Genomic DNA, 72089 nt, shown 5'->3' on the forward strand with positions numbered 1-72089 from the left:
ATTAGGACAATATCATCCAATTAAATTCTGTGTAATTAATCAAAATAAGGATAAAAGGACTTCCAATTTTGTAATTCAAACTCAACGGAGAACGGCAAACACTTATTGGAAAAATAATAATTGATATACATGTATTGTCTTTTTCAGTAGTCAAAAATGAAATTCATAGAACAAGTGCACTCCCACACAAACCAATACCACCTCAAAGATAATGCCATGTTTTATGAACAAACACATTATTAATTATAAAATTTGTCAACAGAATCAGCAAAGTACAATGAACATACCCGTATGTTTCCTTTTTTATCTAATGGTCCTGATGCACACAAAGTGTACAACATGTAACTTTCATAATCCAACACCCGCGTACTATCTGTTTTCTGTTCGTCTTTTTTTTTCTTTTTCGCCATGGCGTTGACAGTGTTTTTTTTGTCGATCAATGAGTTTGAATGTCCCTCTGGTATGTTTTGCCCTTCTTTTTGGATACATTGTAAACTGAAAATAAAATCATAGGTACAGGGATCATGTCATATACCCTTATTAATTATAATGTATAGCACGTGGGCGTGGATAGATATACAACTTCATCTTATTCAATATAATTTTAATTTCAGCTAATCATTTGGATTTTCAATTTTCCCAAACAACTTTATATTCGATACATTTTGGTTTATTTTATTTATATGTTACCATTTTTTTATGTTTTTGAATGGGAAATCTTCTTACTTGTTAATTACAATCACTCGATCATTCAATAATTTATCCAAATACTGGGTCTGATATCTTTGGAACACTGCGTACTCTGAAATCATTTCAATGTGTATATCATTAACCTATCTGATAAAAATGTCCAGCTTCTTTAAAGATTTAAATATTGTACAGTTTACAGTGGAGTTAAATATATTGTTTTCGTGTTTAGTTATTATATCTTCTAATGAGTTTCAATTTCTGATTCTGTCATTTACATTTAAGCTACTACTCTGAAATCAGTTCACATACATCCAACCTGAGTTCCAAATTACATAATATCATTTTGCTATATAATCTATTTTGAATCACCAATAATGAACGACTATTTTCTCATTTGAAACTCAAATTTATTATTTCCCGTTACTCTTTGAAAAAAAGTAAAACCGCATTTAACCACTGATCAACTACAATCGCAGTTTTAAACATTAATAAATATATCATTTCCTTATATCAACTCAAGCATGATTCTTTATTTCCATTGCATTAGTTCAAACTGTGTAACTGTATGATTGTACTCAAATGCCTCACTTTTTGCATCCATTTTTCTTTTGATCTTTCCAAATCTTATTTTTAATGTTTTATTATTCTTCTTAAAATTATTTTTTTTTTTTTTTATTTTTATCAATTACGATCCATTGTTCCTTGAACAAATTGACCAAATCACTCTAATAACATAGTCCAAGTCGATATCCTGTTACATGAATGCCATACTTCGCACTTTGGATAGTCAACAGAATGCATGTTATCATAAAATTGATTTTTTTTGGTCAAACAAGATGTTTAAATTCGTATAAAAGATAATGTTATAATGCCTCACTTTGAATAAAAGAACAATCACCTACTAATATATAACGATAGCCAGGAGAAACGAATCGGACAATTACAATTAATGGGTTGAAAAAAAACACTATTAACCGTGTCAAAAAGAAAATAACCGTTAAATCCAACCCCATGGTCAAGTGTATATTCACTATGCGACATTTCCTCACCTGTGTGATGTAAAACGCGTTTGATCGCTTACAATAAGCATTTTGTTGTTTATTTGTAACTTTGTAACTAACAGTGGCACATGTAGTGTGTATATCTTTAATGGTTTTTGTTTGCTCAATGAACGCGTTCAAGAAAAACAATATCATTTTCTGCTACTGTGTGTTTATCCATTCAATTGATATGATCATGCAATTCGGAAAGAGTTAACATTTCAATCACTTATCAACATGTCAAACAGACTTGCCGTATACATGTAATTTGTTATCGGTATACATTCTTCCGGTGTGCATGAAAGAACAAATAATACATAATACATGATACATAATAAACAATACATACTATGTAATACGAAACACGAGCGGAGAATGATATAATACTTAAATAAAGTGAGAACAAATTTACTATTTAGTGCAATTCAATTCTAAGTTTGTCTGCTGATTTTAAACATATACCTAAGTTACATGTATTCAAGTATTTTATATTTCTGACAGATAACAACTGGATAAGTTTGTATGTAGAAGGATTTCTCCAATAAAACTTTTTAATATAATTATATACTTCTTAATTTGACTATATTTCTAAATTCAAGTATAAAATGGTATTCATCTTCAATAGAGCTAGTATTACAATTTGTACATAGTCTTTTATGTTTATCAACATTATAATATATGCCTGTTTCTATGCTTAATATATGAGCTGATATACGATATTTACAAATGTACGGTTTGTATATATAATTTAAAGGTCTATCTAGATAAAATTGCAATGTGTTTGTACTATACATGTATCTATACAAGTGGTATTTATTTAATTTTTTCTTAAACTCAGTTACTCCACTAATGAATGCACGAAGCATTCTTTCTTTAAGTTGTGATAGAAAAATATCTTTACAAACTACACTTTGGTTTAACCAAAAACAATTAAATCTATGTCTAAACAAAATATCTCTAATTTTACAACACCAGTTTTGTTTATCCTTCTTTTTAATACAACTTCTGTCATACATTTCATCACAGCAAATCTTTATTATACAATTTTCTGTTCTTAAATATTAAACAAATATTGCTTTTAGCGTCACCGATGACTACAAATACAAAGAAAGGGGCTTCATATAGCAAATGTATGAAGTGCTGTTGTCATGGAATAACCTTTTTCTTCTTTATGTCATTCTATTAGGAAATCGATTTCAATATTGTTTATATTGAAGCAAAATTTGTGTAACGTCTTAAACAGTTTGTTTTTCCAGAATTTAAAATAATATCAATCTTCACTATCGGTATTTCGACAACATAGATATATAACAAGAATAATAAGCTATGTCTGTGTAAAGCATCTTTGTGGATAATGAAACATGTATGTATCAGATATACTGTAGCGTCTGCATGTTGTCGTTAAATTCCATTTAGATAACTTTTCGTTAAAGTATTGTTGACATTTTTTATTGAATCAAAGATATGATGAGCCTAGGTTAATGATGTATTGACATGTACATATTACTATCTTTTCCTCTGTACTGCCAAATGTTTGACATATTAGTACTGGTGATTGTATATGTTATCATGAATGTGACCTACCGAATTAAGACTATTTACCGGATTTGTTATCACATAAGCAACACGACGGGTGCCGCATGTGGAGCAGGATCTGCTTACCCTTCCGGAGCACCTGAGATCACCCCTAGTTTTTTGAGGGGGTTCGTGTTGTTTATTCTTTAGTTTTCTATGTTGTGTCGTGTGTGCTGTTGTTTGTCTTTTTCATTTTTAGCCATGGCGTTGTCAGTTTGTTTTAGATTTATGAGTTTGACTGTCCCTTTGGTATATTTCGTCCCTCTTTTATCATGTAGGTTTATACGATTTGATCTTTTGCGCAGCAAATATATAATTTTTAAATAACGTTCGACTTGATATGCGACAATTTACGTATTATACTTTACAAACAAAAATGTGTTGTATTTTAACGAATTTACGTATTGCTGATATCGATATTAGAGCATTCCAACTCACATGATTTGTGCAATGTAACACGCCTTAGATAAAGTTATTCGTTATCAAAATCAGAAATGTTTAAAGCCAAATGTGTCAAATTTCATGAACATATTTTCGTCTACACCATTCATTCATCACGTATTACATAAGATCCGGTGTTTGTACGTCGTCAGATGTCAAATAAAGTTGTTTTACAAATTATAACGAAGTTAAACCTTTGCTCGGACTGTTGTCTCCTTGATCTATTCACAGTTTATAGTCTCATTATGGAATATTCATTCCTTTATATGCATACTTAAATGATGTATTTATACATCTGAAATGAAACTTAAATAGATAGAAGAAGATTATGTCATGAGTGCAAATGAAACATCTTTCCAACCAAGTCTCAATCTGTAAAATAAGAAAAAGAAAAATCACAAAAATTTGAACTCCGAGGAAATTCAAAAAGGAAACCCCCTAATTAAATGGCAAAATCATAAAGCTCACACTCATAAAACGAATGGATAACAAATGTCATACTCCTGACTGGGTGCAGGCACTTTCGTATGTAGAAAATGGCGAATTAAACCGGGTTTTACGATGTGTGACCAAAACAAGCAGACATAATAGGTACAAATGTCAAAAATTGATGCATAACAGTCAACATTGTGTTTTAACCATAATAGGTCAAAGTACTGTCCTCAAGAAGCAGCATTTGCTCGTACAGATCAAACCATTCAGACAGGAAAAGGTAATGGTCTCATCAACTTTTAAAAACATGAAACGAGAAACACTTAGAAAGCACATCAGCATATACAACAACGTCATGCCATTTTTTAAACTATGAGATTTGCTTCACCGGTAATAGCATTGAGGCCTGTGCGACGTTTAATTTCAACATAATTATTTAACTGAGTTCTTTGAAAAAAAGATTAAAACTGAGCTACAAGCTAAATTAACTGTCATTGAAGATTTCAATATTTGTATTTGCCAAATTATAGCATTCAAGCGGGATTTGAAGCTGTGTGGTTGTACAACAATATTGTTGTTATAGTACCCGAAAGTATTTTATATTTTTTAAATGTTTTGCTTTTTTCAAATTTATAAGCAAAATGAGGATGTTAAATTTGATGTATGCCTTTTTGTGCTTCTTCGTTACATTTGTTGTTTTTAAAGTGATTAAGATGATAACAAAATGTTGACTGCTGTACCCTTATTTTTGACATTTTTACCTATTGCGTCTGTTTGTTTTGTTCACACATCGGTGACAATATAACGGAATTTGACGCGACTGTCATACGAGTGAGAGGTTTAGCTAGCTATAAAACCAGGTTCAATCAACAATTTTCTACATAAGAAAATGCCTGTACCAAGTCAGGAATATGACAGTCATTATCCATTCGTTTGATGTGTTTGAACTTTTGATTTTGCCATTTGATTGGGGACTTTCCTTTTTGAATTTTCCTTGGAGTTCAGTATTTTTGTGATTTTACTTTTTTTTTGGGGTTTAAATTTTTATATATTTGATTATGATCCATATTACTTTATAGTATATATTTCTTTTTTTGTTATTTAGTTTTAGCATCAGTAATATAGTCCTTCATAGATTGTTAACCTTTTAAATATTGATAGACATATTGTATGTAATAGCTTGATAGTGTTACATTTTGGATGAAAGCTGCCACTACAGTAGACCTTAGAGACAGTCGTCATGTGAAATATATTGATGAATTCCTTGGTTTTTCTCCTGTGTATTCACAATATTTTAAAAAATCAAGAAATCTATTTAAATTGAAACAATATATATTTTATAACTTCAACATATGCAACACTGAGTAGTTTTATTAAGTTTGGAACAATGATTTCATTGATCCCTGATGGGAATTGTCATACTTTTTGAACTTATTAAACTTTTAGTTATATAAACAACAAAGCTTACAAATTAACATTTTATATAAATTTATTGTTAAAGAAATACATAGACAAAACAAAACGAAAAGCCACGTTTTAATTCAAATCTGCAGAATTTGGTATAAAGGTAAGTTGACAAATAGTTGAAACAAAATCTTAAAAATGCCATGGACTAAACAAAATATATTACCGTTCAAATCTGTGCAGTACACTTATGTCATTGTTTAACATAAAATCTCTTGAATTAGAACAAACAATTTCATCTAGTTGAGAAGACAATTCTGTGCACTAAAAGGTTAATCATATTCAAGAGCATGTTATACCACCTTTTTTTATAGGTGTCTTATTTCTATTTTGTTAATTGTATCGTTTTAAATAAGGCCGTTAGTTTTCTCATTTTATGTATTTGTTAACACTTGTTTTATATCAGGCCCTTGTATATCTGATATACAGTTCGGGATGTCTATTGTCTATTTTGTTTTTAGAAATTATATGTATGTTAAGGAAAGACTAAAACATTATGTGTTAATAATTAAGAAACTACTTACCAATCTAAGCTAAACTATAGTTCCATTTAGGTTTGATCAGTTCTCGAACGTAAGCACTGGCTTATGTTTTAATTTTTAATATTGTGGCCGCGAGTATTTATTGTTGAATGGCGTGGCGGTGCAGTCTAATTGGTATTGTTTATGTTGTAACTTCGCAAATTTGAAGCGTTTTCTAAGAAACATTTTCGTTACCTTGAATCCCTTCTAAAGCCAAGCAGTAACGATGTTTTTATATCTTTAGAAAACTCGTCTTCTTAGACTTTTTACTCTATTGATATACATTGATTGTGTATTAATGGATATATTTTACTTTTAAACTGGGACTGGATTCAATAATTGGTAGAGTTTTTTTTAAACTATGTTTTTATTTCAGTTTATTTCAACTTATACGTTTGACTGTTCTTTTAGTATCCCTTGACTCTCTTTTTTATAATGAATTGAATCTGTGGTTTACGATTTTTAGATATATATTTTCATAGACCACTGACCGAGCTTTAACATGGTTTACATATCGAAATGTACTATTATATTAGTCATTTTTTATGTATTTCGCTTTCCTGAGTGTTCTGGCGTTTATCTGCACTGAAACATAATATTGTTATTTTAACGGCATGTTTAACATTGTCATATAAGCGGAATGTTTATCTAGCCATAAAACCAGGTTCAACCAACCATTTGTTCTGTACAAAGTCAGGGATATGGCAGTTTAATCTGATAGTAGTTTCTATGTATGTTGCATTGTCTTTTATTTCTGTTGCACTTCAGCGTTTCTGTGGTTTCGTTGTTTTCCTCTTATAGTTGATGTGTTTCCCTTGGTTTTAGTTTGTATCCCGGTTTTGTTTTCTTTCAATGGATTTTTGACTGTTGAACAGCGGTTTTCTATTGTTGCCTTTATTTAGTATACTTCTATTTTATAATCCGTTTTTCATTCTTTCAATTATAACTTTGCAACTGTGATGAAATCCGTTCACAGAATATAATCTGATTACAATTCACGTTATATCATTTTGATATAAAATCTATTTTAACTTGTCCATTGTAAAAGAGCATTTTATCATTTGAAACTGTTGAATAGAAAATTATTATTTCGATTTATTCTTTGAAAATAAAAACCACGATATATGCTAGATTAAGTGCAAGAACAGTTTTAAATATTGATAGTTATAAAATATTCTTATTTGAACTGAAGCATGATTCTTCATTTCCAGTGCATTTGTCATACTGTGCAACTGTATGATTGTACTTAAATACCTCAATGTTATTCATTTATTTGTATTTATTCTTTTTTATTGTTCTTTTTGGTGGTCTTTTTTTTTTCTTCTTTTTTCTTTTGTTAAATTGTTTTTGTTTCAATCCTGTAGAATTTGTTTCATGATCAAAAATAAAAACATAATTATAAATAACGTTTGATGTATATTCATCCTGCAGTTGGCTATCTTACTATACAGATATCGCTATGCAGAATCTGTATACTATACAGATATCAATTTAAAGCTCCGCCAACTGCCGGACTACGTTTGTGTATTGCTGTTGACGAGTGTTGTATGAACCTGCGTGACCTCAGAATGTGTATTGCAGTCGCATTCCAATGACGTATTGTTTGACCTTAAGGGAATTCACGATTACTTTTATAAGTTCTGTTTTGTTTTCAAACAATTCTTTAGAGCAATACAAATTAAACCAATTTTTTAATAACAGACAGACATGAACAACAGTATTTTCTACGATGACAATCATCTATTTCAAAACTTGAATGTGGACATGTGTAACAAAATCAACCATGCTTGTAAAGTGAATGTCAAGTCCAGTTCAAAGATCTGAAGCGTAGGGCAACTCGTACACTTCTGTTTCAGATTGAACTATGTGTTGTTATTTGTTTTGACTGTTGAAATTATTTGTCATGTTAAAATGGATAATTATTCACCTTGAGCGATGTATTATAGTTGATCATTCGAGTTTTCTTTTTCTTTTTTGCGAACCCGTCCTTAGCTAAATCTGTAATATCAATATTAATACGCGGGCCTCAATAGATTTCACATGAAAATAAATGCAAAAACATGTGAGTTTTTGTATCTTTCAAAGCGCAAACAATATACAGAATTAGTTGAAGGATTAAGACAATAACTATTTAGTGTCTTTAAATATCAGCTGTATGTGTACTCTGCTCGAAACAGGAGTAATAGCTCGCTAAAGCTTGCATTACACCTGTTTCTTGGCCTCGTACAAATACAGCTGATATTTAAAGACACTAAATAGTTATTGTTTATCTGATTGCTCATTATGTACAAATGTTGATAACATAACGTCTTTTTTTGTATGTTTAATTCAATGGGACCGAAACATGGGTTGCCTTCAACTGTGATAATTTTACTTAAACAATTCTAGTCCGACCTTCAACCTGCTTCAACCGTTCATTAATTTTTCTTTTTTATGTGGTTGCAATATAAATATAAACATATCTAGACGTAAAGATACATAAGGAACGTCTGGAATCGTTATTGTCGCTCAGTAATATATCAAATGTCATCTAGCCAGCAGGCAGAGGCTTACAGATATTCAGAAGTATTCATCGATGTTGATGTTCTTAACGTCGATTTAATACTTTTTTATTAATCGTGTCTGTGTCAATAGTAGCATTTTATTTTTAAACTGAAGCTGTCTGCAATTGATCAATATGTTTTGATGATCTTTATATGCCAGTAGACTTTGAAAATGCTATGCACTACAAGAAGCAAATTGCAAACTAAGCCGGGTAATAAGGCAATTCAACATGTTTACAGAATTGATGGATTTCTGAATTTTTATGCTGAACTTCGTCTCCAGGAAAATATTTGAAAAGGCAGAGGTTACAACGGAATCATTTCAGTTGCATCTACAAAAAACTGATAAAAGTCAGCTAATAAGTCCTTTAAAAGCATTAATAAATTAAAAAAAAAACACATAACGAATCTAATTAAACACTATGGACGATTCAGTTGTTAATGCGGTTCTTCCATTAATTCTTAACCTCAAATGACAGTTTAACAGCATCAGTTGGATAGATTTGTTACATTGCTCGTTATTCTGAAAAACTTTGCCAAACAATTAACTGACCAATAGTAATATTATACGTGCTCACAGTTAACAGAAAGCTTGTCAATTACAACTTTCGTAAAAGTACTTTTACTAGATGAAGCCGAATACACTATAATGCATGATATGGCTTGAACAAAACATTTTTTTTTTTCTACATTCAAGGCATGTCTGCTTTAAATATTTCCGTATTGTTTAAACAATAGTCAGTTACTTATTGTTTTAGAATTGATTCCGTATTAAGCCAATATGTGTTATGCTGTAATTCGAAACCCGTGAAGAAACCAAAGTGAAGTTGTAAGGCGAATGTTATCTGATCACATTGTTATATAGTGTTCTTATGATCACAGACTTATAGAAAACCAACTAATTCATATTTGTATTCAATGTATCTTCGCCGTTTTCAAATCAGTGACATAAGCTTAAGTATGACGTTTGATATTTGAAATAAATGAAAAGTCAAAGAATGGTTGAGGATAAAAAAAATACCACATTTTTAAAGTTTACTACTTTGCACAAATATACTTTGTACACGTAGGCTAGCATGCTATATCAGAAAACATTCAAAGTTATACGTCTAAAATCTATTGTTGATACTGGTGGTGGAACACTGTCTGATTGTGAAAATGTTATTCATGAGAACAGCAATTGTTTGTAAAAGGAAAAATACAAAACGATATAAATTATACAAATACGCTACAAGAGGATAACTCTAACAATATGATTTCATAATTAAATGAAATACAGAAATATGAGAAGAGGCTAAATAACTTAATGAACAGTTTTTTTAATGCATTTCTTTTCTTTTTTCTAGTAAAATTATACATTGACCACGTCCAATCTGTGTTTTTGTTAGATATTTTTCTTTTTCTATCATTCTAATAAGTTAATCCTCTTTCATCTGATTTGTAAAGTGTGTTCTTATATTGTACTGTTACACCACTATATCAGGTTAGAAGGAGGGATACTATCCCGCTAACATGTTTAAACCCGCCACATTATGTATTTATATGCCTGTCCCAAATCAGGAGCCAGTAATTTAGTGGTTGTCGTTTGTTGATGTGTAACATATTTGTTTTTCGATCATTTTTGGTAGATAAATTAGGCCGTTAGTGTTCTTGTTCGAATTGTTTTACATTTCTCATTTCGGGGCATTCATATCTTTATATCCGACTATGCGGTATGGACTTTGTTTAGGGCCATACGGTAACCTATAGTTGTTAATTTCTGTATCTGTTGGTCGCATGTGGAGAGTATTGTTATATTGAAGTCAGATCGGGCTCACATGAGTTAAGTCTTGTTTTTATGTAAATGTAAAAATTATTGGTTCTTGTTGTGTTTTTATCTCTTTGTATATCATATCTATCTTGTTCGTTTTCTGAGAGACATGTTCACCTATATTCTACAAGAAACATAGTTCGTTCCGCGTTGATAATTATAAAATAATTTCCTCCAAATGAATATATGTATTGTGTCAAAGGCTGACATACACTTCGATATATTAACAAAAAAAGTATCCCGTAGTTGAAATTGAGTCATAAATATTATTTGATATAATGATGATATAGGGTTGTCCATTAGCAGTTATAATTATGTTTGCATTGTTTTGCATTTAATGTATGATACCATGCAAGTTTATATCAAGGCCAACCCTGACAAACATAATAAATAACAGTAACAATTATTTGAAGTCATTAAATCACCATGCATAGTTTTAGCTTTTGACATTGACGGTGCCATTTTTACTGCAACAGGTCACAGTTCGACTATAAGGGTCTCTTCTTTGACAGCTTAGTATTCAAAACAATAGGTTATATAGCATTGATATGTTGAAAAATGCATTAATCACCACCACTTCATGGTTTAAATGGATTTAGATTTCAGATATGTATGTCTACGAATAGTACCAGTTTAAACATACGACTGCATGCTAGACAATGTGCTCAATCAAAGATAACTAATTGTAGTTTTCCATATACAGTTTCTTATCTTAATGTCATGTGTTTGTGCATGTTTGTAAACCACAATGGATATCATTTCACATATCAGTTTATTTCAATTTAAATAATTCGAACAATGTTAGTGCTACAATGAAATTACATTTGCACTGCTTTATATCTTTATCGGAAACTAGTATTTTCCTAATAGATCGTAAATGACTAACCGGTGACATTATTTATTATGTATTAACAAGTGACTATTTAAAACTAAAAACACGTATATATTAGCATTAACGTCTGTGTAAGGCTTCTGGGTTCCGATTACCTAGGAAATATGAATTCCTCTTAATGATGAGGTTTTTGTTAACTTCTGATCCTAGCGGGTATACTTTGGTTCGGAATGGCTAGGTTTGAAGCAAGTGTACAGTTAAACAATCACTTTGTACAAGCTCATGAAAATAAATGCACAATATATTAAATACTCAAATGAAATCTGAGCATTAGACATGTTTGTGACATATTAATCTAAGATAATCAACTTATTTCTAATCTTGCTCATCTTATGGTGGGTTCCGAGCCAATATGTTTTGAAATATCCAGAACTACTACCATGCCACATTTGGTGCTTTTATCATCAAACCCACAACTTTTTCACCAATCAGCCGGACTATCTGGGATAAAGCGATAGCTGAGATATAAATATCCGACTTAAAAGAGTAATGCATGTTAAAGATCACCTTTATATAACTATAGCATGTACATGTGTATGTTTGTTTCATAAAGGTAACACACGTGTGTTGGAACATGCTAAAACACAGTATTAACTCGATTCATAACAAAACAAATGTTTTGAATATTTTTGGTTTCTTTTAACATCAAGCTGTAAAATAAATTGTTTCTGTTTGTTTTTTATTCATTGCAGCATTAAATCGTGCTATATTTTTTAAATTATCGATCGTTATAAGATCACTCTTGCGCTTATAAATAAGTCAGTACCTAACAGTACAAGCGTCTATAAGTCCTGGTACGATTTGATAATGATTGTGATTATTTACGATTAGCCTGCAATCAATCAGAACATCCAGAAGGAAGACTGGCAATTACTGTTTGATAGTATTTTATTAGTTCTATATTGAATTACACTTCTGGCTGTAGCAAGGAAGAGATTGTTAATACACATAAGTTGTTTCAAAAGACGTTCTTTTTGTGTACAATGCACAACAATATTATCCATGACTTTTTGAAATTGTTGGTCCGTATTTGCTGCAAATTATCTCAAATAGAAATAGAAAGATGTTGTATGAGTGCAAATGAGACAACTCTCTATTCAAGTCGCAATTTGTAAAAGTAAATCATGATAGGTTTATGTACGGTCTTTAACACGGAGCCTTGGATCACACCGAAATACATAATAAGGTGAACTGATAGTGTAAGATATCTATAATACTAAAATAACGAGGTCCAATTTGTAAGCCGTCATGAATCATAATATTCAACTTTAAATATACAATGTAGCTTATATAGGACAATGGTGTTGATTAAAAATAACACCACTCTAGACCCTTTTGTTTTCCAAAAAAAATAATATTTGCCAATAATTAACAAGTTCCGGGTCGAATCCGATACCGATACCAATAGTATATTCACCTGTTACCTATACCTTATCTTTACGTTCCGCATCTGACAGGCGCACCACCAAACGGTGTATTTAGGATTTTCTATATACACGGGTCATAATCACAGGGTTGAAACTGCTAAATTATTTTATTGTCACATTGTTTCCAATTGAAGTATTGTAATCAGTATGACTTTTAAAGATGACAATACGAATACTCAAAATCTAGACTTAAAATAAGGGGTATAGATACAGTTTCTAATTTGTTAGCCGGCATGACGCAAAACAGCAAATCAAAGAATTCAACTTTATTTATAACTAATATTGGACAATGCTGTTGATCAATAATTACTCCATTCCAGGAACTTTTTTTTCTTCAAATAATTAATATTATCAATAATTGATAAGTTCCAGGTCGACGGTTTCAAACAGAAATATATTGAAAGTAAAGAAAAATGTGCATCTTATAATCAGCATGACTTTATCAGATGACAATATCAACGCTAAATATCCAGGCTAGAATATGGCTTCAACATCATGTACATAGTTATGTACTTTAATTCAGTCACGGACCAGCGATTTCACGGTTGTGTTCTAGTACATTGTAAGAAGACATTGTCATGATTTATCTTGTAAAAAATTGGTTAGGCCACACCAAATTAAATTTATTGAACTAAAGTTTTACAGACACTTTACGTAAAAAAGAGGGTAGCGAGAGAGCGACATTTTCTTTTCGTAGTTTGATTTTTGGCATGCAAAGAATTGTTAGTAGGAAGCGATCTTCTTCATATAATATATTTGTATTAGAAAATAGTTCTATATATTTGAATAGTTAGGTCAATTGAAAGCATCTTACAAGCGAGCAATCAGAAATATACACAGCTTTGGGGCTCCATGTTTGCATCTAATATCCTACTTTTTAGATTTCCCTACTTAAAGGTCTTTGTTTCAGTCACCTTGTCTCCAGTACAAAAATGGGTAACTAGTATTAGAGTCCACGAATATAAATAGTCTACTCAAATACAGATCAAGATGAACATGAAATAGGAAAACATCATTTGTCTATGTCAGTTATAGTTGGTGCATTATAAAAAAAACAGTATATGGAATGTATACTAGTTATCAATTAATTTCCCAACTAAGAACAGTGATTGATCGCATTAATGTTTATACGAACTATGAACTGCGACTTTATACCACCACGTGAATAAAAAAAATATCAAAATAAATGTCATTTCACCAACTACATTTATGTAAAAAAAAAGGTAAAAGAAAAGGGTCAGTGTGCATTTTGTTTCAAATATACGCCATTGCAAATTTCGCGAAAATAGTTCTCTCAAGACTTTTCATCCTTTTAATATTTACACTCTTTTTTTTTTTAATTTGAATGATTAACAAGGATTACATAGTATTTTCAAGTATGTCTTTTTTATATTCTATGTGATACAATTATTGAAAGAAAAATAGGGGTTAGCTTGGAAATGTTTTCAATAATGCTTCACGTATAAAACCAGAGTATTCCAAATATCTAGCAACATTTCAAAAACAAGAGGTGCAAATATCCTAAAATAAAGGAAATAGTCATATACAAAAGTTAAACAAGAGACTAGCATTGCAAAGTGTACCCTCAAAGTAGACACTGCTACAATAATTGCCTTACGAATAGTCTATAATGAATTAAGTCCTTGCAAAATAACTAATCGAGACAAATATGTGTTTTTTTTCCTGGCATTTCCGATGGTGCTTTTTGTTGTTTCTTTTAATGAATTCATTTCCATGTATCCGAACTGAGTGTCGTTTCAAAGAACCTCGGTTCTTGCGACCCATCGTTCCCTTCCGAGTCAACATTGACATTGCCTAGTTCATTACAATATATGTAATTTCAATTTGAAATCAACCATATGTTTCACAGTTTGTTTAACAAGTTTCAAATATTTATAAGACTTTAATTTAAATTTGCAGCAATGTCAATAGTCAACTAATCCACTAGAATTACTGAATTATTATAAGTTCTCCTATATAGCCCGATATTGCATTCCTAATTCAAAAATATTTTTAAAGGTAAATAATTTCACATTTATCATGTATTACATTGAGGAATTAATCATGAATAATTGGATGTAAACGATCTCTCTTGCAGATAATCTCAACGCATGACACCAATTTTTGTTATTAGAATATCTATAGCTAGGAATTATCTTAAAAATTCCGCTAGATTCTAATAGAGTAAAAAGATATGATAACATACGCAAAATTAAATAACACCTTCTGCTAATAAAAAAGAGTGTCCTTTTTATTTAAACTTTCATCTTCTTGACAATTATATAAGCTAACTTATATATACCGCAGAATAAAAAACACAATGGCAGGAATTATAAGTCGTTTTGCAATTTAAGAAGGCATTTCCGACCAGTTGGTGTACCGGAACATTCATGTAGATACAGCATTATCTAAAGCTGATAATGAATGACTAGTAAATCTAAGCTCATAATCACGTCTATCTTTGTTGTGCTTTTATGTGACATTTCATCACCTCAAGAATATTCAGTTCATCCCGTTTTATCGAGCACGTGAAGCAATTACACAGCTTGATTTCAGATGATGGCCAATATATTCAAATATCAATTTATCTTGATTCAATATAACAGTGTCGTACACTTTATAATATAAGCATTGTTCGATTAATGTCAAGTCGTCTTTGCTTAATGCTTCTGTTTGAGTCCATGAGCACGTAATTTGTTGTCACGCCTGTGTAAATATAAAAAAATATATATGACTTTATGTATTAAGCGATACTCTGGCAGACTTTTATCAGGCATACAGATGCAAGTTGCATAAAAACGATGTACTTTAAAATGAATTTAACCGGTAAACTATGTTTATAGCATGCAAATGTACGTCTAAACTTCTTCCAGACCACATTGTTGAACACAGTTGGACTAAATACTTCTTCAATAGCGGCATTTATCAAGGATTGTTTAGATATTTCATTAGAATTTATTGCACTATATATTTGTTAACCTCTTATATTGGACATTCATTCTATCACGTTATAAAACGGTTAATCCGTATTGTCTATCATTAACGAAACAAGGAATATATTTGACAAAATATGGCCTTATTTGTTATTGTTTTTCTTTCAGACAGATATGATCAGTTTCAAGATATCTGGGTTTTTTTTTCGCATATTGTTTCTGTATAATTTCAATATGTCAATAGTATTGAACTGTGAAAACCTAAGAGATCTTATAGTTTCTTGGTTAATTACATAATACTCAAACAATAGAGTGCTGGTTCATCTCCTTATCTGTAATACATCTTCGACTGCAGTCGACTTATTATCGCCCTGTTGCTACATTATATCTCCTTTCATTAGCAAATCGAATGCACTTATACACTGAAATGCATGCGACGTATATGATATATATACAATAAGAAATTACAAAGTAATGCATTTATACAAGGTAATTCAACTATATATTGCTATAAAATCAGATAATTACATTAAATTATAAATTTCCAAATTCATACTATCTAGATCATTAAGTCATACATTAGTAATTGCCTACTAATCCAAGAACGTATACATACTTTTCTATAAACATTAGTGCTGCACTACTGACAGATATCTAGGAAAACGTAAACACATGATGATGAATTATTTTCATTGAATATCCCTCTTCCTGTATATTCTGGCTAAGATTAGCATATTGTTTCTTGAAATAAATAAAGTACTCTGTTTTATAAACAGATTACTGAGTCAATGTATTTTTCATGATTTGTTATACAAAAACTCTTTTCCCCGTATTGACTAATTTGCGAGCGTCACTGATGAGTCTTTTGTAGACTAAACGCGCGTCTGGTGTAAATACAAAATTTCATTCCTGGTATATATGATATAATTAGATTATTGATATATACACATGATGTTAATCTCTTTATAAGTACATTTGATATTAGCTTGATCAATCTCAGTAGTTTATATTTTCGTCGTCATTGTGATTTTCATTGCGTTGTTATCCTCTATACATATAATAGCTATGACCGACTTCAGATGAGTTCTGACTGTTTATTTGGTCTTCATCTGCGCTTTCTTTCATTACCGTTAGTATTCTTGAATTGATTGAAAATAGTTACTCTAAATGTCCAATTATAGTTCGTTGCTCTCTTGTTTACGAATATGATGTGAAAAGTAATTACACGAGGTATCTAAACATTAACAAAACAGTGATATTAAAACGATCAGCAATTTAAAAGCTACCACTATAGTTAACCGTTATAATTTTTAATCAAGGAACAATTACATGAATTAAGAAACATTTGAATTAAAATTTGATACATAATTGCATATTGTATACTCATCCAAATTTCAAATGCAAGACGGAGGTTGAGAAATGGTTTTTAGACGGACACAATAGAGAAGCGCGAGAACGTTGACAGAAACTGAATATAATCATATCGAACTCTAGTGGATTTTATTTTAATCTTTGATAAAGATCATTTCTAATAATGTGTTGCTATCGTATATCTACATTCATTTATATGATAACATATGGTACATAAAAGCAAACTTAAATATTCTATGTGTTTTTTTAAATACTCAAAATAATAGTATTTCAATTTAATTCTAAGGCGGTTGAATGACAAATCGTGAGGTCTGGTCATTCACTTATAGGTTTCGTATCTTTAATCACGTATTACATGATTAAGACATTAACTTCATTAGTCATCGTATAATCTTTTGTATAGATTTGCGTTAGAATGATACAAAATATATGAAATGCAAATTTAAAAAACATAGCCCACAAAAAGGTCAATTTCAATAGATTTTTACACCACAAATGGTCATTTTTTTTTTAAACCGATGATGTTACAACAATTTTGTTATGCAAATATTGCAAAGTTATGTAAGCACTCATTTGCATAACAAATCAAACAACAGTGAAAATCATTGTAATAGAGTTCGATCACGGACGTGTCTATAACCTACAGATTAATGTCTTTAATTGTTATTAAAACGTCTTAAACACAGCAAGTTACATATAAATGATGTACTTAAAAATGTAAGTGATACATTAACGTTTAAAAGAATCTTCTGCATGCATGTTGGCGATATATTGTGTTTGCATCATTATAATTTACAGTCTACAACTCTTGCATAACAGAGTATGCCACTCAATCTAAGTTATATTTTCACTTGCGATTTTCATCAAGGAAAACATTTGTTTTTAATTAACTAATAACTTTAGTGCACCACCTAGTTGTTAACATTTTTTCCTATATTGTCCATTCATACTATGTTGGTTAATTCCCGTGTGTTATTTTCCAAGGAAACTATAATATATAATTGATGAAATCGTGTCCTCATTTTCATATATTAACATATATATCCTTTGCATTATTTTAAATAATTATAAATGTTCGGATGTTTCTTCCTTTTACCGTTTAGGAGAAACATCTATTGATATGTATTCCTTTTATGTGAATGCAGTTATTAAGCTGTTTTGGCATACATATGCCCTGTGACATTCCCTTGGTATTAATATTGGCATCGGACAATGTAATTGACCTCGGCATTGCCTAGGGGCTAAACCAACCACCATAACTATTGTTAATACCTGTAACATTTTATACAGCCAATATTAAAAGTCAATACATTAATAGTAGTATAAAGTGTTAAAGCATGCATATTGGTGAATATTATTCTTGATAAAACATTTTTGTACACGCAAACATGTGCACTATCTCAATATTTCAAGGACAATATTCATGCAATAATACTAAAAATGGAGGCCTGCTATACAACTAAGTGTGCTCAATCGATTTTATTTTATTTTAACATACTTATATGTTTTATACAATCCAGCATGATGTATTGCTATACTCGTTATCTCTTTTTATATGAAACAGAATCTTAAAGTGAATACGTCCATAAACTTTTAATTAAATTATGTGATCTGAGAATCCATCATTACGATAACATACAATCACTCAAGTCGTGAAGGGGGAGACGAACACTTATTTGTTGGTAGTATTGTATAACCTATTCATTGCATTCAACATAAGGATACGAATCCATGCTTTCATGGCCGATTAAAATTGTTATAATAAATTTTGGCTCTATATACTTTACAGCAAACGTTCCCAGAAGACATACATCTTTCTAATATTTAAAGACAGTGGTTACTTTGTTTGTATATCATTTACGTACATCTTACACAAAAACAAATCAATGACATTATTATTTATCTAAAAGTAAAAGATATAAAATTGAGAATGGAAATTGGGAATGTGTCAAAACGATAACCACCCGTCCAGAGAACAGATAGCAGCCGAAGTCAACCAATGGGTCAATAATCAGATGCAAACACAAATACATTTCTATATATAGCACAAAAACAGCTCGGTCAATTAAATTCAGATTGAAAATGGGGAATGTGTCAAGGAAACAACAACCCGACCATAGACAACAACCGAAGGCCACCAATGGGTCTTCAAAGTTTGCGTAACGATGACTGCTGACTAAAATACCAATCCGATTGAAAAATGAGAAATTGTTATTTACAAATTTCATTAATATTTTCAATTTGGAAAAAAAGATATTGTAAAATAAAAGTCATATATACAGGGATCATGTAATATCCCCTAACTAGTTATAATGCATATCTCGTTGGTGTGGATAAATAAACAAATTCATCTTCTTCAATGTCCAATAAGTTGTTCATATATTTTAATTTTTTGCCATTCAACAGGATTTCTATTTTCACATTTTAACTTTAAATTTGATACAATTTGATTTATTTCATTCTTATCTTTTACCATTTGTGTTATGTTTTTAAAGGAAAAATCTTCATACCCAATATTTAAAATCATTAGATCATTCAATTTATTTATCCACAAACCTGGTCTAACATCTTTGGAACACTGTGTTCTCAAAAATTACTCCAAGGTTATCATCAACCTTTCTGATAAAGATATTTAGCTTGTTAAATGCTTATGATTTGACCATTGTATATTTACAGTGGAGTTTAATCTTTTGTTATGGTGTATATATTTTTTATTTTATATATCTTTGTGAGTTTCACTGTCTGATTATGTGATTGATTGATTAGATTGATACTTATGTTTTAGAAGCCATTGTTCCTGAGTACAAACTTGCATCAGATCATTTTGTTATAACATCTATTTTAAATCACCAATGATGAAAGACCATTTTATCATTTGAAACTGTTGAATTCAACATATTATTTCCCATTACTCTTTAAAAGAAATTAAAACCTCATTGTATGCTCGATCAACTGCAATGGCACTTTTTAAACAATAAGATTAATACCATTTCCTCACATGAAATAAGTCATGATTCTTTATTTCCATTGTATTAGTTCAAACTACGCAACTGTGTGATTGTACTCAAATACCTCAATGATTTGCATCCATCTTTCTTTAGATCTTTTCTAATCTTCTTTTTTATGTTTTGTTTTATGTATTATTTTTTTAAATTATTTTTATTGTTTCTACTCAATTACAATCCATTGTAACTTGGATGAATTGATAAAAGAACTGTACATTTCGTTGTCAAGATATCCTGTTAAGTCATACTTGGCAATTTTGATAGTCAACAGAATACATGTTAACATAAAATTGATATTTTTTTGGTCAATCAAGATAATTTGATTCCTATAACAGATAATTGTATAATGAATAATTTGGAATAAAAGAATAATCAAATACTTAATACAAAGCGATTACCAGTAGATACAAAACGGACAATTAACACTGATGAGTGGAAAAAAGGACTGTTATAGCTGACTATGCGGTATGGGCTTTGCTCATTGCTGAAGGCCATACGGTGATCTATAGTTGTTAATGTCTGTGTCATTTTGGGTCTTTTGTGGATAGTTATCTCATTGGCAATCATACCCCATCTTCTTTTTAAAGCAGTGTGAAAAAATATCATTTAATTCAAGCCCATGTTTACATTATCAAATGTATGCAGTTTGATGGTCAATAAAAACGACCTTATTCTGCATGTCAGCATTTTACTGTGATGAAATGATTACAATAAGGGTTATGTTGAAGCAAAATTTGTTTAACATCTTTAACAGTATGTTTGTCAGAATTTGAAATAGAATAACTTTTTCCCGGTCCTTATATCGACAACATAAATATATAACAGAAAAATTAACCCATTTCTATGTATATCAGGTTTTTTTTATAATGATATGTATCAGATTTACTTTAGCGTCTACATGTTGTCGTTATATATTCCATTACGAAATATAACTTTTCGTTAAAGTATTGTTGCCATTTGTATTGAATTGCAGATATGATGAGTCAAGGTTAATAATGTATTGACATGAACGAATTATTATCTTTTCGTCTTCACTACCACATATCGGACATGTAAGTGCTTATGTTAGTATTGGTTATCATGTAGGTTTATACGATTTGATTTCTTATGCAGCAGTTACATAATATGATGGGGTATTCATATTGGCCAGATGGATTATTTGGTTAGACTTTTACAGACAGAACTCATTTAACGTTCGGATTGACATACGACAAATTACGACTTGCTGATATTGATTTCGGTGCCTTTGTACTCACATAATTGTGCAATGCAACACGCCTTAGATAAAGCTATTCGTTATCAAAATCAATAATTAAAAGCCAAATGTGTCAAATTTCATTAACTATTTTTTTCGTTTACACCACTGTTTCATCACATATTGCCTATTACCTGATTTTTGTACATCTTTAGGCATCACGTGAAGTTGTTTTATTAATCACAACGAAGTTAATAAAACAAAATTTTGTTTTACTCAATTTTCAATGTGTTCTTTCCATTTTATATGTTATCTAAATATGATTAGCTCAATATCATTTAAATTAGAAGGATATATGTCTCATTTCGATAATTTTGTTCTTATTTGGTATTATTTAAATTTAATTTCATTGTCCACTTGTTTAAATGATTTTTTCCAACTTACCAAAAATGAGTGTTCTAGAATTGAATACAGTTGAATGTTTTATTACAGTTCGTTGCTCTTTGCCTGATGACATATATAGCATAAATAATGAAATCATATGTTATCTAAACATTTCCTATAAGCAAAAGAAAAATACTTAGGTTAATCAGAACTCTTGTCTGGTAAGATACTGTAGGAATCAATTTCAGTTTTTAGGATGTCTATATACTATGAAAAACCAAATATGTATAGGTCTCTTAAAAGACTTTCATATGATCTCATACAAACATAAGATAAGTTTTACCTCAGATAGCTGGATTTTCTCGCTATGTGTAAGACCCATATGTAGCCTTCAGCTGTTGTTTTACCTTTGGTCGGCCTGTTTACATTTTCGATTTTGAATATTCATTCCTTTATATGCATACTAAAATGATGCATATATACATTTAAAATGGTATATAAATAGATAGTAGAAGATATTGCACGAGTGGATATGAGACAATTCTCCTACCAAGTCACAATCTGTAAAAATGAAAAAAAGCAAATTCTCAAAAAGTCCGAGGAAAATTCAAAAAGGAAAGTCCTTAATGAAATGTCAAAATCAAAAGCTCATACCAAACAAACGAATAAATAAAAACTATCATATTCCTGACTTGGTACAGACATTTTTGTATGTAGAAATTGGTGGATTAAACCTGGTTTCAAAGCTGGTTTAACCTATCACTTGTCTGAAAGTCGCTTCAAATTCCATTATAGTATCAACGCTGCGTGAACAAAACAAACTGAATGATCCACATATATTTCATTTTATTGTTATTTAGTTTTGGCATTATTAATATTGTCCTTCAAAAAAAGTTGAATATTTAAAAACAAAATATTTTTCAAATGTTTTCTTCTTGATTAGATAATAGTATTACAAGAGAAAAAAAAACATATACCAATGGAAATTGATCAATATTCATGAGATAGTTAAGAGGAAACGTGCACATTTGATAAAGACGTTTGTCTTCCTGTATATTATTAAATCGCTGTGTAATAATGTAAGATACTGACTAATTAGAGGTGCAAAAAATATTAAATTGTTAGTTGTCATGTTTCAATGTTGTTTGTAGTTTTCTTTAGAGGGGGGATTTATAACTTTCTGTTCTGTATGAACCGAAGCTCAGTGTACAAGCTCAGTGTACAACGTAATACTGCGACATATAATGGTTTTTTATTTACATGGTTATATTGCCATATATTAACCTTTCAAATCTTGATAGATACATTGTAAATACTAACTTGATAGTGTTTCATTGTGGAAGAAAGCTCTAACGCCAGTAGTCATCAGAGACAGTCTTTTTGTGATTTTAATGATGCATTTCTTGATTTTACCCCTGTGTATTCACAACCTTTGATAAAATCAACACATAGTTTTAGATTGAAAAAATATAACTTTTATAACATATTCAAAAACTGATTAGTTTTATTTATATTATAAGCTTCGAACAATGATCTCCGCAGGGAATTTTCATACTTTATAAAGTTATGAAATCATTTAGTTGAATAAACAATAATGCTTACAAGTTAACATTTTACATGTTTTAAAGAAATCAATTGACAAAAGAAATACTTAAACAAAAAAAGCAATGCCAACATGTTTCCAAATTTGCAGTTTTCGTTATAAAGATTTGTTGAAAAATAGTTTAGACAAAACAATTAAAATGTCTTGGACTACATTGTCTTTTATGACTTCAATTTTTCAGACCAGTGTTGATAGTACAATATAGTCTTTTTCCATAACCAGAAGAAACACAATTTTCTGAGTGTTTATACACACCGTCAGGTTAATAATAGAGACAACACTTAATAACTTTTTTGAAACTCGGCATTTATTAAAGTATCACTGAGACAAGTATTTTATTTGTTAAGATACCCAATAAAAAACGATTGCTGGGCATATGTCACATCTGATGTGTATGTGATTGCTAACTATATACAAATATTAATCACGTCTATTTGGTATATTAAATTAAATGGAACTGTGAAAAAGGGTTTCCTTCAACTGTGATCTAGTATAACTTAAACAATTCTAGCCCGACCTTCAACCTGTTTCAAACGTTCTTAGTTATAATGTAAACATTTTAATTTCTTGCTATGTGGTTGAATTATAAATCAAAACGTATTCAGACGTATTGATACATAAGGAACGTCTGGAGTTGTTATTGTCTCTCAGTAATATACCAAATGTCAGCTAGCAAGCAGGCAAGCAGTTATGATATCTAGAAGTATTCGTCGATGTTGGTGCTTTTTAAGACGAGTAATTACTATAAATCGTGTCTGTGTCAATGGCAGTATTTTATTTTTAAACTGAAGCTGTCTGTAATTGATCAATATGTTAACATTTTGATGATCTTTATATGTCAGTATACTTTAAAGAAGCTATGCACTACAAGAAGCAATTTGCAGAGTAAGTCAGTTTACAAGGCAATTTAACATGTTCACAGGATTGATAGATTTCTCAATTTTATGCTGAACATCTTTACCAGAAATATATTTCAAAATGCAGAGATTACAGCGACAACGTACATTACAGTAGCATCTAAAAAACTGATGACTCTATGGAACGCATTCAAAAAACGATGGAAGGAAATTCAAGTCAACAAATAAATCTTTTAAGAAAATAAATTTTAAAAAAGAATAACCAATAAAGTTTTTCATGTTTTTTTAAATGCTGGACATTTCAGCTGTTAATGCAGTTCTTCCATTGTTTTTAACCTACAATGATAGTTTAACGGCATCAGTTGCATAGACATGATCCATTGACCGAAACACTGAAAAACATTGAGTAAACAGCTTAAAGAAAAAATTAAAATTAACACGTGGATCAGTTAACAAGGCACGATGTAAATATAAGAAAAGAAAGTACTCCAGGAATGATATAATATGTAATTACAGTTAACTCTCGTTGTCTCGAACTCGGTTGACTCGAAATTTCGGATGAGTCAAAGTTTTCACGTGGTCCCGAACTTTATTCCATACAAAAGTATGTAATTCGACTCCTGATGAGTCGAAATTGGATGAGTCGAAATTTCGGTTGAGTCGAACTAAATTTACGGTCCCAAGGTAAACAAAGCTTTCAAAATTCATTTTTTATCTCGAACTAATACACATGTGTCAAAACATGACCTCCGGGATTTAAATGGATTGAAGAGTTAATCTGACAATACACGTGTAATTAAATTTCCGGTCACTGACCACTGTATTGATTTATGACATGCTATTTCCATGATTGTTTACCTAAGATTATCTTTTATAGAATTTTGATAAATAATTAGTGATACATTGTTAATGTTCATGAAAAAGTATTTAAAATGTTTACAAAACAATTAATTTGTGATTTACACTAATGAGCTTGGGTGTGTATAAAGTGATGATTATGGCTTCCGTTGATGATCACCTAAAAACTACTCAAACGGCGTCTTTAATCTTGTTATATTTTCTTTTGAAAAGAAAGAGTGAGATTAAACAAAATGAATAGAAATCAAAATTTTCTTAAATCTCTTGTATCCGAGAATTAACAATTTTGTCAGCTATAACCGACCTGAATAACGAAACTATCGTTGGAAATTACTCTCTTGGAAAAGCCATAGGATTTTTTTTTAATTGAAACAATTGAATAAGTACATATAATGTCATTATAATAATAAAAGACTGTGACATACAAATACATCAATCTGATACTAGAATATCGATCCCCTTGCCATATTCACCCGGATTTATTTTAGCTTTACCAAGTTAAGCAAGAGTTGTGTCCCTTAGATTGTCGAACTTCCGGTGTTTGTTTGAGTCGAACTACGTGTATCTTGAAATATTTTTCTGGTCTGGCTGACTTCGACATAACGAGAGTCGACTGTATTTTAATATTTAGAAAAACTGGGTTTTTCTTTTCTCAAAAATATTTTATGTTTTATTAAAATGCGTTACTGTCAGTTGTGCATTTCTAGTAAAACGGCGTTCGGAACATTATTATGCATGTAACTATTTCAAGTGTTAAACAAAAAATACGGATGCAAACATTCTCGATTTTGTATCATTTCATTCGTTTATATTTAGGAAAATGAGAAAAAACGTTGTTGGCATAAATATGATAAACCTCACTGTAAATTGATATCTCCTTTAAATATATGACTAATTGCAATTAGTGCAGCAGATTTTTACATTATAATTCAAATCTGGGTGTGACATTTAGATATTGAATGTGATAAGGTAACTCTATAAAATTTAGAATATGTACTGCATGATTGGTGATCTGATATTACTTATTATGCAAGCTGATTTAAGATGGTGATAATGTGTATAATACATGGGATTGAATTTTGATTTGGTTCATTTGTAAAATAACTAACCTGACTCTTCTATGAACAGTTAATTCATACATTCATCTTTTTTCATTACCTCTGTCTTATCATTTCACATGTAATGTGTTGTACCTAGTTGCGATGAATAGCTGCAAAACATCACGTAGTGTATGCTCTTTGTACATGCACACATTTTATCAATGAAATATACTACGAATGCACACATGGCAAACATTTATGAAAGAGTTGACTTCATTCTAACATATTTATACATTATACATTTTAGTGAATTAAATGGGTGTTTCTCTTGCTATATTTCAATATAAAGTGTATAAAGATCACATGTGAACTTGAAAGCCAGGATCTAAAAGAACAAGCATCTATAAGTCTGCCAAATTTTTAAATCATGGCTGTGATTCATTATGATAAGCATGCAATCAGTCAAGACGCGAAAAAAGAAGACTGATCATTACGCTTTCATAGCATTTAAGTGGTTCTGCAATGCATCATATTCAATGTGTCAAAGCGACAACAGCCCGACCATAGAGCAGACAACAGCCGAAGGCCACCAATAAATGTTCAATGTAGCGCACCCGTAGGCGTCCTTCAGCTGGCCCCTTCAAATATGTATACTAGTACAGTGATAATGGACGTCATAATAAACTCCGAATTATACACAAGAAACTAAAATTAAAAATCATACAAGACTAACAAAGGCCAGAGGCTCCTGACTTTAGACAGGCATTCAATTGCGGCGGGGTTAAACATGTTTAAGAGATCTCAACCCTCCCCCTATACCTCTAGCCGATGCAGGAAAGTAAACGCATAACAATTCGCAGATTAAAATTCAGTTCAAGAGAAGTCGGAGTCCGATGTCAGAAGATGTAACAAAAGAAAATAAATAAAATGACAATAATACATAAATAACAACAGACTACTAGCAGTTAACTGACATGCCAGCTCCAGACCTCAAGTAAACTGATTGGAAGATTATGTCTTCATCATATGAAGGCACAATCCCACCCGTTAGGGGTTTAGTATCATACTATCATAAAATTTATGAGAAAAACATAAACCGTGTCATGACAACAACTTTTTTTTTTTAAAATGTGTTTAGTTCCAAAGAAAAGAACCTATAAGTGAATCAACAATATAGCCAAGATATGCAATCTTTAATGACCTGACAACAGTATCGTAACTATATTACTTCTTTATAGGTCTGTTTAAAGGTTTTGTAAGCTTTTGAGGTGAATCTTTGATTCTAATAATTTAAACTAATTATGTTAGTGCACCAGCTATTTGTTAGCAAATCAGCTTGTTGAATAATGATATGTATCAGATATATTGTAGCGTCTGCATGTTGTCATTTAATTCCATTTAGATAACTGTTCGTTAAAGTATTGTTGACATTTTCATTGAATTGAAGATATGATGAGCCAAAACTAATGATTTATTGACATGAACGAATTACTATCTTTTCGTATTTACTACCACATGTCGACTTGATAGTACTGGTGTATTTACGTGCTATTTTCAATGTTTATACTATTTGCTTTTTTCTGCAGCAGTTACACACTTGGATTGGGTAATCAGATTGAATAGATGAATTATTTGGTAAGCTTTTTGCAGACAGAACTCATTTAACGTTCGACTTGATATACGACAAATGACGTCTTCTACTTTACAAACAAAAATGTGTTATATGTAAACAAATGTATGTATTGATGATACTTTTGTACTCAAATGATTTGTGCAATAGAACACACCTTGAATAAAGTTATTCGTTATCAAAATCAGAAATGCTTAAAGCCAAATGTCTGAAATGTCATTAACCATCTTTTTGTCTACACCACTCGTTCGTCACGTATTTTTATTGCATGTGACCCGTTGTTTGTACATCCTTAGATATCAAGTGAAGTTGTTTTACAAGTCACAACGAAGTTAATAAAAAAAATTCAGATGCACGCAAGTATTAATTTGTTTCCTTTTGTTGTATATGTTATCTAAGTATGATTAACTCGATGTTATTTAATGTAGGAAAATAGATGTCTGATTTCGAGCATTTCTAATGTTTTTATTTGATTTGATTTTAATTTAATTGTCCACTTCTTTAAATTGTTGTTTCCAACTTACCAAAAGTGGGTGTCCTAGAATTGATTACAATTGACTGTTTCATTACAGTTCGTTGCTCTTTGGCTAAGAAATAAGTGATGCAAGCTATACTTTATTTTAGTTTTAACATGGGTAGGCATTATATTCGTGATTATTTTTTGCCCGAGCGATAGTGAGATCTAAAATAACATTCAATGTCGAATGGCGTGGCGGTGCAGTCATATTTGTACCATTTATGTTGTATCTTCTCAAATTTAAAGCATTGTTTAAGTAATGTTTTCGTTACCTTGAATCCATTTTACAGCCAAGCAGTAACGATGTTTTACATATTCAGAAAACTAGTCGTGTTAAACTTTTTACTCATCGAATGTGTATTAATGGATATATTTTACTTTTAAACTTGGGCTTAATTCAATCATTCAAACGATTAATATTGTTGTTTTATCGTTTTTAGTTCGTTTTATGTATGTTGGATTGTCTTTTGTTTTTGTAAGACTTCAGTGTTTCTGTTGTTTCGTTGATTTACTCATATAGTTGATGTGTTTTTGTCGGTTTTAGTTTGTTACCCAGATTAGATTTCTCTCAATCGATTTATGAATTTTGAACAGTGGTATTCTACTGTTTTCTTCATCTAGTTTACTTCTATTTGATAATCCTTTTTTATTCTGTCTTTAGAATTTTGCAGCTGTAATGCAATCCGTTCACAGATTATAATCTGATTAAAATTCGAGTTATATCATATGATATAAAATCTGTTTTGAATTGTCAATAATCCAAGAACATTTCATCATTTGAAACTGTTGAATTGAAAATTATTATTTCGATTTATTCTTTGAAAATAAAAACCACGATATATGCTAGATTACGTGAAATAAAAGTTTTAAATATTATTAGTCATGTAAAATAGCTGTTGAAGCTGTGCAACCTGATGATTGTACTCGAATACCTTAATGCTTTTTTCAATCTTTCGTTATATTCTTTTTGATGCTGTTTTTTTTTTATTTTGGCTTCCTGTAGAATTTGATTTTTTCACGGCCCATTACACATAAAGGAAATGATACCATTTTGACAAATTCTTTGTCACTTTTCAATAATGCCATAACAAATGCTTGTCACAGCCAAAACAGGTGTCGGAAAAATGTGTACATCACAATTATCAAATTTTGTTTTTACTTACATACCTTTTGTGATCGAGTGCGGAGCTACATGTTTCTAACACGTGATGAAAGTATAGTATGATCTTTTTTTTATCCAAACCAAAAAAAAAAATATTTCTCTAAATGTTTAGACAGGTGAAAATTGAAGACGAACTTAATATTTCAAAACGTTGAATTTATTTAATATGACTGAGAAAACAATATTAGTTTATTTTGTTCGTGATCGACAAAAACAGGTATTTTGTTTTTGTTTAGACACCCAACACAAATCAAATCATACGCACAAATCACGTTGAATGTGTATTTAAATGCTCATTATATACATAACGTCTATTTAGTATGTTAAATTTAATGGAACTGAAAAATGGCTTTCCTTCAACTGTGATATATAACTTAACTCCAGTCCTACCTTCAACCTGCTTTAACCGTCAATAGTTATGTTATAAACGTTATAACTCTTTGTTCATGCGGTTGCAATATAAATACAAACATATCTAGACGTATAAATATACAAGCAACGTCTGGATTTGTTATCGTCTCTCAGTAATATATCAAATGTCATCTAGCCAGCAGGCAAGCAGTTATGATGCTTACAGATATTCAGAAGAACTTGTCGATGTAGTGTTTTTTTGTATTAATCGTGTCTGTGTCAATGGTAGCATTTTATTTTAAAACTGGAGCTGTCTGCAATTGATCAATGTGTTTTGATGATCTGTATATGCCAGTAGACTGTTAAGAAGCTATGCACTACAAAAGACAATTTGCAGACTAAGTCGGTTAATAAGGCAATTTAACATGTTTACAGGATTGATAGATTTCTGAATTTTATGCTGAACACCTTAACCAAGAAAATATTTTAAAATGTAGAAGTTACAACGAAAACATTACAGTTGCATCTAAATAAAACTGATAACTTTATGGAACACATTCAAAAGACGACGAAAATCGAGTCAGCTAATACGTCCTTTAAAACCATGAATAAATACAAATAAACATAACGAATCGAATTAAAAACAATGCACGATTCGGCTGTTAAATTAATGCGGTTCTGCCTTTATCTCTTAACCTATGATGACAGTTTAACAGAATCAGTTGGACAGATTGGATGCATTGATTGACACATAGCAGAAAATTGCCAAAACAATGTAAAGACCAATAGTAATAAAATGAGTACTCCGTTAAAGCATTTTCACGATACAAAGTCTAATACACCATGATGCATGATCTTGCTTCACTGAAACAGGCAATATTTCTAGATTTAACGAATATCTGCCTAAGTATGCCCTTTTTTAAACAACAATCAGTTACTTAATGTTTGATAATTGATTTCGTATAAAACCAATAATTGTAATTCGAAACCCGTGAAGCAACCAAAGGCAACCTGCTGACACTGTTAGATTTCAGCTATGTCTACAAATAGTACCAGTTTAAACATACGACTGCATATAACTAATTGTAGTTTTCCATGTGCAGTTTCTTATCTTAATGTTAGGAGTTTGTGCATGTTGGTACACTACAATGGATATCATTTCACAAATAAGTTTATGTCAATGTAAATAATTCGAACAATGTTAGTGCTACAATGTAATTACATTTTTTGCACTGCTAATAATGATTTATATCTTTATCGGAAACTAGTATTTTCCTAAAAGATCGTAAATGACTTACCGGTGACATTATTTATTATGTATTAACAAGTGATTATTTAGAACTAAGAACACCTATATATTAGCATTAATGTCTGTCTGTATAAGACTTCTTGGTTCCGATTACCTAGGAAATATGAATGCCTCCTAATGATGAGTTTTAATCTAATTTTTGATTCCAGCAAGTATAATTTGATTCGGAATGACGTACAGTTGTACAATCACTTTGAAGCACATGCAAATAAAATGCACATTATATCAAATAATCAAATGAAATCTGACCAAAAGACATATTGGTAACATATATGTCCGAAGATAATCGGTTTATTTCTAATCTTGCTTATCTGGGATAAAACGATCGCTGACCTATAGATATCCGAATCAAAAGAGTAGTGCATAATACAGTACTTGCAACCTTAGGCGTTACTATTTCGGCGATCAGTCAGCGGTCATCGATCAGTCACCGATCAGTCAAGTTCGCGTCAAACTCACGTCAGCAATCCGTCAGACTTATAGTAAAAGTAATTGACTGATCGGACTAATCGGACGGATAGTACCGATCGACCTTGATGACGGATTGAACTTTAATACGTCACATGATAAACTAATACAAATTACGGAATCTTAGTTTCGTTTAATCTAATTAAAATGGCGACTATTGAAAATCGAACGTTCAATTATACATTTTGTTTATTAATTATTTAGCAAAGTTTTATAAATTGAAATGAAAAGAAATGTACAGATAAAACCTAAATTAAAATATCATCATTAAAGAATGGTCTTTTTCGTTTTATTTAGGTTATATATTTTCAAAACCGGCGAGTTCTAAAACGGTGTCTACATCGCGGTTTTTATTTTATTATTTTCCAAACATTCTCGGGAAAAACAAAATGAAAGAATCAGTTATTGAAAAATGTATTCTATTTTTTTTTCAATATTTTAAATTTTTGTATCCTTATCATCATAAAATTCTTAAAAAAAAAACCTATCATAATCACGGACTTTCTATATTCTAGTCACAATCGAAGCATTTAAAACAACAAATTACAAAAATAACTGCTTTTAACAAGAAATAGAAATAATTTTCAACAATGCAAACAACATTACATTATATTTTTCTGAGAGTCTTTTTTTTAATAAAAAAGATATAACAACTCCTAAACAATAAAAAGTACTTCATTACATCTCAATTCTAATTAGCAGACTTGTCTCAAGATGGTAAAATAACTGATTTCAAATAAAATAATATCATCTTTAACAAAAAGAAGAATAATTTTGGTTATTCTAAACAATGCTAATAAAATTTTAGTATGATTTCTCTGACATTCCTTTAATTTTATGAACAAAAAAACTATTTCAAACTATAAAAATTACAAAATCCAATGGCGGTCAATAATTTTCAGTAAAATGAAGAAATATTTGCATTTTAGGCAACGCGTACAAAAATTTAATATCTTTTTCCTTAAAGTAAGCATGTTTTATGAGGAACAGCCAATCCTGATAAGTAATGAAATCATATGACGGTTAATAATTTGTATCAAAATAAATCAATAACTGCATTCTTATTCCACAAAAATAAAAGTTTAAGTATTTTAATTCTCATTATATCTCAATTCTAACAAGGAGACTTGTCTCAAGATGGTAAAAATAACTGATTTCAAATAAAATAGTATCATTTTTGATAAAAAGAAGAATAATTTTTATTATTTTAAACAATGCGAACAAAATTTTAGTATGATTTTTCTCATATTTTTTAAATTTGATTAAAAAAAACTATTTTAAGCTATAAAAAGTACAAAATTCCAATTTTTGATAAAAAGAAGAATAATTTTGATTATTTTAAACAATGCGAACAAAATTTTAGTAGGATTTTTCTGATATTCTTTCAATTTTATTGAAAAAACTATTCTAAACTATAAAAAGTACAAAATTCCAATGGCGGTCAATAATTTTCAGTAAAATGAAGAAATATTTGCATTTTAGGCAACGCGTACAAAAATTTAATATATTTTTCTTTAAAGTAAAATTATTTTATGAAGAACAGCCAATCATTATGTACAAAAAATACTGAAATCATATGACAGTTAATAATATGCATCAAAATAAATCAATAACTGCATTCTTATTCCACAAAAATAAAAGTTTAAGTATTTTAATTCTCATTATATCTGAATTCTGATTAGAAGACTTGGCTCAAGATGGTAAAAATAACTGATTTCAAATAAAATAGTATCATTTTTGATAAAAAGAAGAATAATTTTGATTATTTTAAACAATGCGAACCAAATTTTAGTATGTTTTTTCTGATATTATTTTAATTTTATGAAAAAAAACTATTCTCAACTATAAAAAGTACATAAATCCAAAGGCGGTAAATAATTTTCAGTAAAATGAAACAATATTTGCATTTTAGGAAACACGTACAAAAATTTTATATCTTTTTCCTAAAAGTAAGCATATTTTATGAAGAACACCCAATCTTGATGTACAAAAAGTACTGAAATCATGTGACGGTTAATATTAGTATCAAAATAAATCAATAACTACATTCTTATTCCACAAAAATAAAAGTGTAAGTATTTTAATTCTTATTATATCTCAATTCTAATAAGGAGACTTGTCTCAAGATGGTAAAAATAACTGATTTCAAATAAAATAGTATCATTTTTGATAAAAAGAAGAATAATTTTTATTATTTTAAACAATGCGAACAAAATTTTAGTATTATTTTTCTGATATTATTTTAATTTTATTAAAAAAAACTATTCTAAGCTATAAAAAGTACAAAATTCCAATGGCAGTCAATAATTCTCAGTCAAATGAAAAAATATTTGTATTTTAGGCAACACGTACAAAAATTTTATATATTTTTCTTTAAAGTAAAATTATTTTATGAAGAACAGCCAATCATTATGTACAAAAAGTACTGAAATCATATGACAGTTAATAATATGCATCAAAATAAATCTATAACTGCATTCTTATTCCACAAAAATAAAAGTTTAAGTATTTTAATTCTCATTATATCTGAATTCTGATTAGAAGACTTGTCTCAAGATGGTAAAAATAACTGATTTCAAATAAAATAGTATCAATTTTGATAAAAAGAAGAATAATTTTGATTATTTTAAACAATGCGAACCAAATTTTAGTATGTTTTTTCTGATATTATTTTAATTTTATGAAAAAAAACTATTCTCAACTATAAAAAGTACAAAAATCCAAAGGCGGTAAATAATTTTCAGTAAAATGAAACAATATTTGCATTTTAGGAAACGCGTACAAAAATTTTATATCTTTTTCCTAAAAGTAAGCATATTTTATGAAGAACACCCAATCTTGATGTACAAAAAGTACTGAAATCATGTGACGGTTAATATTAGTATCAAAATAAATCAATAACTACATTCTTATTCCACAAAAATAAAAGTGTAAGTATTTTAATTCTCATTATATCTCAATTCTAATAAGGAGACTTGTCTCAAGATGGTAAAAATAACTGATTTCAAATAAAATAGTATCATTTTTGATAAAAAGAAGAAGAATTTTGATTATTTTAAACAATGCGAACCAAATTTTAGTATGATTTTTCTGATATTCTTTTAATTTATGACAAAAAAACTATTCTTAAATATAAAAAGTACAAAAATCCAATGGCGGTCAATAATTTTCAGTAAAATGAAGAAATATTTGTATTTTAGGCAGCGCATACAAAAATTTTATATCTTTTTCCTGAAAGTTAGATTATTCTATGAAGAACAGCCAATCATGATGTACAAAAAGTACTGAAATCATATGCAGTTAATAATTTGCATCAAAATAAATCAATAACTGCATTCTTAGTCCACAAAAATAAAAGTTTAAGTATTTTAATTCTCACTATATTTCTATTCTGATTAAAAGACTTGTCTCTAGATGGTAAAAATAACTGATTTCAAATAAAACAGTATCATTTTTAATAAAAGAAAAACAATTTTGGTTATTTTTAACAATGCGAATAAAATTTCAGTATGATTTCTCTGCCATTCTTTTAATTTTATGAAAAAAAAACTATTCTAAACTATAAAAAGTACAAAAATCCAATGGCGGTCAATAATATTCAGTAAAATGAAGAAATATTTACATTTTAGGCAACGCGTACAAAAATTTTATATCTTTTTCCTTAAAGTAAAATTATTTTATGAAGAACAGCCAATCATTATGTACAAAAAGTACTGAAATCATATGACAGTTAATAATATACATCAAAATAAATCAATAACTGCATTCCTATTCAACAAAAATAAAAGTTTAAGTATTTTAAATCTCATTATATCTGAATTCTGATTAGAAGACTTGTCTCAAGATGGTAAAAATAACTGATTTCAAATAAAATAGTATCATTTTTGATAAAAAGAAGAATAGTTTTAATTATTTAAAACATTGGGAACAAAATTTTAGTAGGATTTTTCTGACATTCTTTTAATTTATGAGAAAAAAACTATTCTCAAATATAAAAAGTACAAAAATCCAATGGCGGTCAATAATTTTCAGTAAAATGAAAAAATATTTGCATTTTAGGCAACGCGTACACAATTTTTATATCTTTTTCCTGAAAGGTAGATTATTCTATGAAGAACAGCCAATCATGATGTACAAAAAGTACTGAAATCATATGACGGTTAATAATTTGCATCAAAATAAATCAATAACTGCATTCTTATTCCACAAAAATAAAAGTTTAAGTATTTTAATTCTCACTATATCTCAATTCTGATTAGAAGACTTGTCTCTAGATGGTAAAAATAACTGATTTCAAATAAAATAGTATCATTTTTAATAAAAAGAAGAATAATTTTGGTTATTTTTAACAATGCGAACAAAGTTTTAGTGTGATTTCTCTGCCATTCTTTTAATTTGATGAAAAAAAAACTATTCAAAATATAAAAAGTACAAAAATCCAATGGCGGCCAATAATTTTCAGTAAAATGAAGAAATATTTGCATTTTAGGCAACGCATACAAAAATTTAATATCTTTTTCCTTAAAGTAAAATTATTTTATGAAGAACAGCCAATCATTATGTACAAAAAGTACTGAAATCATATGACAGTTAATAATATGCATCAAAATAAATCAATAACTGCATTCTTACAAATGTATTCCACAAAATTAAAAGTTTAAGTATTTTAATTCTCATTATATCTCAATTCTGATTAGAAGACTTGTCTCAAGCAGGGGCGGATCCAGAACCTTGATGACTGGGGGGGGGGGGCACCATGATAATCAGTAGTGTATGACCTAATCAAGTTATCTTCCACAGATATTCTTTATACTTTTCCACCTTTTTATTCTGAATAAACATTTTTTTGGCACATTTTGCACACATTTTTTTTACATTTTCTGAATTTTTATTCTTTATCCCATCTAGACCCTCATGATACGGTGAATTTCTATTAAACAAATTGTTTTGTACGTTCTTCCGTTTTTACAAAAGGATGAAAAATGAGAATTTAATGATTACTAAAGAAAGTGAAAATATTCAATTACCTTTCATTTACGGCTGATTCGGCATTTGTAAAGTCTTCAATTCTTGTGGTTGGAGTTTCAACACTTTTCGGTCGTTTTGAGGAACTCCCAAAAAAACTCTGGATGGATATTTGTCTCTTCATAATTCAGTTGTTGATCATTTTTCTCATTAATTTATAATTGCAATTTTTGTTTTAACATCGCCGTATCTATATATCAACAAACAGCACGTGTTTATAGACAATAAACATCTATTTTTATTTATTTATTATGACAGAACTATTTTGATTTGTCATTTCTTTTTTTATCAGAGATTTCACCAATCGGCACGTAGTTAATATAAAAGCTTTTGGAAATAGACATTACACATAACTGTCAATATTTACACGCTGCTGATCGATAAATTGTAAAGGGGTAATAAATCACACATGTTGAAACTAAAGCCAATTAACCAACTCGCAAGGAAGTCAAATCAAGCTGTGAGGTAATTCACATTTCCGCACATCTGGCATCTCTAGATAATTAGATTGTGTCGCAAGAAAATAATGTGATTAAAAAATATTTTCGTGACATCAACTGGGGGGGCACGTGCCCCTTGTGCCCCCCGGTAAATCCGCCACTGTCAAGATGGTAAAAATAACTGATTGCAAATAAAATAGTACAATATTTGATAAAAAGAAGATTAATTTTGGTAATTCTAAACAATGGGAACAAACTTTTAATATCATTTCTTTGACATTCTTTTAATTTCATGAAAAAACAACCTATTCGAAACTATTAAAAGTTCAAAAATCCAATGGCGGTCAACAATAACCATTTTCGTAGAAATAAGTTCATGTTAACTGAGTCATATAATACAATTATGTATTATATGTCTCTGAGGTTTATAATATTTAATACGAAAATATTAATCAACACAAACAATTTAACGCTCTAAGCATCTTATTCTGTTAAACTATTTTTACTTTTTTATTGCAACTAATTTTATTACAAATTATAACGTGTAAATTAAGGTGTCTTCGTAGAGGTCCGCGTTCATCGATTGTAAACACTGTGGAGTTCGGTTTATATAAGAATTTTAAATATATACGTATCCGTCCGATCCGTGCATAAATTTAATTTACTGATCGATCGGTGACAGTTGTCAGGGTAACTCTTACATAGGTTATTTGACTTATCTGACGGATCCTATGGGTCACCGATCACCGATCAGTCATCGATCAGTCAAACATCCGTCACCGATCATTCACCGATCAGTCAAGTTCACGTCAAACAGTAACGCCTAAGGTTGCAAGTACTGTACAGATCAACTTGATATAACTATATGTAAAATAGAAAATGGAAACGGGGAATGTGTCAAAGAGACAACAACCCGACCATATAACAGACAGCAGACGAAGGTCACCAATAGGTTTTCAATGCAGCGAGAAATTCCCGCACCTACAGGCGTCCTTCAGCTGGCCTCTAAATAAATATATATACTAGTTCAGTGATAATGAACGCTATTACTATAACTCCAAATTATACACAAGAAACTAAAAATGCGTGTATGTTTGCCTCATATAGGTAACATACATACTTTGGAACATGCTAAAACCACAGTACTAAATCATCGCATAACAACACAAATGTTTTAAATGTTTTTAATTTATTTAAACATTTAAGAATTGCTGAAAAATTGTTTTATTTTGGGTTTTTTATTCATGCTTCACAACATTAACTCGTGCTATATTTAATTATCGATCGTTATATGCTCACTTTAGCACTTAAAAGCCAGTACCTTAAAGTACAAGCGTCTATAAGTCCTGGAACGATGTAATAATGATCGTGATTCATTGCGATTAGCCTGCAATCAATCAGAACACCAGGAAGGAAGACTGTCAATTACTGTTTAGTTAGTTCTACATAATATTACACTTCTAGATGTTACAACGAAAAGATCAATATTAAACATAATTTGTTTTAAAAAACGTTATTGTGTACGATGCACAACAGTTTTATCCGTGACGTAATAAAGTGTTGGGGTATATATGATTCAAATGGTCTCAATGTACAGAAATAGGTGATCTGATAATGTAAGAATTCATAGACATGTCTGATCTTGATATTCATTGGTTAGGCCACACCAAATCAAATTCCTAGTTCTTCGGACACTTTCCGTAAACAAGGGTAGCGAGAGAGCGATTAAAAAAAAAGTTTTATTTTTAGCATGTGAAGTATTCTTACTAGCAAGCGATATTGTTTTTTTAATATTTTAAAAGTACTTAAATGAAGAGCATATTATACAAGAGAAGAATCAGAAATTTACACAGTTTTGGTGCTTCATTTTTTAATCTAATATCCTACTTTAAAACATTACCCTACGTTGATACTTAAAATGTTCTCAGACAACCAGTTTCCGGTACAAAATGATTAACTAGCAGCAAAACCCATGACTTCATGTAGTCTGATCAAATACAAATTTAGATGAGCATGAACTAGTACATCATTGAACAGGCATACATCCTTGATTTATGTCAGTAATCGCTGATACATTATAAAATAGGAAGATGTGGTTTGATAAACAATGAACCAACTATCCATCAAAGTCAAATGAAATAGACATGTACAAATATAGGCAAAAATACAGCCTTCAACAATGAGTTGACATATACAGTATAGTAGGCTATAAAAGGCCCTAACATGAACAATATGAAACAATGTTTTTGAAAAAGCTAACAAATATTCCGTTACTCATCAATTAATGAAACTAACATGTACTCATTCGTTTCATAGATGAGACTCGTTTATGGGTCCAAGTGTATTGCAATTTTGTAGTAGCTTGTATTCCATTGCATTATTAAATTACTGGTTAGATGAAGCATCGCCTCTAAATAGCTCCATATCGTTTTTCTTATTGAAAACAAATTTATCAGGTAAATTATTTTAAGTTTGTCCTTTATGTTGAATGAAACTTATATCCAAGCCAATTATCCAGTCTATATGTATTATGCGGTTATGGGGCATTCGTCACCTCAAGTAAGAAAAAAATGTTTAGTACAGCGTAATTGTCGTCGAACCCATGAAGCAATTACACAGTATGACTTCATATAATGGCCAATATATTTAATACCAGTTTACAAAAATGTAACTAGATTTAATAAAAAAAAATGTCTGTCAATTGTAAATAGATGCATTGTTCCAAGCATGCATAAGTTATCGCTGCTTGTATTTTTGTCTCGCCACTTGTAGTCACGCTTCCGTAAATATAAAAAATCAAAGTCAGGTGACGTAATGTCTCTACCAATATCTCGCAGACTTTTATAAGCTTTACTGCAGCAAGTTGCATAATAACAATTTTCTTTAAAATGAATTAAATTAAACCGGTAAACGCTGTTTATATCATTTATTTAAATATCCCAAAAATTATTCCACAATGCATTGTTGAACACAATTGAAATACATACTTATTCAATAGCGGTTTTAATCAATTTTGTTTTTTTAATATTTAATTGAACGTATTACGTTATTGAAATATCTAGTTATATTTTTAAATATTTTATGCCCTTCAACTTTGTACTTTATTTGCCCTTTAGAACTTTTTTTAAATTCCAGCGTCACTGATGAGTCTTATGTAGACGAAACGCGTGTCTGGTGTAGCTACAAAATTACATCCTGGTACCTATGAGGAGTTTTTTTTATATATGACAATCATTATATCATGTTATATACATGTTAAGTCGTATTGTCAATCAGTAAGCAAAACAAGGGATAAACTTGACATAATTGTGTCCTTTTCTGTTTTGTTATTATTTACATAAAAATTATATGATAACTTTTCGAATATCTGTTTTTTTTTTCCGAAAACGGTTTGCGGATAAATTCCATGTACAGATCTGTATCAATAGTATTTAACTACGATAACCTATGCGCATCTGTGATCAACATAAAGGCAACAGTATTATACCGTTGTTCGAAATTCATTAATCGATTCAGAATAAAAACAAATCCGGGTTACAAACTAAAACTGATGGAAACACATCAAATATAAGAGGAGAACTACCACACAACAATAGTGTCTTTGTTGATTTCATGTTACTCAATCTTTCGCTTTCAGTGTAGTGTTGTGTTCACCTCCTTATCTTTTTCAATTATTCCACTGCAGTCCATGTTACACATATCATTACCCTGCTGGTATATTCAGTATCCTTTTAATTTCATAATATAATGCACGTACATGTATATACTTTATGATTAAGATGATGAAACATTGTTGGCTGCTGTACCCTCATTTTTTTTAAAATTCGATTTATTGCATTTTTTCAGGACTTTTTCTTGTCTCCGTATATACAAATTTGACATATAAACATGATTTCAACCGCTCTGTACGTATGTTAGCTTGATTTATATATCATCGATTATTTAGATATCCGAGCTCGTCGACGTTGATATGCATAAGATGTAATTCAGCATCAACATTTATTTGTAATATATTCTCCAGAAAACTTTTCGTACACGTCTTATTGTCTGTTGTATTGAATTGAATATATGATGAGCCAAGGTTAAATAATGTTATGCCACGAGCGAAATATTATCTTCCATCTATTCTTCTGCATGCCTGACATGTTTGGGAGAGTGTGTTGAAGTGTTAATTTATGCAATTTAATCTCTTGAATAGTAGTCACACTATTCAAGTTAATAATGAAATGATTGAATATATGGAGTATTTAATCAGCTGTTTAAAGATAAACAAGTATATATATACATCAGAGTACTCGATATTTGGCAGATTCCAACTTGGTTGATTTTAAGCATGCCATGTTTCTTTTTTTGTGTTACTTTCATTGGTTTACTTGTCAATTTTTTTTATACTACAGACTTACTGAAAAACTGATAAAACACTAATTACTTCAGATGCTACTATTCAAAAGAAGTTATATTATGTTTGTTTCCAGAAAACAGCTCTTAGCTGGTAAATTATCTTTTAAGTACAATGTAAGTGCATGTTTTTAAATTTTTAAACCTTATTGTATTTGGTTAATACTGTTTTACTGCTAACCTTATTTCTTGATTTTTAAGAATAGTAGAAGTATTTTCCTGGTTTAACCTTATTGTTTTCTTGTATTCTATATCATGTTTTATGTAAATATCTGTAAAAAGCTATTTATATTTTCGTTGTCTTTGTAATTGCCTTGGATTTTTCATTTGATATTAATATATTTGATCGACTTTCGATAAGTTTTGACTGTTCATTGGTTCTTTCGCCTCTTTCTTTCATTCTTAGTGGTAGCCTTTAATCGATTTTGATAGTTACTCTTAAATGTTCAAATATAGTTCGTTACTCTCTTAAATATGATGTGAAAAGTAATTACCCGTGGTATCTAAACATTTACAAAATCGTGCTATTAGAAAGATTAGCAATTTAGTAGTTACCACTTAAGTTTACCGTAATCATTTCAAATCAAGAAAACAATCACATGAATGAAGAGACATTTGGACTATAAATTTGATACATAATTGCACAACGATGATATGAAATTGTCTAAAGGTGATGTTTCTAATCAATTTTATCGAATATTATATACAAATTGTTTGTATTAGTATCACATAATTTGAGCTTGATGATGCCACAACGACATCTTAAGTTATCATAGCAATTTCATCTGAAAGAGGCTGAATATAGTACATCTGATAAACAGTTAGTGTATTCGAGTTTTTCAAATTTCACGACAATATAAAAAAAAGATGTGGTATGATTGCAAATGAGACATCTCTCCACAAGTGACCAAATGACACAGAAATTAACAAATGTAGATTACCGAACGGCCTTCAAACATGAGCAAAATCCCATACCGCATAGTCACTGTTTGATCAATGAAATAAAACATCTACTTATTACATGGATATGAATAGGTTGCGTTACTGTATCCTTTATCCAATTTTGATCGTCATCTGAAAAGTTTTAAACTAGATACCAGGTTTAAGTAATGTTTATATATTATTAAGTCATAAATGAATCACTGTAATGACTTTCACTGTGTATTTTATTTAGAGCTGTTCAGTTAAAAAAGTGGAGGTAAGTTGACTTATAAGATCCTAAAAAGTAATGATATTTGGTTGACTTATTTATGTCAGTCGGTGAAAAAATGATGATTATATAATTGTCATGCAAAAATATTCCATTAACAAACACTCAATATATACAGAGAAGAGAACTACATGTAGCTTGTATTATTAAAACAAAAAAACTAACACTATGAAAAAAGAAGATGTGGTATGGTAATGAGATAACTCTTCATAATAGACCAAATGACACAAACATGAACATCTATAGGTTATCATACGACCTTTAAAATTTAGCAAAGCCCTTACCGCATAGTCAGCTATAAAAGACCGATCTCAATCAAAAACTAGTGTTTGAAGCTTGTAATGTGTTGTTCCATAATTTAGCTGATCACTAAGTTTGTACTTGCGTTATACGAATCAAGCAAAATATATAACGTTGCAATTTCAGATATAATCAATGTCAATCATTAATTGGTTTGCCAATTACACTGACCTTGCTATATATCTCTAGTGGAGACTTGTGTTTATCTTAGAGTTGTTATTGACTTATATGATTACAGTGTACATGTATTGTCAGGATCTGTATTAAAGAGTAACTTTTAAGTGCCAACAAACGTATATTTAAGTATTAGCGTTTACTTAAGACTTCCGGATTCTGATTTAGCATCACAAATAATACTCATCCATCTCCAAAACGAGTTCTTTTAAAATACTTACACAGCTATATATAACACTATATCAAAGTAATTAGCTTGCATGATTTAGTTAGGCATTCGGGGAATATCTATAGCGAACATTAGCGTTTACCTTAGATGTCGTTTTTGACTATACGATTACAGTGTATTGTGTGGGTCTTCATTTAGGAGTAACTTTTAAAACTAAGAAAACGTATTACTTAGTGTTAACATTGATAAGACTTCCGGATTCTGATTTATTATAACCAAAAAACAAATACGCATTCGTTTTGATAACGAGTTCTTCTTAAATACTGACACAAAAACCTATTATTGTACACTATTTCAGAGTAATCAGCGTTTATGAAATTATTAGGAATTTAGAAAAGTTAAAATCTATGCAAAGTTGAATCTACATTTTGTGTAAAGAAAAGACAAATATGAAAAACTTCGCAAATAATGTTCTGGTGACAGCTTTAATAAGAAATCCACTTATTTCTAATCTCCATAATCATAATGCAATTATGTGAGGTGTAGCCAACGTCACAAAAATGGTAGATTTTCAAAAGAGTTATTAGATATGTTAAATATATTTTACATTATTTGAGTAGGACGTACATACATTTATGTGTTCATGTATATAACCTTATTCATGAAGTATATAAAACAGAACCACTGTTCATGGTTAATCATAACCCCTATTGTTTGATATTTCTGAAAATTGAATTATTGTTCTATAATTAATGTTGTATATCGTACCATATTATACCCAACCATAGCTCGATAGTATAACTAATTCTAAATAATGTCTTGATATGGTGTTAAAGAATGGTATAAACACGATTTAGCTTTTAAAAAAGAAATGTCAAAACAGAATATATTTATTCTGACGCTGATATACTAAACAATATGTATCAGCTGTTGATTTTGTATGTGCAGCGCTTGGATTCCTTGACGGCAACTCATAATTTCTTGTAATGTATATACACATCTGTTATATTTGATAAACTACCTTGAGTAATACTTATTATCAACATTTCAATTATGACAAATGCATGAGCTACGAGATCTACAAAAAAATAAAAGGATTGTTTTAGGATTAAATCATTTCAAAAAAAGATGTTTTGAAAAAGATCATTCGTTTGAACATTTTGATGCCGACAGTTGGATTCAATTATTTCAAAATAAGCTAACACCATTGTTGATTAAATAATAATGTGTCGGTGAGTACTTTGACTCTTTATTCGTGTGACCTGCATGTTATCCCTAGATAGAAATAAATTAATGTAAACTAGACAAGGTTAATAGCATGAATAGTTTCAACATTGAAAGTGAAACACGGTGAACAGTTTTGTGGTCTGATTAGATCTAGAAATAAAACTCATTTGCAAATATACATGAAATGTTAAAAAAAATGTTGGTGTTCACGTTTGTGATGTCGATAGTGATTGTCTTCTCATTTTATCTTCAGTATATTTGATCAGGGATATGTAATTGTTAAGAACCGACTATTAAGTTGATTGTATGATTGCTTGTTTGTGTTTTCGTCAAATTACTCATGATTGGATATTTCGAGGTGTCCAGATATTTTTTTGATTGGCGTTTAATAGGTCTTGCGCATGAAAACAAAACCACTAAACCCCAGATGGAAAGATAATCCTTGTTTATAAGATTCGAGCAGAACGAAGTATCCATAAACAAGGTTTAAACATACAGACTTAATGAGTATTAATTGGTTAGTGTTGTTTGATTGAACGCCACATAGACTGATTAGACTACCTTCCCAAATAGGTTCCTATCAAGAAGGAAAACACCACACAATCTAATGAAAAGCAAAACAAAAACAAAACGTAAATTGACATTGAAAAATCAATTCTGGGAGCGGAAGAAAATGCATTGATTAAAAAGAAAAAAATCTACTAGTATTATGCATACTATAATGTTTATTGTTCGGTTGCCAGTAATTTTTCTGGTATTTTGCACTTGTCAATCTTAGATCAGTGTTTCATGTACAAAATATATGTCTGAGTTTGCCATCTACTTAATAGAAAAAATATGAGAAAACTCATATATAGGCTTTAACTTTATACTTCCGGATTCTGATTTGTTTTAAAATACATAATTGGCATACATCTTATTAACGAGTTCTTTTGAATAAGTGACACAAATGTGTATTCAACATGTAATATGAAATTAAAGATCAACGGCCATGGATTGGTTCAAAATGCAGTGTACTTAAAATAAAAAAATACAGTTATGCCTTGCTTTTTTTCAAGAACATTCAACCACTATGCACAATAAATGAAATATACAAAGAAAGGTGCAAAAGGTATATTGAAAAGCTGTAGATAATCCGCTTATGTATAATGTGGCTTACTGTAATGAACAACTGAGTAATGCAACCTACGGTAGATAAATTATCGATCTCAGCATAGTTAAAAAATATTCTCATAAATCGGTTTTACATTCAAGCAATATGCACCACCTATACGATTAAACAAAGTTTATTGACAATTGTTAGTACGCATTTAACTAAATTAAAAAAATTAAGCATACGTTCTTGAAAGGACACCCAATGTATATCAATTGAAAAAAAAGGTACCCGTAACTAGCAGATTTATACATGGGTGTACCTATTTATGCATGTCAACATCTCATAAATAGTATACAAAACAGAGCCATGGTAGGGTATCGTATTTTCGTTGTATTATAACACGTATTTTTTGCGAATTGTTTTATCGTTTGTTTTGCATACTTAACCTATTGAATTTGGCTATAGTTCATCGCCCTGACCAGTGTAAAAACATCCCGTTTTTAGTAAATCAGCATCTTGAATTTATAAGCGTCAATATATCCCAGATATATCTCTAAACAAGGCTGTAATCCGTTGAAATAAGGCTACAATACATCAAGGAGCAAAACAGAAAGACATAAATCTTAGAAGCATAGCTCAACATGCAGACTTCTTATACGTTCAGGTATTTCACATCCAATTTTTTATGGAAATATTCTTTATAAAGCACAAAGGTGTCAGTATTTACCTCAAAAACTAACAAAACCTTTGAATAGACTTATTAAGAAGGGGTATAGTTACGATACTGTTGTCAGGTCATTAAAGATTGCATATTTTGGCGTTAATATTGATTCACTTATAGGGTCTTTGCATCGGAACTAAACACATTTATTCAAAAACCAGTTGTTGGCATGACACGGGTTATGTTCTTCTCATATATGTTATGATGGTATGATACTAAACCCCTAACGGGAAGGATTGTGCCTGATGTTTATATGATGAAATCATAATCTTTCAGTCAGTTTAATTGAAGTCTCGATCTGGCATGTCAGTCAACTGCTAGTAGTCTGTTGTTATTTATGTATTATTGTCATTTTGTTTATTTTCTTTGGTTACATCTTCTGACATCAGACTCGGACTTCTCTTTAACTGAATTTTAATGTTTATTGTTATGCGTTTACTTTTCTACATTGGCTAGAGGTATAGGCGAGGGTTGAGATCTCACAAACATGTTTAACCCCGCCGCATTTTTGCGCCTGTCCCAAGTCAGGAGCCTCTGGCCTTTGTTAGTCTTGTATTATTTTAATTTTAGTTTCTTGTGTACAATTTGGAAATTAGTATGGCGTTCATTAGCACTGAACTAGTATATATTTGTTTAGGGGCCAGTTGAAGGACGCCTCCGGGTGCGGGAATTTTTCGCTACATTGAAGACCTGTTGGTGACCTTCTGCTGTTGTTTTTTTCTATGGTCGGGTTGTTGTCTCTTTTGCACATTCTCATTTCCATTCTCAATTTTATTGTATTAGTTCTACATTCCCTGTTATTTGAGAAGGTGAACATAAACATACATTAATATATATAAATGCATTTGTTCCCGAAAAAAGTCACAATTTATTGCAATGAATGGGATAACAATTAGATAAGAGTAGATATAATGATTTAAGTTCTTAAATACAGACAACTTGTCTTACAATGTTAGATTTCTTTGAAATTATCATCGTTAGTTTGTATTCGATTGGTGTATATGGTTGAAAAGAATCATTTATTATGATGGTCTTGATAGATAAGAAAATTAAATATTGCACACAAAATAAAGTTAGTTTTTAAATGATTGTGTGGAATTTTAAGATAATTATCACTCACCGTATGGTATAGAATATCAATGTGATATAAGAGATAACTCGGTTAGAACATTGTGTAATATTATGCCTCATACTCGTGTCGTTGCGTTTTTAAATGAATAGATATATAGATTTATCAAAAAAAGCCAGACATCTGGTTTGTTTAATTCAATTTGTCCTTTCAATTAAATGATTAAATGTCATAAAGCCGAAAAACGCGTACAGATGATCAGAACTACTCTCCAACTCGATAGATTTTTAAACACACTTATTATATTTTAATATTAATGTTGTGTTCGATGATTAGTTATCGAAATTAGGCTGCACAAAAAATATTATCAATAGGAAATAATCTGTAGATACACTCCATGAATAGGGTCCAAAAAGCATTTGACCGGATTTATAGAATGTTGTTGAACAGAAATTGAAAGTAAACAAATTATTCCTAAAACTTATGCTTTTACTCATGCATGTACTAAACGGTCGCAAACAATGACACGGGGATAATAATAAAAAAACTATATATCGACATAGCAAAAACAAAATATTAAAGACAATATACAAACAACTTTTGAAGGCAATAAATAATCTAAAAGAGTAAAATGAGCCAAACCGAAAACTCCTAATTAATAGCTTCAGGAATTGCAGATATAAACTCTTAAAAAACAGTTTATTATTAAGAAATACTACATATAATTACCAACGAGCCACTTGACAGTTCACATATTCTGATACATTCTGATAAGGATCTACTTACTATCCCTGATGATCCAAAAACACCCATGATTCTTAAAAGTCTTATGCATTGGCATCCGGAACTTCCTGTCCCATTCCTATCTGATAAAGTAAGCACCTAAATATGTACAACTATCCTCATCATATGATGGTGATTACAGAATATGTTTAATATTGTTTAATAAGATGCAAGATTTAAATAAACATATACACAGTTTTTTCATGTCTGCTCTGTTTTATAGAATTTCAATGCAGCATTTTTTTTACTAATTGTGATAAGCAACAAATATGGGATACTAGATAACATCAATGATATCAGATAGCACAAATGTCAGAGAAAACATTTGAAGTAAACGATCTCAAGGAATTCCAATCGTTATGAATAAGCTATTGCATTAGCCATTACATTAGCTAGCAAGTGATTTAATCGGAAGAAGTTAGACTGTAAATCATATCACTTAGCCCGAGACTTTGACTTTTGAATTATATATTACTTCCTAATGTGTTTAGCCGGTGAATCTGAAAACTGTAAGTGAATTGATATAAAAGCTTCGCAATATAACAGCAAGTCATTATGTATGTAAGCGGCATATCTATTTTACTTATAACTGATGCAAACATATAGGTTTATAAGTAACCGTTTCAAATACTTTGTATAAAAAGAAGAACGAACTACGCACATATCAATATTTCTGCGGAATTTTTCAATCATTTGATTTCTCAAATGGAACAAACCATCATTATGAACTATAATGTGTTAAGGTTATATTTGCAACATGATGCTTATCCCGGCTTTATTTTCAAGTATCATAGTGTTGTTGTAACCAATTTTACTACAAAAACAAGGTGAGATTGAATGGTTTGGTATAGTGCAGTAGATAATCCCTATATTAATTTGCATGGCATTTTATGTAGCAATGTGTTTGTATAAATTAAAAATGAACTTTAATTTAAGTCAGCGAATAAGATAGAGCCCTCAACATTTTGTAACGATCATGTTATACTTGTAACCGTAAAATCATGCAAATCGTTTAACAATGTTTAATTTTCCTCTGTTTTTTGGAAAATTCAAAATAGCTATGACAGTGTTCGACTCAGCGAAAACGCACATATGTGCAAAAGCAACACAATATGATTTTAAGATAAATGCAATGAATTACACAGAGGTTTGATGTACACATTGATAATTGAAAACAGAAGTCTTAGTAATACTTCAATTTAATTAAATGTCAAACAAATTAATATTCAACTATTTTGTTTTATAGAAAGGGCAACTTTTCTTTTATATTTGTGTTTGCTAACGTAATTAGCGCTTTTAACCCAAACAAGTTGGTGCAGTAACTATTATTACTAAGGAAAAGAGATTGTTTGAAATTAAGGCAATAATAAAACAAGCTAAACACTGTCAAATAATAAACGGTTCAATCAAGTATATTTTAATTATTCCTGAAAGCTGAAACATTTTATACTTGATTAACTACACTATAGAGACAACCTCAATGTGAACTTTATTGACACAGTTCTGGCATCATTTATCTTTTTATTCAGACCATTGAATAAGATCGGCAAATTCATTTTGAATTAAAACAATTGACTTTAATTATTTCAACTTGAAACAGCTGTTATTGATTGCTTTCAGTTTAATAACCGAGTGTGTTTGTTTAACTTGGCTGAATAAACATGATTGTTCTTATAAAACGCTTCTTATAGAAGCAATTTAACAGAAAAGGGCACTTTTCTATTAAATATGTGTTTGGCTACTTTTAAACCAAACCGGTATACAACATTGTGAAATAGAATACACTTAATATTAAAAAAAACAATTATTTAAAGGAAGAAACAAAAAATTGAAAGACTGTGTCTCTTAGCGGTTCCAGGTCATCTAGTTACGTAACGAATGATTAAGGACAGTGGTACATCGGAAATATAAATGATTCTTAGGCATAAGGAGTGAGCAGTATAATGAAATCAAAAAGAATCCGATTAAATAAAATTCAAACTGTAAAGTAACCATTTTTGCACCATTCAATAAACATGAATTGAGATATAAAAGCATTACCAATGATATAACTACATGCATCTGCAAGAAGCCAAAGAACATATATACAAGCAACTACTTCTCATCGCACAACCTTTATGTCTGAGCAAGACCGATAATGATACATATATTTGGCTTAAAATAAATGTGAAATTAAAAAGAAAAAAGTCAGTGATCTAGAGAAAAACAAATCACAGAGAGCAACAGAAAACAAATACTCAAGAAAATAACTAATCTATTTTATAACGTTTGAAGTAACTTGCGCTTTGCATCCTTAAAACATACTTATATTATACATATTATGAATTTCAGTAGCGATCATCTTCACTACTAAAACGGTTATTGGGCATACATCTATGTTAATGCAAAAGTCATTCATTATTGGAGTATGCAAAATACAGAAACAAAATACAAATTGAGAGAGTCTGAAGAATTAAAACAATGAAAGAACAAATATTGAGGAGATGATCTTAGCAATCAAAAAAACACCATAATAGATCAGAATGAGACGATTTGCATTAATTCCTATTACATCTGCTATATTACATATTTTTACGGAGACAAATAAATAATACTAGTGTATCAGATTTACAACTTGGTACGCTAGACGTTCGTTTCACTTACATAAGTTTAACAAATGCCACTTAAAAATGATACGGAAATACACGAAAAGTTCTACATCACAACAAGAACCCCAAATTATAATTAGATAAGGCTATGGTATTATATATATATGACAATTAATCAATTAAGGGGGATCAAGGGTATAAATCGATTATTTTTTATCAATGTGGGATTTTGCTATTTTTTCCTATGAATGAACGTTATCATATTCTTAATAAAAAATAAATAAAACAAATGGGGTCACCGTTCATTTAAGCTCACAATCTGCTTTTGAAAGAAGCATGCATTTTTGTTATGAATAATTATGTTATTAGTATATAATTTTACCATTCAGGTTTAATATTTGCTATGTACATACATATTGTTTTTGTTGATGATCATCTCACATAGGTCTGTACAGATTTGCTTATGTATACAAAATGTATCTTTCATAAATGTATTGTGAAATGTCATACATAAGGTGAGACGTAGTTAAAATATTGAATATGAATGTAATAAATAGAATTTATAATGAAAAAAATGTTAAAAAATTTCTGAAACTTTTGTAACCTCAAGCCTCTTTAAATATATAATATAACAAAAAATAATTTTCAAATATTTCATTAGATTACAATGGATTTTCAATAAAACTGATACTTGGTTGATAAATTGTACATCAATAGTGGTACCGGTGCAGTAGCTGTAATAAAACTTTGAAAAACAGATGTGATAAATCTGAACAGTGTTTGAACGCATAGTACACGAAGTTCAACTTGATTTTTCAATGTTATTGTAATCTTAATTTTATACAATGTCTATTATTAATACTTGCTTGAACAGGATTAACGGTTACATTCATTTTTTAAACACTCACAGCTTTATCGGTGAAAGTTGGAACACGTTATATCAACTGAAGTTAAAACGTAAGGGGTGCATTGATTGTAGGCCGTTATAATTCGTATTGGATTACTGTGTTCTTAATATGTTACCAGAAAATCTAGGTATCTTCGTCATGTTTAGCAAATTTGACTTCATTAAAAAAAAATGTATACTTAGGAATCAAAGCTATTTTGATTGTTGTGAGTGTAGCTGAACCTAAGATTGAAATGATAAACGACGCTTAAATAATTATTCTATAAGCATAATAAGTGAGTCAAAAGCTCATTTCTATAGTCAAGAGTATTTGGTGTGAGCTGGAGATCAGGATTAATTGTGCAGTAAGAGTATCTCGCATTGAATTTGAATAAATGCTTACCTAATTTGCAGTGTACTATATAACACTTCATCCTTATTGTATAAAAGATCGTAACAATTCGTTTATGTCATTAACTATGAATTAAGTTATAATATATCGGCAAGCATTACATCAGTCATATCTTAAAGTTTACAGCTGGTCGGTATTTTACTCTGTTTACTGACGGTATGACGATACAATATAACTGTATCATTTAATACTGAAAATATGAAAAAATGATCAACATCAATCGTGAGCTGAAATCATTATTTCTTACATTTCATTTTCATTTCTTGATTATTACGAAATTCTGAACACTATAGTTTAAAGAGACCACATGAGAGGTGCAAGATACCAAAAGGACATCAAAACCCGAAATAAAAAACTAACAACACCATGAAAAATTAGGAAAAAGACCAAAATTAAAAACAAAACACAGACATTTAATGCATGGAAAAGATAGTTATGATGAATAGCTTAAACGCACTATTTAATCTAATCAGATGAAATGTGTCCATTTATGACGTAATAAGCTGACACGTGAATGTTTTATCACTTTTAAAACATGTTCAAATTGGTTTCACAAATATCATTAGTGATGATTTACAGATGATGCAATGTCATATCCTTTTTTTCCGTTTTGTTTTTAATTATAATTGACAACATTTGATCTCTTCAATGTTTAACTCTCCGAAGCACTTATCACTTATTACAATTGATGCATCAGTTCATTAATCAAATGTATACATCATTTGTAATTCAAAAACGCCTGTAATTCTAAAATTTAATTAAATTGATAATACAAAAATTGATGTTTCAATTTGAATCGTGTGCATGAACTTTAATTACTTAAACATTGTTTGTAACGTGGAATTGGAAAACATTGAGTTGTGTTAACAGTTTATGTAAACAAATTAAATCAAAAACTTTGAATTAATTTCATAATTAGCATTCCATGGGATTTGTTGCATACAAATGATATTTTAATTTTCGTCTGATACATATCTGACCGCTTTTTTATCTTTGCAGTTAACATTTTCATTTTGTTTATTATATCAGTCAATTTGGGCCCCTTTTTGTCAGAATTCAAGCTTTGTAGCTTTGGTTTAAAGGTAGGAAATCCCTGCATTTAAAAGTATGCGAACTGCATTTTAACACAGTAATTAAACTCTCATATGATATTAAATTAGTGACAACCATTTAGGCTTACGATGCACTGTCAATTGCAAACATAACATAGTCGAGAAAAATAATGTCGGAACATATCAAAATTAATGACTAGATGCGTATCATGCGTAGTTGATAATTAAATCTTTTCAATAATAGTAAATGCTGACTGATTCGGAAGAGATAAAAAAAAGCGTAGTAAATACATTTGAGAGCTTAATAGATTAACACTGACCTAAACTATAGCCTAATCTTTAAAAAAAGAGAATCCGAGCTATGCACAAGGACAACTTCCTTAATCTAAAATACATTTATGGTAATATTCTTTACAAAGCACAAAAACATCTCATAAGCTTACAAAACCTTTAAACAGACTTATTAAGAAGGGATATAGTTACGATACTGTTGTCAGGTCATTAAAGATTGCATATATTGGCTTTAATATATCTTCACCTATAGGGTCTTTGCATCGGAACTAAACACATTTATTTAAAAAACAGCTCTTCAACTTTGTACTTGTTTGGCTTTATATATATTTTGATTTGAGCGTCACTGATGAGTCTTATGTAGACGAAACGCGCGTCTGGCGTACTAAATTATAGTCCTGGTACCTTTGATAACTATTTACACCACTGGGTCGATGGTACTGCTGGTGGTCCCCGAGGGTATCACCAGCCCAGTAGTCAACACTTCGGTGTTGACATGAATATCAATAATGTGGTAATTTTTATAAAAAACTTTGAACTTTTTGAAAAACTAAGGATTTTCTTATTCCAGGCATAGATAACCTTAGCCGTATTTGGCTCAACTTTTTGGAATTTTGGATCCTCAATGCTCTTCAACTTTGTACTTGTTTGGCTTTATAAATATTTTGATTTGAGCGTCACTCATGAGTCTTATGTAGACGAAATGCGCGTCCGGCGTACTAAATTATAGTTCTGATACCTTTGATAACTATGTTGGCATGACACGGGTTATGTTCTTCTCATATTTTTTATGATAGTATGATACTAAACCCCTAACGGGAGGGATTGTGCCTGATATTCATATGATGAAGACATAATCTTTCAATCAGTTTAATTGAGGTCTGGAGCTGGCATGTCAGTTAACTGCCAGTTGTCTGTTGTTATTTATGTATTATTGTCATTTTATTTATTTCATTTTGTTACATCTTCTGACATCTGACTCGGACTTCTCTTGAATTGAATTTTAATGTGCGTAATGTTATGCGTTTATTTTTCTACATTGGCTAGAGGTATAGGGGAGGGTTGAGATCTCATAAACATGTTTAACCCCCCGCAATTTTGCCCCTGTCCCAAGTCACTACCCGCTGTCCTTTGTTAGTCTTGTATGGTTTTTAATTTTAGTTTCTTGTGTATAATTCGGAGTTTAGTATGAAGTCCATTATCACAGTACTAGTATACATTTTTTTCAAGTGTCCAGCTGAAGGACGCCTCCGGATGCGGGAGTTTCTTGGTACAAGGAAGACCCATTGGTGGTTTTCGGCTGTTGTCTGCTCTATGGTCGGGTTGTAGTCTCTTTGACACATTCCCTATTTCCTTTCTCAATTTTATCTACCATTTTACAAGTCATGTATTTTTGACTGTCCCTGACGTAACAATACTAAATACCTGGGATGTGTTTTAGTTGATTTTAGTCTCTGATGCATGATTTTTTATTGTTAATTGTTAATGGCTTTAAATAATGTTCAGTAACTGCGAGATTGTACTCTCTTGTTGATTTGACATGTTAATACTATTTGTAATACCTTTTTGTAAATTAAAGTATACTTATTCAGGGTTATATCTGGTCTTTACAACACCTTTCATAAGTGTTTGGGTTTACTATAAATTTTCACTTCTTCGTACTAGGAGCATCAATATCATGTTTTTGTTTTAAATTAAAATTAACTACTTGTTTCTTTTTGACAATACACATATCAAGAAAATTATTTTCATTTACCTGAGTGTAATACTGAGTATGATAGTATTGTAAATGGTGGATTTTTAAAAGTTTATTTCTCAAGGTAGCTGTTGTTTTTCTGAAATTGTTTAACATTTCAAAGCGGTATAATTTGGTTACTTAAATTATGCACAGGGGTCGAAATTAGCGCTGGTCCGGTGGTCCGAGACCAGTCGAATTTGCGTCGGACCAGTACATTTTATCAGCTGGTGGTCCGGCGGACCAGTAGAAATTTGTCCACAAAAATCACTGATGTATCGCAATCTCAGTTTGTTTACAAAAAAAAAACACCTAATAATACGGTACATGGGGGTACTATGTATTACAACTATTCAAGTTAATTTATATCTCGGGTGAGCGTCCTTCATAACAACTCATAATGAAGAAATTTTTGGAACGAGTTAAACCGCCGGACAACAAAATAAAATAAGTGACATTCAAAAGGAAAACTCGGAATAAAGTTTATAAAACTGACCAAAAAAAATGTAAATATAAAAAGATCCGTGAATGGTTAAATTATATAGTCGATCGCAATTTAATGAATTGTATAACATGTTAAACATTTGCAGTGACCGACCAATTTAAGATTATTTTTTTTTTGTAACGGGATCTTCAAATTTTAAGTTAGTTTCTGTACTTGCTCAAGAACAATCAGCACAACAAAAAATCTACTTGAATAAAGGAGAGGAAAGCAACCGAGGAAAATAAAAGTAATCATCTATCATTTATATTAGTCATTTTAGTGTTTGTCAAATGAATGTCATTTTTCAGGACCAGTAAATTTGGAGCCGGACCAGTACATTTTCAGTCCACTGGTCCGGCTGGCCAGTACACCAAAAAGCTTAAATTCGACCCCTGAAATTTATGCATCACTTATTTTATTTATTTGTTATTTACATTTACATTGCATCATAGATCAAATATATTCTTTCGGTGTATGTTCACTCGTGTCAATGTGTCTTTTCATTGAGTTCAGCCATTTCAATTGATATTTTTAAATGTGTCATTTTATGTTGGTGCATTACTCTATTGTTTCAAATAAGGGTAAAGGTTTGGTACCATTAAAACGTTTTGACCAGTAGCAATTGATTGCACCTGTGTTAAGTCAGGAATTTCTCGTTTGACATTTTTAATATAGATTAGACCGTTGGTTTTCTGGTTTAAATGGGTTTACACTACTTTTTGGGCCTTTTATCGCTTGCTGTTCGAATCAGTGTGAGCCAAGGTTTCGTGTTAGGGACCGTATTTTTACCTATAATGGTTTACTTTTATAAATTGTGACTTTGATTGAGAGTTGTCTTTTTAGTACGCATACAACATCTTCTTATATCTATGTAATCTAAAAACTAAATAAATCAGTTGTAAAATGGATTGTACTGACATTATGTGTGGGGTGTTTCACCAAGCTTTATATATTTAATGTAGTTGGCTGAGATAATCCTTCACCATTTCAAACTACAATTTATTGGCGTTAAAAATTTGCAGTTAAACTTTCAGAAACGTTTCGCATATAGCAATTGGACATCGCTATAACCTGACAAGGGATTTTGCATGTTTAAAAGACAGTTTATGTTACTCTTACTGACAGGTAAGATTTCGAACATGCAAAATATTTAAGAATACAGGGACTGACATAACTAATTGTTATTACATGTTTGTATGTCTGTCGCACATTTGTTGTCCGGACCTTTCCTCATGTTTTTTTCTAGCCTTTGCTAATTGCAGGTGTTGTTTTTTTTTCTATGCTTTGTAGTTCAACTTGGCAGATTAGTAAACATTATTAGTTAATGAACAGCTGAAGCTTGACTCCTCATTTGGTTATTTCAGCTCTGTTATAAGACCCGTTATGTGCCGTATGATGTTTTTGCTGTTTGGTCGGATTGTTTTTGTTTTTTAAAGCATTACCCGTTTCAATTATCTATTATTTTATACGATTCAGGATCACGTAAATTTTTGCCGAGGGAAGAACGATAACCCTGTCCTTCTGATAATTATTATTACATTGGGTTTTATCATAGCCATACATTTTTTATTGTTTATGGTGGTATTAATGTAGCCATTCGTTTTCTTTATCATAAACCGAACAAAAAGTCAGTACTATTTTTTTGGGATTGGGACATATTTTGCAATATCTTATTAATATAAATAAGCTTAAATAATCATTTCATCAACTTTAAACTGCAAAAGGTAGGATATTATACGTGTAATTAATGAAAATGTATTTAAATGTTTTAAATAAAACATCATGTTGAATGCTGCCGACTCATTTGATGTTATATAAACAATAGTACAATATCAGCACAGCTTTAAATCAATTACTAAAAATGCTTTTATGTGAAGGTAAATATGTTTGCTGGCGTGTCATATGACAGAAGTCTAGTTGACGTCACTTATCTATGTAGCAAAATAGAAAATATCTGATTAGCGGTCCTCATTTAATGGATAGGACGGTTGATCCGTCTTGGAGGATTTAACTCATATATGTCAAGATTATTCTGATGTGCATTATGAATTATTGGTTTCGTTGACAGTCTACTCAAAAATTAAATATCTCCACAACATTAAGTTAATCATTTAGTAGATATAAGTAGAGGTGGTATGAGTACCAATGAAAAGAAAGTGTCGGAATTGAGAAACTATCTCTCACATATGTAATAACATCAACGGTACTATTTTTGTTGCACCAGATGCGCATTTCGACAAAACATGTCTCTTCAGTGATGCTCGTGGCCAAAATATTTGAATTCCAAAGCTTATATAAAACATAAAATATAAAAATGAAGTAAAAGTATATAGAAACTATATATTTTTTGGAGTTTTTAAATGTAAAAATTTCAGAAAAGAACCGATTAACGACTTTCTTGTTTTCCTACAAATCTAGATAGGCTGCGCACAAAGTTGAAACGAAATCATAATTATGTATGGCCTCACATAAACATAGATTACTTAGTATATATATGGACTTTACTTATGTTTTTTTTTCAAAATTTGTTTGACGTCAATATGAATTATTAGCATATAGATATACGAGTTCATATCTAACAAAAGAATGTTTTCTGTCTTTATGTTTGGAATTTAAGATTTTGGATCACATACTTAAGGTTTTAAAACGAACGAGGACTGGATATTGATTGATAGCAACACGAATTATGTTATTCCAATATATAATCTTTCGACGAATGCTTAATCACTATTCAAATTAAAAAACGAGAGCTTATGTCAGCTATATCAAATAGTTATCAAAAGTACCAGGATTATAATTTTGTACGCCAGACGCGCGTTTCGTCTACATAATCCTCATCAGTGACGCTCATATCAAAATATTTATAAAACCAAACAAGTACAAGGTTGAAGAACATTGAGGATCCAAAATTCCAAAAAGTTGTGCCAAATACGTCTAAGGTAATCTATGCCTGGGATGAGAAAATTCTGAGTTTTTCGAAAAATTCAAAGTTTTGTTAACAGGCAATTTATAAAAATGACAACATTGTTGATACTCATGTCAACACCGAAGTGTTGACTACTGGGCTGGTGATACCCTCAGGGACGAAACTTCAACCAGCAGTGGCATCGACCAAGTGGTGTAAATTCTTATCAAAAGTACCAGGAGTATAATTTTGTACCCCAGACGCGCGTTTCATCTACTTAAGACTCATCAGTGACGCTCATATCAAAATATTTATAAAGCCAAACAAGTACAAAGTTGAAGAGCATTGAGGATCCAAAATCCCAAAAAGTTGTGCCAAATTATCACGAATTGTTAAGTAAATATTTTGTTTTCTATATTAACAAATATAAAACCCGCTAATTGATTTGGTGAACATGCAAGTATAACATGAAAAATATCTTATTCATGTGTCAAGCATCAGTCATTTTAATGAAAATGGAAATAGGAATGTGCCAAAAAGACTATCAGTCAGTATTAGAGCACATAACAACTGAAGGCATGTAATAGGTTTTCAACACATCGAAACAATCACGAACCTGCACATTGTGTACGATTCATAATGTGATAACTTTTGATAAACAAAAAGATTTCCAGTTGAAAATGTGAGCTTTTTAAATTTTACTAAAAAATTACATATGTCTGTTAATAGGGACGAAATATACATCGTCTTAACGTTTTGAAGTCATCAAAAACCTAATGACTAGCCAATATAAATAACGTTATATCGTTTGATGATGCTGGATAAGCCAATCACATGAACACAGTTTTGTGTCTATTTTCCGTATCGCACTCTGTTTTTCTTGATTTAAAAGCCAGTTGAAGAAATCTTAAAGCTTCAAATAAGGTGAAAACAATTGACTCAATATACAACTCGGGTAGTAATCTTTTTCTTCCGTTCTCCGGTTTTATATTTTTTTCTAAATTATGTTTTCTTCGTTTGTAATAAACGCAGATCAGGGTAATACTTTAACGTAAAATTTGTATAACCGCATGGCTTGAACTGTAGTGAGAGGCGGTATATTGTAGAAACTGAACCACGATACATGTATAAAGTAACATAATTAAGATATACAACAAATGCTCACTTGCTTGACACGCTTACACTGACTTCAGAAACATTTTAAATGCATACAATGCATTAAATGATGTTAATGATGCCTCATATATTTAACAGCATGGCTAATGAACTGGTGAATACCATATCATCGAGGGAATAATGTCAACGTTTTCTAAGTGCTGGATTGTTTGTCGTTCCCGAATTCCATCTACTTGTACTTGTCATTTAAGACGAACAAGGTTGTCATTGGTGAGTTTCGTCTTTTTTGTTATATTTTGTAAAAAATGAAGTGTTTCGAGCTGTGTATTAGCCATCATGCTATGTTTCTAAATAAAAAAAGTCAGGAGTATAATAGTTGTTGTCCATTCGTTTGATGTGTTTGAAATTTTGATTTTGCCATTTGATTAAGGACTTTACGTTTAGAATTTTCTTTGGAGTGCAATATGTTTTTGATTTGACTTTTTAGATACATATCTTGAAGAAACAAAAAACTCATCAAAGGAACATTGTGCCTTCATATCAAAGAATACACTATCTGAAATGAAAATCTTGATATTGTTTCAAAATATTTCTTTTTGTACCTGTTTTATGAATGATAAGGATAAAGCAATCATAGTTTCCTCTGAAATATAATTATAGATACATAATATGAATGCAATGGGTTCTATTTAAACTGTTCAATATTAAAATTTGATTGAAAAGCTTGACTTCATTTTCTTTTTTTGTAAGATACCTTTTATAGGCATATAACTTCACAGATGTGATGCTATAAGATGTATTATTAGATATAACTATCAATAACTAATTGAATGTAAGGGGAAATCATTTGAAAATTTCCATGTTCAAAGATGAAACAAAACTGAAAACTAAATAAAACGTCTATGACTAAAACATTTCCGGAAATATAAATAAGTTATCCTTATAAATTGAATACTTTTAAACTAAATTTATCATCATTACAAACAAGTGTTTCCTTTTATTCAATTAATCTATATAGGGAAGCAATAAACTATCATGTATACATTCGAATGGATATAAAAAGAATAATATTACGAACATATTAACAAATTGGAAGTCAACTTCTAAATAAGCAGTGCCAAGGAAAGGTCTATTTGTGAATTAATTATCCTTTTCCGAACTTCACAAGACCTACACGTGATTTCAATATTTGACTTTAAAGTGATTCTGTAAAATTCTGTACAGTATATAAATCTGCTGTCATCGGTGGTGAAACATTATGGAAGGTAAGATTCATCTTTTGTGTATTTATGACTTAAATTGTAAATAAGAAAAGGTAAAAATAATGATAATTTCCTATTTTATTTTTTTTCAGAAATATTTATTATTGTTTTGAAAATGGCCTTGTATGTGTACATGATGTAGGTATCGGTAAAAAATGAATTGAAAATTGAAAATTTGGGAAATATTATTTGAATGCATAGTTTTATAGAGAAGTAAAATATATTCTCATGATCTCGCAATTATACCTTTTCGTTTACAATATAAATTATTAATGCACGCAGATATTTCTTTGCTTATGTAAGTCCTGGAATTGTATAGCAACGACACGTTCCTTTTTCTTTGTGATTACATAAACTTAGTAGTATTAACTGTTCTCTATGTTCTCTATGTGTATGTCTTATATACATCTAAAATCACAGAATGCAAACCTCTGAAGAAATGGACAAAAAAACGGTTTTGCGTCTGTTAGAAGACAGACAATCATATTGTTTTAAAAAGATACCGCACTTGACTGTTCGTGATGCTTTTTTTTTAGAAAGCTGTAAACTTTAATCACACTGATATTTTGACCATAATTTTGAAGGTGTCCTCTATTTTATATTCTAAATATTGACCTATATATATTTTCGGTCGTTTGTTTGGTATTAACATATAACATTGATTACCTTCAATTGGAATAATATACACAATTTAGCATTTACAAATTAATACAACAAAACAATCAATATGATCCGGAAACAAGAGTTTGTTATGTGTCCATTTCTTGTTGTCGACCGGACTTATACGCCATATATAAAATGTACAATACATTACTTTCAGTAACAAAAGAGCAGGACTATTATTTTTGAATATATTGTGATGTTACACTATTGTTTCAAATAAGGGAGTAGGTTTGGTACCATTCAAACGTTTAATCCCGATGCAATTATTTGAACCTGTTCTTAGTTAGGAATCTGATGTTCAGTAGTTGTCGTTTGTTGATGTGGTTCATTAAGTTTCTCGTTTCTCGTTTCTTGTTTTTATAAAGATTATGTCGTTGGTTTTCCCCTTTGCATAGTTTTACACTTATGTCGAGTGATTTGTAGTCAAATGCGTTTTGTTTAAATATACTTTTTCACTTTTTGGTCTTTTAGAAAATGTTGTTTGTGCTGTTTTTAGACCCTTCTACAACGAAATTTGTTTTACATGCACACGTATAAAAATTGCGGTTTTTATCCAACGCAATCATAGGTTTGAACGTAGTTTTCAATTTAGACTTGTTTATATATATATATATATAAAGTGCCTAGAAAATCAACCTTACGATGTTAGAGTAGATTTGATTCGTAACTTCCTCCCCGGCGCCGTGGCTGGAACCTGTACTTTTTTTCTAACTTCTACGACAACACCGCCTAGCATTGTGCAGAGACCTTATCCCCTCCTCTAACTCTAGCTTATAAAAATAAGCTTTCGTTTCGGGAGGTGTTACCTTCGTGTTGGAATTAAACAAGGATCTCTGATATAATACACGAAGTATTTATTTTTAGTGTACAGAAATGATCATCTACTCATCTCTTCAGTATAATTGCAGGATGCTAATCTATTTTTAGAAGCATACAATCACTGTAAATAAATATATGTATATGTCTGCCTGTGTGTAGTGACAACTGCAAATTATACCTTGTCCATCGGATTTCTTATGATTAAGAAATACCAGGCCTTAGAATATGTATAAAGTGCCTAGAAAATCAACCTAACGATGTTCGAGTAGATTTGTTTCGTAACTTCCTCCCCGGCGCCGGGGCTGGAACCTGTACTTTTTTTCTAACTTCTACGACAACACCGCCTTGTTTTGTGCAGAGATCTTATCCCCTCCTCTAACTCTAGCTTATAAAAATAAGCTTTCGTTTCGGGAGGTGTTACCCTCGTGTAGGAATTAAACAAGGATATCTGATACAATACACGAAGTATATATATATAATTATATATTTAGACAACTTAAGTTTAGAAACAAATATTCCGTGACAGATGCAGCACTTTGATTTACATTTAAATGTCAATATGTGGATTCAAAGTCGTGTAACTATAATTACTTAACATTATATGAGTACTTTAAACTAGAGGAGAAATATAAATTGTTTGCATGTAAGTTCATTCAACAGAATAAGTGTAAATTCAAACAACCAGTTACTAAAATTGACAGCCATGATACAGCAAATAGTGCTGAAAGTGGTGTTCAACAACAATCAATTGACCAATCGATCAATCAGGCAAGCGTTGGTGTACAGGAATAATAATCTGTGTCTCCTCAGTATTATATTAGGATTCAATGCTATTTTTAAAAGCAAGCATTCACAATGGTCCCTTTGAATTTATAATGAGATATATGTATAAAAAAGAAAATGTGGTATGATTGCTAATGAGAGAACTGTCCACAAGAGACCAAAATGACACAGACATTAACAACTATAGGTCACCATATGGCCTTCAACAATGAGCAAAGCCCATACTGCATAGTCAGCTATAAAAAGCCCCGATATGACAATGCAAAACAATTCAAACGAGAAAACTAACAACCTTATTTATATAAAAAAAAATGAACGAAAAACAAATATTTAACACATGAACAAACGACAAACACTGAATTACAGACTTGGGACAGTCACAAATAATGTGACGGGGCTAAACATGAAGCGGGATCCCATCCCTCCCCCTAACCTTGGACAGTGGTATAGCAGTAGAACATAAGAACCAACTATAAAAACGAGTTGAAAAAGGCTTAATATGACAACTGTACTGTAAATTGTACATTTTTAAAGATATGTTACCGCAATAGAACGGTTGCAAATACATCAGAATATTTGTATTTTGAAAGAAATTATCAAAGGTCAAGTTGACTGTTTTGTAACTTTAACTTAAAATTTCCAGTGACACATTAACAGTTACACGATGTTTTTGATAAGGCTTTGTTCCTGAAATATTTATTTTTTTACAAAAAAAGGTATCTTATAATAATCATCATTTGCTTTCAGACAGGGCATACCAGTATGTTTTATACACTTAAACATGTTACATATTTCACTACGATATGCATTTTGTAGTTACATTTAATTATGTTGAAACTTTATTGTTTCAGCTATTTCAATATCCCTTTACCAGTATCTATGCAAAAACATAGTCGGATCTGAAAATCACGTAAAAACATTAAGATTAATGAATACAGTTTCTGATAATTTATCGAGTGACGACATCAGAGTATGCATTACCAGCGGGAGTTTTGGTGAAGGATTGCAGATGATTGGTAGTGATCTAGATATTATGTATGTAATAAAATCCGTCGAGGTTCACGACAATATAACATCTATTGTTTTCAATTCTACAACAACTTATTTTACAATGTTTACAGAAGATACAAAACTAGGCTATGTTATGCTACGTCTTATCAGCAGTCCTCTAGCCATCATGCGTGAAATCTGTGAACAATTCAGAGAGGACAATTATTTGTCAAGTACCTTATTCAGGAATACTTTTTTACACGAGAACACGCCCGTTGTACATGGACCTTGTTTATCCGACAGAAAAGGGGATTTTGACTATGCTGTTTGCCTTCATAGTAAATATTGGGTCACGTCTGCGTCACAATGGATTACGAGGTCAAATAATTCATGGCCAAATGAAAATACCAAGGAGATGATCATTAATCATGGTGTGCTTTTTGTCCCAATTGGTTTTAAAGGGTCATCACAGGAGGAGCTAGAATGGAGGATGTCATTCTCAGTTGGAGAAAAACTTCTACTTTATACATTTAGTCATACGCAGTTACTGTGTTACGCCCTGATGAAAATTATTTTAAAGGATATAATAAACACTGATAGTAGATGTAAAGATTTATTGTGTTCTTATTATCTTAAGACAATTATTTTCTGGATATCAGAAGAGTTGCCGCCCACTGTATGGACACCTGACAATATAATACCTTGTTTTATGAGATGTTTCCGTAGGCTGATTTATTGCGTGCAGTATAAAGTTTGTCCGCATTATTTCATACCAGAAAATAATTTGTTTGAGAATAAGATAGAAGGTCTTGATGGGGATAATTTGATTGATACACTCCGTGTTTTATTTGGCTTTGGATGGCAATGTATTTTCTTTTCAAAACAAATTTCACATATTTCGGTTATGTCATGCAATATTCATAAAAATGACAATTACTTGTATTTTGAAGATATAAATAAACTTTTAAAGTCAGACATATTTGTCCGTTCCGATTCTGTGAAGGATACACATAAGTACTTCAGTAGAGCTGTATATTACATTATGGTTTATAATTCCAAGAAATTGAAATACCTTCATGCATATTTCGTGTCATTGGTGTGCTACAAGACATGTGAGTCCATATATCTGACCAGTGCACTAAGTCAAAAGAATCAATATAAACAATACAACATTTGTCTGAGTTATCTACTAATGAGCATAAACCACAATACTGTATCGGGATGGTTGATGATTGCTTCCTTTTTTTACAAGGATAAACAATATAGGAATTCTCTCATAATTATTTTGTATGCACTCTCGAAGTGTACACCTGACAAACTGTTCCCAAGAACAGAATTGTCCGTCGTGCAACGTCGTCTACTCAAATGGCATGCCATGAGAAAGCAAGGATTGGTGCATTCCCTTAAATATGTATTGGTAGATTATGTCATTTTTCAAACTTCTACATTTATTCCTATAGAACTGCTTATTGACAGAACATGTGTTATAATACCACCTGTAGCTTACGCACATTTTCTGTCTTTCTTATGTTATTACAATCTGAACAATGTGCGAGAATGTCAAATTTCCTTCCGAGATCTCAATTTGACAATTGCCGACAATTATTTTATTGGAATTGAGAAGACTCCTAAATCAGTAGCATACTATTGTCTAGGCACTGCTTTACAGTTAATAGGAGACAATATATCAGCAAAATTAGTTTTTAGCGAGATTGTTAAATTGTGTCCGATTGCAAGCATAATAAGACAATTAAAGAGACTGTATTTAAAAGTGCCTTTGTGAGTTATTTTATTAAACAGTACATGCACGCATCGGATCAAGTTGATAACAGATAACATAAGTGGTACCAATTTGACAGTCTAAAGGTTTACTACAATAGTTAAAAGTCTCGGTTACAACATGGATAAGTGTTCTAAAAGAACCAAAACGGAACAATATTTTTTTTATATCAATCATCAACAAAGGTGGAGAATATAAACAGCATATAGGTATACCCATGCTTTGCAGAGAACTTGTGAATTTCTTAATAAGAAAATGCCTGTTCCAAGTCAGGAATCTGAAAGCTGTTTTTCATTCGTTTGATGTGGTGATGTCATACTATTATTCCAAACATTGACTTAAAAATACAATAAATGTTTTATATTTTCGACGTTATGTATATTGAACTTCATGACGTTCAATCAGCCGAAGACAACTTACGCTTCACCAATTAAATATTTAAAACATAGTTTGAGAAAATATTTTGTATTTGACATTCAAGTTGTTGAGTTAAGAACATTCATAAAAATATAATTTATTGTACTTTGCTTTGTTTTTGTCACTTCATTTAGTTCAATGCATAATATATTTTTTAAATATTTTAAATGCAATGTTATTTTATGTACAGTTGATTTGTTTTACAAATTATGATTTTAGAAGACATGTCAATGAATGTATACATGAAAATTATAAAGTCATTGTATTTCTAAATATGTTTAGCTCTAAGTGTAAAGAAAAGAATAAAGAAGAAATAAGATATGTACGAGGGGACGTGTGGCGAGCAAGGATTCATTATTTTACCATGATTCAGTATATTAAGTGAATCTGCCTTCTTTTGTTTGCATAAAATGATATAAAGTTACAAAAGAGATGATCTCAGCTTCCAAATTACGATTTCAATGTAGCAACATTCCAGTAGAGCCTGCATTATATATCTCCCAAATAATACGATATTTCTTGGCTAGTATTTCAAATCATGATTTTCTTAAAAGACGGTTGCTGCTTACAAGGAATATATTAAGATAAGAGTTACAAATGGTGAAGTTGAAATCATCCATTCGTAAATTTTACGGACGCAATCACGAGTTGGTTGACCGTTATGAAATATCCATTTCTGATTTTTTTACATATTATTAAGATATTAAATTAAAAGTGTTACAATCCTCTTAAAAATATCAAGATCATTACAACGGACATTTTACCTTTAATTTCGAGGCAAGGTATTAATCTTTAGGTTTATTGAAGAAATTGGTCAGTAAAATTAAATCTGTAGTTCTAATTTAGTATTCAAATTTGATATACATAAAACAATGATGACACGTGCAAATAGTTATTGCCAACAGTTTCTTGTTTCAATTTGTAGTAATGAATAATTCTAAAAAGTTTGGTATATTAGGGAATATGCTTATATTATTGGTTGAGTGTTTCTGATAGTGTGTCTTGACGTTATTTATTTTTCGATACACGATGTTGACCGAACCACTTTCTGTAACCAATGCTATCAAGATGTTAAAAACACAAACCGACTCACATTCGGGGATAAGAGGACGAAAATTAAGTTTCGACTTTGGAAGGTATCCTTTTTCATAAGTAAAACGGATATGCTATAAACGTCAGCCCAATCATGGTAAAATTCATGAAGGAATGATTTCTACTTGACCACTTGGGACTAGTGTTTCAATAGCTTTCTTGTGAGCAGCAAATGTTAACAAATTGTTTGAGTCGATAATTTAACAAATGGTATCAGTTTATACGGTTATTACATCAATTACAGTAGAGATGTATACAAAGACATTAATTGAAACTTATCATAAATATTACAAGTACAACCAACATAAATAATAAATATAACCAGTACAACATGTGTCTAAGTTTTATACTGAAGAATATCAATCCTGATAAATGTGTCTTTTGGTAAAAAATGTTACAAAACAGTACTATCAGTGAATTATAAAGAAAATGTGTATGCCTATAAGGTAACTTCGTAGCGTTCTGATTTTGAAAATGTAGGGGAAAAAATAGCCATTAGGTGCAGTTTTGTCATTCCAATATTATGTCAAATCCACCCATAAAGGATTGAAAGATTTTAAGTACTGGGATCGAATCCTTACCCTGACAGACTCGTGGTTAGATTAACATTTAATTGATGTAGAATCACGCGTTTGACGTCACACATTTAGAAATAAAGTAATTTTGTCGTTCAATGTATGACGGAATAAAGAAATATATATCTTGTTATCTAATAAGAGGTCAACTACCAGAAAAGCAATGTCAATGAAAAATGTACTTGTAATTGACACCCTATGCCAAACTTCATAGCTATTTTAACAAAAAAACGTTCCCGAAAAAAAAGAAATATGTTTTTATAAGTCAGTCAGAGTTGTGGTAAAACATATACGTATATGAAGGTTTTTTTCCTATCAGAACGCCTGGTCATTGTTTATAAGAAACAACCTGGACTATACCACATTTCAATGAAACGTGCTTCAACATGTTCAAGGCAAAACATAATAACATGCGTAATGTCATTATTTTCTGCAGATTACTAAAACATTAAAACACATGTGATGTTGCCAATTGGATGTTATTGTAAACTTGTCTATCTTTAACACTTCCATTCGATTAATCCAGACATTTCTCGGTATGTAATACTAAACACCTAGAATATGCTTTATCTATACCGTAAATGTGTACTTGATTTTATGCAACTAATGATCGAATAAAATTACCGTAGTTCTCAAATATTTCATATTTATCAGGATAAATAAAAATCCACAGCAAAAAATAAGATATTTAACGGACTTAAACCGAACTGTATCATGTGTATGATTTTGTTAAATGGATAGTTGATAAGCCTGTAATCATTAAGCTTCATGTTTATGGTGCAACTTACGTGATGTGCACCTCTATTCCAGTAATCTCTGTTTCATATATAATCCACGACCAGGTTTTATTGGAACCATTTTCTTGTCAACTATCATTGGAGAAAGCCGATTCTAATATGACGGTCAACCAGTATAATCGCAATAAATCTACATTCAGCGCAAACGCAGTAATACACAAGAACGGCCGTTCCGCCCTTCGACTAACTTATTTGTACTGCCAAATATTCTCAATTTTCGACATCAAAACCCCCAGTTTACTTAGGCCAAGATTCAGAAACAATATATTTATCTCTATTCTTCAGCCAAAATAAACAAATCAGTCCATTTCAATTTATTTTTCATGTTAAATTTTCATAAAACGAAAATTCCGCGAAATGATGTAATGGTCTTGGCATGGCAACGAAACAAGGTGACGTCACAAGTATGTTTCCGTAAACAAAAATTCAAATGTGTAAATACCGAGAGTTTTAAAGCTTCTTGTACGCCTCAGAACGAATAAAATTACATTGGAAGAAAAATGCGATTGAAAAAAAATCTTTGAATTACATGATACTACTAATATTATCAAAATTGGGTAAAATGGAACAGCCAAAACAGTATAGTATGTTTAGGGCTTTCACGGTTAACAAAACTACCGAATTTGACCTATTAGAATCGAAATAATTCATGGCAGCCGTAGATTTGTTTTCATTTAACCATGGGTTGGGCATTTGTATTCTTTTTTTACCCCTAGCTAACGCTCAGGGTAAAATAATCGAATGTAAATGCCCAAGCCATGGTTAAATGAAAACAAATCTACGGCTGCCATGAATTATTTCTTAATTTTTCAACTTTGTAAATTACAGTCTTGCAGACTAGAATATTTGCTCTGACGGTACCTATGTGACGGAATGGCTAAGACATGATAGTTTAAGTGTTAGCCTAGGTATACATCACGTATTTTTGAAGGAATTTTAAATGATAATTTAACACACATTTGAAACAAAATGTATTTCATTTACTAGTATGATTAATCAGTGATGTCTACTTACTTTTCCGAAAGGAACCCAAGATGATCAATTTTAAATAAAGACGACAGCAGTTTTCTTACAAACCGAGTCGAGTATTATTTTTGGTATTCGATACTTGGTACAACCGAGCGATACTCGAATACTCGATGACTAGTTGTAATCCCTAATTTGAATGAAATGATAACACAACCTTGGTCATTAAACAAAAAAATCTTTAAAAAAAAGCATTTACATCACAGGTATTTTGCATTGCTTTTCGACTGTTTCCAGTTTGTTCTAATTATATCATTATATTATAAGATTTATAATAATAATCAAGCATTTTTAAGGGGAAATTATAGGGTTGATAGCAGTTAACAAATGTCATCTTTTTTTTCTTTTTATAATAACCAGGAAGATGCATTCGTATTTTGCACAGACAAATGATTATAGAAATATAGTTGATGATTAAGGAAATTATTCGTAAAATAGTTAAATATCAATCTAATTATGCATTGAATGAGAATAAAATAAAACTTCCTTCACAGAAAAGTACACGGAAATTAGAATATATAATTTCTTAAATGCTGTCCTTTAAAACTAAATCCGTCCAAGATACAAAAGAATCTATTTTTGTTATTCCTCATATTAATAGTTACGATGACATATATATATATATATATTATATGCAAACGTGAGTAATGGCACCTGTTGAAAAGGGATTAGGTACGGTAAGGGTCGATTTTTGCCTCAAATTTTAGGTTCATCTGACAAAATATTTTAGACACTTTTGAAACACTTAACATCAATTCTCTGTAAGGATGACCCAAATTTAAAAATTACTGGCCCAGTTTTTTTTTTTTGGTTTACATTAAAGTATGTATTAAAAATGAATGAACCATGAGAACATGAAAAAGACCAACATTTTTATTGCCGTGGTCTTGTTGCCATGGAAACTTTGGATGTTATAGCCATTTTTGTGTATTTCAGCAAATGACCTATTATTGAAAGATATTTAGGCAAATTGATACTATAACTTCCACTGTGTTAATAATAATACAAGACAGTGTAAAAAATCTTTAAAACCACATATTGACAAAATTTTAGTCTACTTCTTTTAGATTTAAGCGATGTTATGTAGTATTTTTTTACCATTTTGAGCCTGTTATTTACTCCAAAAGCAGAATTTCCCAATTATATCATTATGAAAAATGAAATAAAGGTTGTTTTCTCATCAAATGTATCCAAAATAATTTTTGGGGCAATAACTCTGTCAGCCAACTACATATAGATTTTATTAATCCTTACCCATATGTAAAAGTGTCTATTGCAGTTGATTCAATAAGTTTATGTGAAAAATTTTAACTGGTCTCGTTTCCCTCATTCATAAACAAAAATTTACTTTGTGTGGTTTTTTTCTGCCATTTATCTTATGAAAGATAGCAACCTCTTTGCTTTTAGTAAACACATTCTATGATTTCCTGTGTGAAACTCTTTTTTATTAAATCTGTTTCGAAGTATCAATGTTGAATTTCATTATGTTGAAAAATGAAACTGAAAATCGTTTTGTGTTCACAAATTAAAACGAATAAATAAAGGCAACAGAGGTATACCGCTGTTCGAAACTCATAAATCGATAGAGAAAAAACAAATCCAGGTTAAAAACTAAAACTGAGGGAAACGCATCAAATATAGGAGGAGAACAAAAACCAAACAGAAACACAACATTAGAATGTAAAACACACAGAAACGAACTATAATATAACAATGGCCATTTCCCTTACTTGGTACAGGACATTTTAAGAAAAAAATTGTGGGTTGAACCTGGTTTTTTGGCATGCCAAACCTCCCGCTGTATGGCAATGTTGAATATAACATAAAAATGACAACATTAAATGACAAGATTATAATACAAATAAATAGGAGAACATATAGGACAGAGAAAAAATGACTATATATATATATATATATTTTGATAAATAAAAAGTCCTTGGTACAGAAAATATAATTTAAAAGTAAAAAACACAAAAAATCACATCATAAATCGAACATTGTTTCTGTTAGCGCTTTCACCGCATCTCCAGCGGTTCATCAGACCGCTGGAGATGCGGTGAAAGCGCTAACAGAAACAATGTTCGATTTATGATGTGATTTTTTGTGTTTTTTACTTTTAAATTATATATATATAGATATACATGATAAAACTAAAGTGTTGACTAACTACAGAATAAAAACGGATTTATTACATAAAACAAATATATCATGTATATCGTATAAATTTCGTTGCACCAAACTAAAAAAAATATTAATAAAAAAAAAGGCTTTCGCAGAGTAAAGGCA

Source organism: Mytilus galloprovincialis, chromosome 8 (assembly GCF_965363235.1).
Source record: "Mytilus galloprovincialis chromosome 8, xbMytGall1.hap1.1, whole genome shotgun sequence".
Classification (NCBI taxonomy): domain Eukaryota; kingdom Metazoa; phylum Mollusca; class Bivalvia; order Mytilida; family Mytilidae; genus Mytilus; species Mytilus galloprovincialis.